Here is a 72,089-nt window from a genome sequence, read left to right on the forward strand (position 1 = left end):
GAGCTCAGATAAGAAGAGATGAGTTGAAGACGGAGTTACATAAGCCTGGGAATGAAGAACTGCTGAAGCTGTACAGAGCCAAAAAAGCTGAGAAGATGCGAGAATTCCGTGCAAGAAAAAAACGTGAGAAAGAAGAAGAGGAAACAAAGAATGGGAAAAAGCCAAAGACCCGTGCTCAAATAGAAAAGGAAAAAGCCAGAAAAGCCAAAGATGCTGCTAGAAAAAGAAGAGAGAGAGCTAAAATGCCCAACAAGAAGAAGAGACAGATCAATGCGAAGCGACGTGAGCAGAGACGACGAGAAAAGGAGAGACTTGCGCTGGTATTGGAACATGAAGAACAGGAAAAGAAAGAAAAAGAAGAGGAACAATTACGGCAAGAAATAAAACATCTTCAAGACAAGTTGGCCAAACACGAGCAAGCAAAGCAAACTGCAGCTACATGTAGATCTAAAGTGGCAAAATGACAAAGTCTGGGAAGAGCTAGGAAAGCGATATCACAGCAACCTGCTGTGTATGCAGACACTGTCGAGGATTTAATTACAAAGGCATCCCCAAGAAAAAAGGAGGTGTTGGAAAGAAGAGGGATTTTGAAGACAACAGACATAAACAACATCATCACTCAAGGTCTGGCAGCACAACTCCGCAAGCTGAGTCAAAGAAGATCAAAGAAAGACCAACAACTGAAGCGAGCTCTTGCTCCTGCACTTAAGATAACAAAGAAGTACAGGTGCCAACGCCGTACATTTAAGAAGCTTAAAATAACTGAAAAACTCTTGAAAGATCCTGCCACCAAAGGCCCTCACAAACGTGCACTGTCAGATACCACAACCAAACTTGTCACTAATTTCTATAACCAACATTCAGTCACTCTACCAGACAAGAAGCTAATCAGCAAGAAAACAAAGCTGCCAGCACGATTTCTGACTCGGACGATTGCCGACCTGCTCACCGAATTCAGAAAGGCTCATCCCACAGCGCACATTTCAATGTCAAAATTCGCTGCATTGAGGCCACGCAACGTGAAACTCCGCGGTGCGATTAAATACAGAGGTTGCCTTTGTGAGTATTGTGCCAACGTAGAACTTAAGATCACTGCTCTGAACAATCTCAGCCACCAACATAACATGCCGTCCATATTCACAAGCATCTACGACCTCAACTCATCTACTCTATGCCCAAAAGGATCCAACAAATACCACAAACTTGAATGCATCAACAGACAATGTTGTGAATGTGGAGTTGCACAAATGACCACTAAGATACAGCCACTTCTGGATATTCACACTGGTACTGTAAAGTGGAAAAAATGGGAAAAAGAGGCTCTATCATCTGAAGGTGATCAGACTCAGTCTAAAGGTAAAAAAAAGGTGCTGAAACAACAGGAAGGGACATTGGAGAAACTGCTGGAGGAGCTGCAGGAAGAGACTGTAACTAAATTTAATTTAGCACTGCACCTGTTTACAGCATCTTGGCAAGGGGACCAGTTCCGCAGAGTATCAGAAAATCCACCTGAAGGCTGCATTATTATGGTACTAGATTGGTAATCATGGGTTTTACTAAATTATTTTAGGCTTATATTTGTTATCAGGTGAGACTCACCTTGGCCAGGCAGCCCAAGCACAGCAATTTCTTGTGCAGATTGATAAACTTCTCCTTCCTAGCTGACAATTGTTAAAGTTTTATTAAAAGAGAGACAAAACTGGCATCAATTTTAGGTCCACAGTAGAGAGAAGAAAAGTTGAAATATTAGTTTAAATAAAAGTACACATTATAATCAGAATGATCTCTCAAATTTCAAGTAACATTGATGGGAATCCTTGAACCTGACCTTTGAGAAAAATACATTATCTCAAAAGAGATTAGGTCAAATTCTTTTCTTCTATCCGGCCGTTAGAAAGGAGTTCGAGCAAGGTTTCTAATGGCGAAAAGTGTTTCTTTTGATAGATTTATCCAAAGCATGCCAACGGGATAGCTCGTTAGGGGGTGTTGGATCCCAAGAAATTTGTAAATATATTTTTTCTGTACAGCATCTTTGTATTTGATACTCATATACTTCAGATATATTTGAATGGATTACCCCAAATTTTAGAAAAATTGAAATTTTCAGAAAAATGAAATTCAGTGCAAGTTCCCCTGTCTATGCATTTCATTCTATGACCCAAGTGCACAGGCCGACCATCACAATCTTACTGGGATGGGTAAACATGGTGCTTGATTTTGTTTACAATTTACAATTGTTGTATGGAAGGTGTCAATCTATTGGATCTACGTATGATTTACTATCGGTAATCTCATCGGCACATAAAGTGGTACATGGTTGTGTATCATTTCATGATGGAAGTTGCTCTTGTGAACACTTATCTATCCTATGGAATCTGAAACAATGTATTTGTTCGACTCCTCAAGGGTGCACAGTGTGTTTGTCTCTTCTGTTGCGACTGCAGTGCACTGTAACTCCAATGCCTGCAGTTTCTAAAATATCTACAGTTTCAATATACATTCTTAATACAGTAAAAATCATATTCCCACCTGTACATTGGTGTATTTTCAGTTCATTTGATCTGAAAGAATATGGCAGACCAAGGTCATCCGAGAGCTTGGATCCTGTGAGGCTCCTCAATAATGCTGATATGGCAACAGAACATGTATCACTAGTGGAGGCCTGTTGGGAAATCATTTAACTCGCTCACTATGCAATGTGCGTTCCAGAAAAACTGCTTGTCATTGACGGTTGGCAGTAAATAGCGAGGCAGCCTGGGCAAAGGCTATCATCGCAATAGACACCGATGCAAGAAATCTTAGAAAAAAAAATTAAAAAGGCATTCCATTGTAAGCTATCGCTTTCATGTTGATTCAGACTTTTCGCTCCTACTTCGGAGAAATCCTCTATACCTCACCAGATTCCTTTGAAAATGCAATAAAAATAAAGAATGCAATGTGCCCTAAAAAAAACTGCTCGTAATGGTATTGACGGTTGGCAGTAGTGATGCCAAGAGTGGAAATAACCCCCCCCCCAAAAAAAGCATCTCAAAAGGGTCTTTTTTTCCCTGTAGTCATATGTCCTTGACCCTGTTCAATATGTTCATATGTTTGTGGTCTGAGGATGTGACCTTAGAACTCATCCAGAGGCAGTCATCAATCCATGATAATGGTACGACAAGAGATGTTTATAGCCAACACCTGATCGCCAATTTCCTTCAACTTGGAGGATTCGACGATATGGACAATCCAATAATTGTCAAGACTGATGAGAGCAAGTATTTCTACCAGAAATATCATAGGGGCCAGTACCATGCAGGCCATTGGGTGTTAAGGCCCTAAACCGCAAATTGCACCTAAACCGCAAATCGCCGCCTAAGCTTGTAGAAAAAAGGTTTAGTCTTGTTTACTCAATAGCAATGCACTCTTTGTGCGTGCACACGTTCGCGCGAGAAATTGAGCCAGCTAGCTGTGCATACATGAATACACAGGCGCGTAGCCGGGGGGGGGGGGGGGTGGGGGCGGGCGCCCCCCCAAAAAACGCCCCCAAAAAGAAAAAAAGAAGGAAAAGAAGGGAAAAAAGAGAGAAAAGGAAAGAAAGGTGGCTTTGTGTTTTTTTTTTATTCTTTATTTTTTTTCTCAAAAGAGAAACTTCTTGATCTAAATTTATATATGAATTCTGCTTCCGCGCTGTGCGCGGTTAAATGACAATATTGAAGTTCGCCATTGTTTCCCAGACCTTTTCTCTAATCCTGTTTTTCCACCTCAGCTATGTGCTTCTTGCCAGTTAGAGTTAAAATTGTATACATTAGGGCATGAATTTGAGTAAGGTTAGGCCGAAGTAAATAAACCCCTCAAAAAAAGTTTTGCAACTCAATTTTGAGGGATGATACCTTTTTGGTTAATGAAGTATAAAAGATGAAACTGGTATCATTAGAAAGCTGAATTATTCTTCTTTGCAATGACATGCCATTTGCTGTGATTATGTAATCATGGAATATGCAATCACCCCGAACAGCGAGAAAAGTCCGAAGTGAAATGTTGCAAAATGCATTGATTTCTAACAAGAGTCTCCATTTCTATAGAATTTCTACCATGCAGGTGACAGTGAATGCACTCGGTCAATCCTTGAAACAATTGGAAATTCGCTATTGCAAACGACGCATTTTGCAACATTTCATGTCTAACACTGCTGCGTATTATCATGTCTGTGTATTTCATAACACTAGCATTACAAATGACACATGATTGTAAAGGAGAATAATCATGCTTTCTAAGGAAATCACTTTTACACATGATGATGGCACATTAAGAAATTTATTAGCACTCAAACTTGCAGTTTGAGTTGCAGAACTCAAACATGACATGGCAACGAATTTTGCAACATTTCATTTTTTACATTGCTGCATATTTATCATGTATGTGTATTTCATGATAACACTAGCATTACAAATGACACATGATCGTTAAGAGGAATAATCATACTTTCCAATGATACCACTTTCACATATGATGATGGCACACTAAGAAATTTATTAGCACTCAAACTTGAGTTGCAGAACTTATTTTGAGGGGTTTATATGAAGTTATCTTTTTTTTCAGTTGATCGCGCAACTTCTGGTCTGGTCGGCTCCGAGCGGGTAAATCTTTATATCAGTTTCTGCCGTTACCTCCATAAAGTCAACTTCTCCCACATTTCAGCTCATTACTGAACAATCATAATTTTGGAGCAATTAGGTTCCTAATATAAAAAGAGGAAGGCTGAAATTCGTGTCGTATTAAATAAAAAAGTACAATATTTTTTATCAAATTGTATTAAACTTCATGTCATTTCCCTGTATACATTTACCTCCTGTCCTGTTTTGCGCCCTCAGTTTGAAATTTTGAATGACACTTAAGTTTCTTTATATTCAAAATGAAGCGCTACAGGATAAGTCAAAGAAATTAGGCATCCTTTTTTTATATAGAAAGATAATTTCAATAAATCACAGAAGTTTCAACTTTTTGCGCACTATTTTCCTTGTAATTAAGTTCAATAATCTTAGAAAATCAATTGAATTAGAGCCGATTGGGTATAGAGATATCTACATTAATTTGATGAAACGTCCGCCCTTTGAAATTTCAGAGTTTCATTGCTCTGCGCGGGGAGGAATATCTTCCTCTACACTTCTTCTCCTCTTTTTTGCGAGTTAAAAATATGCTAATTTGGTTGTAATCAAATCTGATCTTTCCAAGGAAAGTATTCAATATATCTTTGAGAATACCCTTTTTCTCGGGACCCTTTTTATGGCAAGAAAAATTGATAAAACGCTTTAGCTTCCGCGCTTCGCGCGGAGTTATTATCATTTTAATTTCCTCCATTGTATACCCCTTTTGTGCGTTCACAATCACTTTTGAAAACAAGGTTCAAAATCGCAATATAGTCAACCGAATTGGAGGTACTAGAGACAAGAGAAACGGCTCCTTTTCATTTCAATTTATGAAATACTAAAAGCTTCGCGCTTCGCGCGGGAGGGGGAAACTCCCCCTCCCTGCACCCACCCCCTAGGGAGCGCGCTCTGTAAGTGTTGGCACGCTTTGCGTGCATTTACCGCCCCCTCCAAAATGAAATCCTGGCTACGCGGTTGTGTATACATGTACGTAAACACTTCATGCAATTTGCGAAAGTTGTTTGATTCTGCTAAGTCTGCTGGCCTAAAATTTCGCGAGAGCCTTCATCAAATTTTCATAATGAATTGGAAAATCATAACTTTGTTATTTTGGTGTTTGGTGTTGATTCGTCCGGCCGAGAGTCATCCAACTTCTCCAGGCCCAGGGCCAAGCGGGGATGGAGAGAAGCAGGAAGGACAAGGACTGGTGGGGCAGAATCTAGTTCTAGTTCTACTACTAAAACTACTACTACTACTACTATACTCTTACTGCTACTACTACTTCTACTACTGCTACTCCTACTACTACTACTACTATTTCGTACTGATTATGACTATAATAATATGAGTACATGGCTTCATTACCCTCGTAACATTTTGTACTAAAGTTTTAAAAAGATTATAATAAATATTTTAAAAATTATTTATAGCGATTCTTTATTTTCCCCCTTTCATTTCTTCCCTTTTCCTTTTCCTTTGCTTAAACCTACAGGCGTTAGATTATACTAGGGGAGAATTAGGGATACACAAAAAAACACAAAAAAATAAAAACCGGCACTATGTACAGCCCAAGTTGCCCAACTCCCGCCATAACCAAAAGTCCAAAACCAACAAACAAGAAGAACAATAATGATAGCCTTTTAGGGCCCCATGGGAGACCAACTTAATGTTGAATGAGCACCCTGGTAAAATATTTAAATAAATAAATAAATAAACAAATAAATGAATAAATAAATGTGTACCAACAACAACATTTCTCATAAAAATGAGATCAGCGCTCTAGTTCTAATTCTTCACTCTTCAACCTCTATCCTTCTGCGATTTATGTTTGCCGCCCTCTGTGTTCACGCCTCTTACGCGCGCACAGTCCTTTTTAGTATTCTACATGCTTAGGCAGCAATTTGCGGTTTAGGTGCAATTTGCGGTTTAGGGCCTTAACAATTGGGTCTTTGGCGCTGTGGAATGTGGTACTGGGGCACACTGGAACCCATTAACAATTGGTGCTTGCCTGGAACTCACATCATAAGTGATGGTTGGGCGGCATACCAACATCATGAGGCATGTCAGGGCCTATGAAGGGTTCTCTACCTGCTATTATTTCAGCAGAGCTTCACAGAAGCAGCCGAAGGAAGGTGCTAGCTGGGTAAAGGGAAATGGTGACAGAGTTGCTACAGTGGACAAGAAATGACCAGTGCATTCCTCATGTTGCCGTGTATTTGTATGATGATATAAAGCTAGGATTCTATAATAATTCATTTTTAGTATTCATTTTACTTGCCCACTATGCTATGTGCGGTCCAGAAAAACTGGTAGTTATGGTATTGATGGTTGGCAGTGGCGATGCAACGGATGTTATTGCAAAAAATAATCCAAGCAGGGTCTTTTTCCCCAGAGTCATTTGTCCCAAACCCAGTTCATTACGTTGATAAATTTGTGGTCAGAGGATGTGCACTTAGAATTCATCCAGAGGCAGTCATCCATCCATAATAGTACGACGAGAAGTTTATAGCCAACACTTGATCGCCAATTTCCATCAACTTGGAGGATTCGACGATATGGGAAAATCCAATAATCATCAAGACTGATGAGAGCAAGTATTTTCTATCGGTTATACCATAGGAGCCAGTACCATGAAGGCCATTGGGTCTTTGGTGCTGTGGAATGCGGTACTGGCAGACACCTCCATGTAGTCCCTTGAGGGAACTGAGGCATACTGGAATCCATTATCCATGGTGAGTTCTAGGCAAGCTTGCCTGGAACTGACATAAGTGATGGTTGGGCAGCATACCACAATCTTGATCAGCTTAATAACAGGGTCTACCTCCATGATATGTTCATTCACGAACGTCATTTTGTTGATCCCGTCCATGATTGGCTTCACACCAATACAATCGAGGGCATATGTATGCGCGCTAAGAGGAAATTACGCCGTCAGCACGGTTCGTTCCGGGCCCTTTTCCCATCTTACCTTGATGAGTTTATGTGGAGGAACAATGTAGGCCAAAACAAATTTGGGGAGATCGTTAATAGCATAAGGCAATTCTATCCTGTTTAATTTCATCATATCCTTCCAAACTAACACACAATACATCCTCAGGAACTCCATGCAAAGATTAATTAGAGGATTATTACTACAGGAAAAAAAACAACCAATATTGTTAAAGTTCCTTTATCTCCATCATGTGACCTGTAACTCGTGTCAGGTGGTCACTGAGACTTGATTACCCTTATATCCAATGAAGTATTCAAACAAAGTGATTACTGCTTGGGAGACGAATCAGGAGGAAATTTTCTCTCATCGACTGCAGCGATCGACTAAGCTTGGCCATGAATTTACCGCTCCAGTTATGCTAGAATTCCTGGGGCTTTTCTTGAATATGGGAATGATAAGGAAATCAATAACTATTCATTTTACCTGCCAACTATGCAATGTGTGGTCCAGAAAATCTTCTAGCTGTGGCATTGACGGTTGGCACTCGTGGTGCCGAAAAAAAAGCATCCGAACAGGGTCTTTTTTCCCAGTCATTTGTCCCAAACCCGGTTAATCATGTTTGTATATTTGTGGTCAGAGGATGTGACCTTAGAACTCATCCAGAGGCAGTCATCAATTCATGATAATGGTACGGCAAAGAGAAGTTTATAGCCAACACCTGATCACCAATTTCTGTCAACTTGGAGGATTTGACGATATGAGCAATCCAATTGTCATCGAGATTGACGAAAGCAAATATTTTCATCGCAAGTACCATTGGGGCCAGTACCATGAAGGCCATTGGTCTTTGACGTTGTGGAATGCGGTACTGGCAGACGCCTCCTCCAGGTTGTCCCTAGAAGGGACTGGGGTACACTAGAATCCATTATCTACCAATGGTGCTTGCCTGGAACTCACATCATAAGTGATGGTTGGGCGGCATATCACCATCTGGATCAGCTGAATAATGGGATTTATCTACATTATATGGTCAATTACGACCGTCATTTTGTGGATCCCATCCATGATTGGCTTCACACCAATACAATCAAGGGCACATTGATGCGTACAAAGAGGAAATTGCGGCGTCAGCATGGCACATCCCAAACCCTATTCCCATCTTACCTCGATGAGTTTATGTGGAAGAACAATGTAGGCCAAAACAAATTTGGGGAGATCGTTAATAGCATAAGGCAATTATATCCTGATAAATTTCATCCTATCCTTCCGAACTAACACACAATACGTCGTAAGGAATTCCATGCAAAAGGATAAGATGAATTACAGGATTATTACTACAGGAAAAAACCCAATATTGTTTAAGTTCCTTTATCTCGATCATGTGACCTGTAACTCATGTAAGGTGGTCACTGAGACTAGATTACCCTTAAATCCAATGAACTATTCAACCAGAGTGATTACTGCTTGGGAGATGAATCAGGAGGAAATTTTCTCTCATCGACTGCAGCTATCGGCTAAGCTTGGCCATGAATTTACCGCTCCAGTTATGCTGGACTTCCTGGGGCTGTTCTTGAATATGGGAATGATAAAGAAATCAATAACTATTCATTTTACCTGCCAACTATGCAATGTGTGGTCCAGAAAATCTTCTAGCTGTGGCATTGACGGTTGGCACTCGTGGTGCCGAAAAAAAAGCATCCGAACAGGGTCTTTTTTCCCAGTCATTTGTCCCAAACCCGGTTAATCATGTTTGTATATTTGTGGTCAGAGGATGTGACCTTAGAACTCATCCAGAGGCAGTCATCCATCCATGATAATGGTACGGCAAAGAGAAGTTTATAGCCAACACCTGAGCACCGATTTCCTCAACTTGGAAGATTGACGATATGAGCAATCCAATCATCAAGATTGACGAAAGCAAATATTTTCATAGGAAGTACCATCGGGGCCAGTACCATGAAGGCCATTGGTCTTTGACGTTGTGGAATGCGGTACTGGCAGATGCCTCCTCCGGGTTGTCCCTAGAAGGGACTGGGGTACACTAGAACCCAGTATCCACAAATGGTGTTTGCCTGGAACTCACATCATAAGTGATGGTTGGGCGGCATACCAACATCTAGATCAGCTGAATGGGATTTATCTACATTATATGGTCAATCACGAACGTCATTTTGTTGATCCCATCCAACACTAATACAATCAAGGGCACATTGATGCGTGCAACAAGTAAATTGCAGCGTCAGCATGGCACATCCCGAGCCCATTTCCCCATCTTACCTTGATGAATTCAAATGGAGAAATAGAGTGAGAATGGGACCCAACTCTGAATATCATGGACAGCATCATGTTATTTTATTCTCTTTACCTAACTTAATCATGTCCTTCCAAATTGCCACACAATATGTCCCAAGGAACTACATAACATACAATTTCTATGACGATCTTCTGTCAACAAGCACAGAAAGGCTTGATTTGTATACTAACATTTCTATCCTGCAATCTACAAGCATCAAGTCCTGTATCATGACTTGACGATCGATGAAAGATATGAAGGATACTGGGTCATACATTTCATGTTAGCAAAATGGTGTGAGGAAGAGAGAAATATAAATTCCAGGGAATAGAAAGTTTATAATTATTATTTCTAATATCTAACACACAATACATGGTTCTACTCTTCTAAGAAAATGAGTGCAAGAGCCATCAGGTAATGATAATCAATCGTAATGACAAGTCCTTGTCGTGTGAACTTGACAAAGGAGTGATAAATGATACATATGGCAAATGTGTATTAATGAGTGATAACAGTCATGAAGAAGGAACGATTGTCATGCCTGATATATGTTTGGATAAAAACAGTAAAGTTGTAACTGAGGTAAGCATTTGTGATAACGGAAGGAATAAGTAAAAAACAAAACAGGTGATGACATAACGGATGATGTAATGCTTGTATACGAATCATATGACAGGAAAATTTAAGTAACTGGCACGGTAGGGTCAATCAACATGGAATACCGAGATCAGGAAAGGACATGAGGAATCCAACTGGAGGCATGTCAGGGCCTATGAAGGGTTATCTACTCGCTGTTATATTTCAGAAGGCTTCTCAGAAGCAGTCGAAGGAAAGTGCATGCTGGGTAAAGGGAAATGGTGACAGTGTTGCCACAATGGACCAAAATGACCAGTGCATTCCTAATGTTGTTATTTGTTTATTAATATAAAACTAGGATTTTATAATAATCTATTTTAAGTATTCATTTTACTTGCCCACTATATAATACGTGGTCCAGGAAAAGTGCTAGCTATGGCATTGACGGTTGGCAGTGGCAACGCCACGAATGTTATCGCAAAAAAAATCCAAGCAGGGTCTTTTTTCCCAGATTTATTTGTCCCTAACCTGATTAATCATGTTTGTATATTTGTGGTCAGAGGATGTGACCTTAGAACTCATCCAGAGGCAGTCATCAATTCATGATAATGGTACGGCAAAGAAAAGTTTATAGCCAACACCTGACCACCAATTTCTGTCAACTTGGAGGATTCGACGATATGGGAAAATCCAATAATCATCACGACTGATGAGAGCAAGTATTTTCTATCGGTTATACCATAGGAGCCAGTACCATGAAGGCCATTGGGTCTTTTGTGCTGTGGAATGCGGTACTGGCAGACACCTCCATGTAGTCCCTAGAGGGAACTGAGGCATACTGGAATCCATTATCCATGGTGAGTTCTAGGCAAGCTTGCCTGGAACTGACATAAGTGATGGTTGGGCAGCATACCACCATCTGGATCAGCTTAATAACAGGGTCTACCTCCATGATATGTTCATTCACGAACGTCATTTTGTTGATCCCGTCCATGATTGGCTTCACACCAATACAATTGAGGGCACATGGATGCGCGCTAAGAGGAAATTATGCCGTCAGCACGGTTCGTTCCGGGCCCTATTCCCATCTTACCTCGATGAGTTTATGTGGAGGAACAATGTAGGCCCAAACAAATTTGGGGAGATCATTAATAGCATAAGGCAATTATATCCTGTTAAATTTCATCATATCCTTCCGAACTAACACACAATACATCCTAAGGAACTCCATGCAAAGATGAATTAGAGAATTATTATTACTACAGGAAAAAAAACCCCCAATATTGTTAAAGTTCCTTTATCTCCATCATGTGACCTGTAACTCATGTAAAGTGGTCACTGAGACTTGATTACCCTTATATCCAATGAACTATTCAACCAGAGTGATTACTGCTTGGGAGATGAATCAGGAGGAAATTTTCTCTCATCGACTGCAGCTATCGGCTAAGCTTGGCCATGAATTTACCGCTCCAGTTATGCTAGACTTCCTGGGGCTGTTCTTGAATATGGGAATGATAAAGAAATCAATAACTATTCATTTTACCTGCCAACTATGCAATGTGTGGTCCAGAAAATCTTCTAGCTCTGGCATTGACGGTTGGCACTCGTGGTGCCGAAAAAAAAGCATCCGAACAGGGTCTTTTTTCCCAGTCATTTGTCCCAAACCCGGTTAATCATGTTTGTATATTTGTGGTCAGAGGATGTGACCTTAGAACTCATCCAGAGGCAGTCATCAATTCATGATAATGGTACGGCAAAGAGAAGTTTATAGCCAACACCTGATCACCAATTTCTGTCAACTTGGAGGATTTGACGATATGAGCAATGCAATTGTCATCGAGATTGACGAAAGCAAATATTTTCATAGGAAGTACCATCGGGGCCAGTACCATGAAGGCCACTGGGTCTTTGATGTTGTGGAATGCGAGGCAGACGCCTCCTCCAGGTTGTCCCTAGAAGGGACTGGGGTACACTAGAACCCATTATCCACCAATGGTGCTTGCCTAAAACTCACATCATACATGTAAGTGATGGTTGGGCGGCATACCACCATCTTGATCAGCTTAATAATGGGATTTATCTACATTATATGGTCAATCAATAACTTCATTTTGTTGATCCCATCCATGATTGGTTTCACACCAATACAAACAAGGGCACATTGATGCATACAAAGAGGAAATTGCGGCGTCAGCATGGCACATCCCAAGCCCTATTCCCATCTTACCTTGATGAGTTTATGTGGAGGAACAATGTTGGCCCAAACAAATTTGGGTAGATCGTTAATAGCATAAGGCAATTATAACCTGTTTAATTTCATATCCTTCTGAACTAACACACAATACATCCTAAGGAACTCCATGCAAAAGGATAAGATAAATTACAGGATTATTACTACAGGAAAAAAACCAATATTGTTAAAGTTCATTTATCTCGATCATGGAACTCATGTAAGGTGGTCACTGAGAGTTGATTACCCTTAAAGGGGTGGTCCAGGCTAATAGTATTTATAGCTTAATAAATAGAGTAGAATTCATTCAGTAAAATGTCGAAAATTTTGTCAAAATAGGACATCAAATAGCAAAGTCATTGAATTGTAAAGTTTAGTAATATTTTTAAAAACACTCCTCATGAATATTCATTAGTTGGGCTGATGTCACGTCTCCACTTGTTGTTTTGTATTTTATTATATGAAATTAGGTTTATTCAAATTTTTTCCTCCAAGAACTAGAAAAATTGGATTGACAACTGGTATAGTGCATTAGATATTCATTGCTGCCACTTATTTCATTATATGGGAGACATTTTATTCACACAAGTATGAAATAATGAAAAAACATAATTTTATGTAATAACATGAGAAAACGGAAAGAGGAGTAGTGACATCATTAGCTCGCCTTATGAATATTCATGACGACTGTTTTCACAAAATATTGTTAAACTTTAAACTTCAATAACTTTATATGTTATCCGATTTTGATGAAATTTTCAGCGTTTTGGTCAGCGAGTTCTCCTCTGTGTATTAAGCTATAAATATTTTCAGCCTGGACCACCCCTTAAAATCCAATGACCTATTCAACCAGAGTGATTACTGCTTGGGAGATGAATCAGGAGGAAATTTTCTCTCATCGACTGCAGCTATCGGCTAAGCTTGGCCATGAATACCGCTCCAGTTATGCTAGAATTCCTGGGGCTGTTCTTGAATATGGGAATGATAAGGAAATCAATAACTATTCATTTTACCTGCCAACTATGCAATGTGTGGTCTAGAAAAATCTGCTAGCTCTGGCATTGACGGTTGGCACTCGCGGTGCCGAAAAAAAAAGCATCCGAACAGGGTCTTTTTTCTCAGTCATTTGTCCCTAACCCGGTTAATCATGTTTGTATATTTGTGGTCAGAGGATGTGACCTTAGAACTCATCCAGAGGCAGTCATCAATTCATGATAATGGTACGGCAAAGAGAAGTTTATAGCCAACACCTGATCACCAATTTCTGTCAACTTGGAGGATTTGACGATATGAGCAATGCAATTGTCATCGAGATTGACGAAAGCAAATATTTTCATCAGAAGTACCATTGGGGCCAGTACCATGAAGGCCATTGGGTCTTTGACGTTGTGGAATGCGGTACTGGCAGACGCCTCCTCCAGGTTGTCCCTAGAAGGGACTGGGGTACACTAGAACCCATTATCCACCAATGGTGCTTGCCTGGAACTCACATCATAAGTGATGGTTGGGCGGCATACCACCATCTGGATCAGCTGAATGATGGGATTTATCTACATTATATGGTCAATCACGAACGTCATTTTGTTGATCCCATCCATGATTGGTTTAACACCAATACAACTGAGGGCACATGGATGCGCGCTAAGAGGAAATTACGCCGTCAGCACAGTTCGTTCCGGGCCCTTTTCCCATCTTACCTTGATGAGTTCATGTGGAGGAACAATGTAGGCCCAAACAAATTCAGGGGAGATCGTTAATAGCATAAGGCAATTCTATTCTATTAATTTCATCATATCCTTCCGAACTGACAAACAATACGTTTTAAGGAACTCCATGCAAAAGGATAAGATGAATTACAGGATTATTACTACAGGAAAAAAACCAATATTGTTAAAGTTCATTTATCTCGATCATGTGAACTCATGTAAGGTGGTCACTGAGAGTTGATTACCCTTGAAGGGGTGGTCCAGGCTAATAGTATTTATAGCTTAATAAATAGAGTAGAATTCATTCAGTAAAATGTCGAAAATTTCGTCAAAATAGAACATCAAATAGCAAAGTTATTGAATTGTAAAGTTTAGTAATATTTTTTAAAAACAGTCCTCATGAATATTCATTAGTTGGGCTGATGATGTCACGTCTCCACTTGTTGTTTTGATTACTGCTTGGGGGATGAATCAGGAGGAAATTTTCTCTCATCGACTGCAGCTATTGGCTAAGCTTGGCCATGAATTTACCGCTCCAGTTATGCTAAAATTCCTGGGGCTGTTCTTGAGTATGGGAATGATAAGGAAATCAATATCTCTTCATTTTACCTGCCAACTATGCAATGTGTGGTCCAGAAAAATCTGCTAACTCTGGCATTGACGGTTGGCACTCGTGGTGCCGAAAAAAAAGCATCCGAACAGGGTCTTTTTTCCCAGTCATTTGTCCCAAACCCGGTTAATCATGTTTGTATATTTGTGGTCAGAGGATGTGACCTTAGAACTCATCCAGAGGCAGTCATCAATCCATGATAATGGTACGGCAAAGAGAAGTTTATAGCCAACAACTGATCACCAATTTCTGTCAACTTGGAGGATTTGACGATATGAGCAATCCAATTATCATCGAGATTGACGAAAGCAAATATTTTCATAGGAAGTACCATCGGGGCCAGTACCATGAAGGCCACTGGGTCTTTGACGTTGTGGAATGCGGTACTGGCAGACGCCTCCTCCAGGTTGTCCCTAGAAGGGACTGGGGTACACTAGAACCCATTATCTACCAATGGTGCTTGCCTGGAACTCACATCATAAGTGATGGTTGGGCGGCATACCACCATCTGGATCAGCTGAATAATGGGATTTATCTACATGATATGGTCAATCATGAACTTCATTTTGTTGATCCCATCCATGATTGGTTTCACACCAATACAATCAAGGGCACATTGATGCATACAAAGAGGAAATTGCGGCGTCAGCATGGCACATCCCAAACCCTATTCCCATCTTACCTTGATGAGTTTATGTGGAGGAACAATGTAGGCCCAAACAAATTCAGGGGAGATCGTTAATAGCATAAGGCAATTATATCCTGTTTAATTTCATCATATCCTTCCGAACTGACACACAATACGTCCTAAGGAACTCCATGCAAAAGGATAAGATGAATTACAGGATTATTACTACAGGAAAAAACCCAATATTGTTAAAGTTCCTTTATCTCGATCATGTGACCTGTAACTCATGTAAGGTGGTCACTGAGACTTGATTACCCTTAAATCCAATGAACTATTCAACCAGAGTGATTACTGCTTGGGAGATGAATCAGGAGGAAATTTTCTCTCATCGACTGCAGCTATCGGCTAAGCTTGGCCATGAATTTACTGCTCCAGTTATGCTAGAATTCCTGGGGCTGTTCTTGAATATGGGAATGATAAGGAAATCAATAACTATTCATTTTACCTGCCAACTATGCAATGTGTGGTCTAGAAAAATCTGCTAGCTCTGGCATTGACGGTTGGCACTCGTGGTGCCGAAAAAAAGCATCCGAACAGGGTCTTTTCTCCCAGTCATTTGTCCCTAACCCGGTTAATCATGTTTGTATATTTGTGGTCTGAGGATGTGACCTTAGAACTCATCCAGAGGCAGTCATCAAATTCATGACAGTGGTACGGCAAAGAGAAGTTTATAGCCAACACCTGATAACCAATTTCTGTCAACTTGGAGGATTTGACCATATGAGCATTCCAATTATCGAGATTGACGAAAGCAAATATTTTCATAGGAAGTACCATCGGGGCCAGTACCATGAAGGCCATTGGTCTTTGACGTTGTGGAATGCGGTACTGGCAGACGCCTCCTCCAGGTTGTCCCTAGAAGGGACTTGGGCACACTAGAACCCATTATCTACCAATGGTGCTTGCCTGGAACTCACATCATAAGTGATGGTTGGGCGGCATACCACCATCTGGATCAGCTGAATAATGGGATTTATCTACATTATATGGTCAATTACGAACGTCATTTTGTGGATCCCATCCATGATTGGCTTCACACCAATACAATCAAGGGCACATTGATGCGTACAAAGAGGAAATTGCGGCGTCAGCATGGCACATCCCAAGCCCTATTCCCATCTTACCTTGATGAGTTTATGTGGAAGAACAATGTAGGCCAAAACAAATTTGGGGAGATCGTTAATAGCATAAGGCAATTATATCCTGATAAATTTCATCCTATCCTTCCGAACTAACACACAATACGTCCTAAGGAATTCCATGCAAAAGGATAAGATGAATTGCAGGATTATTACTACAGGAAAAAACCCAATATTGTTAAAGTTCCTTTATCTCGATCATGTGACCTGTAACTCATGTCAGGTGGTCACTGAGATTTGATGACCCTTATATCCAATGAACTATTCAACCAGAGTGATTACTGCTTGGGAGATGAATCAGAAGGAAATTTTCTCTCATCGACTGCAGCTATCGGCTAAGCTTGGCCATGAATTTACCGCTCCAGTTATGCTAGAATTCCTGGGGCTGTTCTTGAATATGGGAATGATAAAGAAATCAATAACTATTCATTTTACCTGCCAACTATGCAATGTGTGGTCCAGAAAATCTTCTAGCTCTGGCATTGACGGTTGGCACTCGTGGTGCCGAAAAAAAAGCATCCGAACAGGGTCTTTTTTCCCAGTCATTTGTCCCAAACCCGGTTAATCATGTTTGTATATTTGTGGTCAGAGGATGTGACCTTAGAACTCATCCAGAGGCAGTCATCAATTCATGATAATGGTACGGCAAAGAGAAGTTTATAGCCAACACCTGATCACCAATTTCTGTCAACTTGGAGGATTTGACGATATGAGCAATGCAATTGTCATCGAGATTGACGAAAGCAAATATTTTCATCAGAAGTACCATCGGGGCCAGTACCATGAAGGCCATTGGGTCTTTGACGTTGTGGAATGCGGTACTGGCAGACGCCTCCTCCAGGTTGTCCCTAGAAGGGAGCATATCACCATCTGGATCAGCTGAATAATGGGATTTATCTACATTATATGGTCAATTACGAACGTCATTTTGTGGATCCCATCCATGATTGGCTTCACACCAATACAATCAAGGGCACATTGATGCGTACAAAGAGGAAATTGCGGCGTCAGCATGGCACATCCCAAGCCCTATTCCCATCTTACCTCGATGAGTTCATGTGGAAGAACAATGTAGGCCCAAACAAATTCAGGGGAGATCGTTAATAGCATAAGGCAATTATATCTTGTTTAATTTCATATCCTTCTGAACTGACATACAATACGTCCTAAGGAACTCCATGCAAAAGGATAAGATGAATTGCAGGATTATTAGTACAGGAAAAAACCCAATATTGTTAAAGTTCCTTTATATCGATCATGTGACCTGTAACTCATGTAAAGTGGTCACTGAGACTTGATTACCATTAAATCCAATGACCTATTCAACCAGAGTGATTACTGCTTGGGAGATGAATCAGGAGGAAATTTTCTCTCATTGACTGCAGCTATTGACTAAGCTTGGCCATGAATTTACCACTCCAGTTATGCTAGAATTCCTGGGGCTGTTCTTGAATATGGAAATAAGGAAATCAATAACTACTCATTTTACCTGCCAACTATGCAATGTGTGGTCCACAAAAATCTGCTAGCTCTGGCATTGACGGTTGGCACTCGTGGTACCGAAAAAAAAAGCATCCGAACAGGGTCTTTTATCCCAGTCATTTGTCCCTGACCCGGTTAATCATGTTTGTATATTTGTGGTCAGAAGATGTGACCTTAGAACTCATCCAGAGGCAGTCATCAATTCATGATAATGGTACGGCAAAGAGAAGTTTATAGCCAACAACTGATAACCAATTTCTGTCAACTTGAGGATTTGACCATATGAGCAATCCAATTATCGAGATCGACGAAAGCAAATATTTTCATAGGAAGTACCATCGGGGCCAGTACCATGAAGGCCATTGGCTTTTTGATGTTGTGGAATGCGAGGCAGACGCCTCCTCCAGGTTGTCCCTAGAAGGGACTGGGGTACACTAGAACCCATTATCCACCAATGTTGCTTGCCTGGAACTCACATCATAAGTGATGGTTGGGCAGCATATCACCATCTGGATCAGCTGAATAATGGGATTTATCTACATTATATGGTCAATCAAGAACTTCATTTTGTTGATCCCATCCATGATTGGTTTCACACCAATACAACCAAGGGCACATTGATGCGTACAAAGAGGAAATTGCGGCGTCAGCATGGCACATCCCAAACCCTATTCCCATCTTACCTTGATGAGTTTATGTGGAGGAACAATGTAGGCCCAAACAAATTTGGGGAGATCGTTAATAGCATAAGGCAATTATATCCTGTTTAATTTCATCATATCCTTCCGAACTGACACACAATATGTCCTAAGGAACTCCATGCAAAAGGATAAGATGAATTACAGGTTTATTACTACAGGAAAAAACCCAATATTGTTTAAGTTCCTTTATCTCGATCATGTGACCTGTAACTCATGTAAGGTGGTCACTGAGACTTGATTACCCATCCAATGAACTATTCAACCAGAGTGATTACTGCTTGGGAGATGAATCAGGAGGAAATTTTCTCTCATCGACTGCAGCTATCGGCTAAGCTTGGCCATGAATTTACCGCTCCAGTTATGCTAGAATTCCTGGGGCTGTTCTTGAATATGGGAATGATAAGGAAATCAATAACTATTCATTTTACCTGCCAACTATGCAATGTGTGGTCCAGAAAAATCTGCTAGCTCTGGCATTGACGGTTGGCACTCGTGGTGCCGAAAAAAAAGCATCCGAACAGGGTCTTTTTTCTCAGTCATTTGTCCCTAACCCGGTTAATCATGTTTGTATATTTGTGGTCAGAGGATGTGACCTTAGAACTCATCCAGAGGCAGTCATCAATTCATGATAATGGTACGGCAAAGAGAAGTTTATAGCCAACAACTGATCACCAATTTCTGTCAACTTGGAGGATTTGACCATATGAGCAATCCAATTATCGAGATTGACGAAAGCAAATATTTTCATAGGAAGTACCATCGGGGCCAGTACCATGAAGGCCATTGGGTCTTTGACGTTGTGGAATGCGATACTGGCAGACGCCTCCTCCAGGTTGTCCCTAGAAGGGACTGGGGTACACTAGAACCCATTATCTACCAATGGTGCTTGCCTGGAACTCACATCATAAGTGATGGTTGGGCGGCATACCACCATCTGGATCAGCTGAATAATGGGATTTATCTACATTATATGGTCAATTACGAACGTCATTTTGTGGATCCCATCCATGATTGGCTTCACACCAATACAATCGAGGGCACATTGATGCGTACAAAGAGGAAATTGCGGCGTCAGCATGGCACTTCCCAAACCCTATTCCCATCTTACCTTGATGAGTTTATGTGGAGGAACAATGTAGGCCCAAACAAATTCAGGGAGATCGTTAATAGCATAAGGCAATTATATCCTGTTTAATTTAATCATATCCTTCCGAACTGACACACAATATGTCCTAAGGAACTCCATGCAAAAGGATAAGATGAATTACAGGATTATTACTACAGGAAAAAACCCAATATTGTTAAAGTTCCTTTATCTCGATCATGTGACCTGTAACTCATGTCAGGTGGTCACTGAGATTTGATGACCCTTATATCCAAAAAATATTGTTTTAAAAAGTGATTACTCTTTGGGAGATGAATCAGGAGGAAAATTTCTCTCATTTTTCTTTGTCTGCAGCAATAGACTAAGCTTGGCCATGAATTTACCGCTCCAATTATGCTAGTATTCCTGGGGCTAATATTGAATATGGGAATGATACAGAAATCAAGCAACAGGTTTTCATGATACCATATCAATGCTTAAATAAATTTCATCAAAATTGAAAATGAGGGGTAGGATATCAAAACACAGATTATGTATGCTTTCTGTGATACTGAAATAAAAATCACATTATATCATATAGAAGGGTGCTTTGAGCATATTTCAATGAAAATCCGTATAAAAATGCTAGATACATGTATTTTTGTATGTACACAGTTGAAAAAACCTGATATTAATGAAGGAGTTGGTCACACCAACAAGTTTACCGTCAAGTCCATGCCAAAGAAGAACAAAGCTATGCGGGGCAAGTAGGCGCAGTGGCCAGAGTTGGAAGAAAGGCTGATCAGATATGTGCGAGTGAAGAGGATGACGGGCGTTGCTGTATCAACACGTGTACACTCCACATCGAAGCCAAGAAAATAGGCCAGACCCTCAGAGCCGTGATGCTTGGCTGTGAAGCAGATGGTGGCAAACTCCTTGCGTCGTCTTCAAGAGATACTCTCCTGAGAGATGTGAAGTTTCCTGCAGGCATCGTCTGTGCCCAGGCAAAGGGCTAGATGGACCAGGCCTTCATCAAAGAGTGGTTGAAGATTGTGTGGGGGTGACACGGGGGGGCGGGGGGCTAACTCGTCATCGGACTCTCCTCATTTTAGACGCTTTCCGGTGCCACAAGTCCCAAGAGTCCAAGGCCATTCTAAGGTGACTCAACTCAGACCTGGACATGATTCCTGGAGGAATGATGTCGCTTCTTCAGTCACTTGACGTAGCTATCAACAAGCCATTTAAAAATCATCTGAAGCAACTCTGGGAGGAATGGATGGCCAAGACAGTGGAATTGGCGACAATCTGTGGATGGATCCTGGAGGTGTGGAACAAGATGCCTGCTGAAACAATCAAAAAGCCATTTCTGAAGTGCTGCATTTCCAACAAGCTCCACGGGACTGAGGACGATGTGCTTTGGGAAAACATTGATGAGGCCGCCGATGATCACTTTAAGTCCTCCAGTGAGGACAATGCCGACCACATTTAAAACGATAGGTTGCTTGACATCTTCAACGCTTCTTCATCCGAAGAGGAGTTCCTGGGGTTTTAAATCGACAAGAAAATGTAATGCTGATGTGACGTGACAGTTCGAATCGGCGATCAATTTATTTCTCGGAGTCTGTCTTCAAATTATTTGGTCATGTGATGGGTGTTAAGTTACGTAAACATAATTCCTATTTGTCGCCAACAGGTAATAGGTCTGTTTTGCAAGTATTATACAACTGATATCGTCACAAATACCTAAGATATAGAGGAATCACCGTAGGAATGTATGTTGAGCTCGGGGGGAAGTTGCCCGTACGTTCAGCACCACGCCTAGGCATTATCGCTGTGTGTCAACAGATCATTGCATCATAATTGTCTTTAATAGTCAAACACTTAAAACGAAAAAAAAATTATATTTTATTGCTTAGTATCACAGAGAATGAAAATATTGCTTCAAATATATAGAATATGACACAGATTTCACTATTTCTCGTAGACATTGATTTCCCCCTTTTTTTTCCAAGAGTAAAAAGGGGGCGTAGTTTATACACGGTCAGGGTTATTATTCTGGAAAATACTGTTATTGAACATGCAATCACCATGGACATTGTTGCAAGGCATGAAGACAGACTCCTCCGCTGACCAGTTCAAGAAAGCCATCGAATCCCATCTTTTTTGCTATTAAAGACAGTCAATTATATACATGGACTAAGCTGATCATTCTGAGGTGCCGAATTACTGCTTTAGTGACCCGAATATGGAGTATTGTTTGTAGCACTTTGCAACCATAAGAAAAAAGTGCTACATCAAATGCCTATTGAATTGGTTTTGCAAAGAAATTATTACGTTGTGTAAACTGGCAGTTCATTGCAGCAGTCAAAGAAGCTGCCAAACCAGTACAAGAACCAAACATTTACATCTATCCTTCCCTACAGGAGATTTCCAAACCAATGAAATGCCTATTGAATTGGTTTTGCAAAGAAATTATTATGTTGTGTAAACTGGCAGTTCATTGCAGCAGTCAAAGAAGCTGCCAAACCAGTACAAGAACCAAACATTTACATCTATCCTTCCAAACGGGAGATTTCCAAATCAATCTAATGCCTATTGGATTGGTTTGGAAAGAAATTATTACATTGTGTAAACTGGCAGTTCATTGCAGCAGTCAACGAAGCTGCCAAATCAGTACAAGAAGGAAACATTTACATCTAACCTTCCCTACAGGAGATTTCCAAATCAAACTAATGCCTATTGAATTAGTTTACAAAGAAATTCTTACGTTGTGTAAACTGGCAGTTCATTGCAGCAGTCAACAAAGCTGCCAAATCAGTACAAGAACCAAACATTTACATCTATCCTTCCCGACAGGAGATTTCCAAATCAATCTAATGCCTATTGAATTAGTTTAGAAAGAAATTCTTACGTTGTGTAAACTGGCAGTTCATTGCAGCAGTCAACAAAGCTGCCAAATCAGTACAAGAACCAAACATTTACATCAATCCTTCCAAAGAGATTTCCAAATCAATCTAATGCCTACTGGATTGGTTTGGAAAGAATTACGTTGTGTAAACTGGCTATTCATTGCAGCAGTCAACGAAGCTGCCAAACCAGTACAAGAACCAAACATTTACATCAATCCTTCCAAACGGGAGATTTCCAAATCAATCTGTGCCTATTGGATTGGTTTACAAAGAAATTATTACGTTGTGTAAACTGGCTATTCATTGCAGCAGTCAACAAAGCTGCCAAATCAGTACAAGAACCAAACATTTACATCTATCCTTCCCTACAGGAGATTTCCAAATCAATCGAATGCCTATTGAATTAGTTTAGAAAGAAATTCTTACGTTGTGTAAACTGGCTATTCATTGCAGCAGTCAAAGAAGCTGCCAAATCAGTACAAGAACCAAACATTTACATCTATCCTTCCAAACGGGAGATTTCCAAATCAATCTAATGCCTATTGGATTGGTTTGGAAAGAAATTATTACATTGTGTAAACTGGCAGTTCATTGCAGCAGTCAACGAAGCTGCCAAATCAGTACAAGAAGCAAACATTTACATCTATCCTTCCCTACAGGAGATTTCCAAATCAATCTAATGCCTATTGAATTAGTTTAGAAAGAAATTCTTACGTTGTGTAAACTGGCAGTTCATTGCAGCAGTCAACAAAGCTGCCAAATCAGTACAAGAACCAAACATTTACATCAATCCTTCCCTAGAGGAGATTTTGAAATTACCAGAAGATTGCGTTATCAGTGTGAACAAAGCTATCTGATGTGCTGGTAAAAGTAGCCATCTTGCACCTTAGAATTCAGTCTTACTTTTGGGGAAGTACATTGTATTTCACCTGGTTGACAATAAGAGCAATGAGACGAGGATGGTTTGTAATCATACATGTCTTTGGGAAACAAGTGAAATGCCTCAGACAGTCTCGCCTGCATTATTCAATTCAATATAGCAACCGCACTGCAGGTACACAGGACTCATCTGTGTTGGCACGCAAAAGTGCTAGGTTAGATATTCTAGGTCTATAGAAGTAAAATGGTGAATTAACATCGAGTATAGGGGACGTTTCATCTGCGTATACTTGCAATGTTAAAAGACTTTAAAAGATTCAATCTGTTGTATAAAATTAATGCAACATGTGACACAAGAGCTTAGCTATCTTTGCATGTAGGTTGTATGCATGCCATGCACAAGCCATGTTTATTTGACTTTCTCGCAAATGATGCAACAGCACAGAATAGGCGATTCCATGCCAAGGTATCGTGGCTGGACCGAAAGCTATTTTGGCTGAGATTTTGCAGACAATCCATCCCTGCTGTGCTTGCCTTGCAAACCCCCCTAAATATAGCCAAGGTGCCGCTGGTAGACTGGACATTTTCCAAGCTATAACAACACGCTTATCCAAGCTGGCTATTCTATGTGGGTATATTCAGCATACAAGGTTTTCAAATTAGATCTCACTATTTAGCAATGTTTGGTTTCTAATTAGATCTATATCTATGATGATATGGCTACCTGTTTATAGAACTTCTATTTATATATTGTCCAGAAGGCAATTCCATAAAATATGTACGTCCGACCTGCTATATGTGGGACCTTCATGAAATTTTCTGTCTCTGATTTTCTTGTTCTTTTGACAGTCTGTAGCGTTCTCAAAGGACCATGACTTGATCAGTTTATAAAGTCAAGTAAGACTTCAGAAAAATGGGGGTAGGGCATACAAAAAGGGTGATCATGTCATGGAAATGCCCAACAGCAACTCCTCAAGCTATCATCATCATCTGCTATGCATCTTCAAAGAAGATGAAATTAGACTTAGATGCACTATATGAGGTTTATATAGTATGAGGGAAGCACGTTATCTATACAAATCATTACACTAGGTGGATTGGTATTGCAATGTAAAATTCCACCACTGAATGGGAAATGGAAATGTCCCATCAAATTTGTTACATACTTCAAATCATGTTTTACATGAAAATAAATGTCAACCTGAGAATGAATAATGATGAAAAAAAAGACCCATGGGAAATCATGTTTTTTGAATGGGCAAACCTTCTGGGAATGAAATAGGTTGGCACAGGGTTCCCACAGAAATTTAAAAACAAAATTCCATGACTTTTCCATGACTAAATTGCTGCTTTTCATGACTTGCTTTCTGGCACGGTTTCCAAAATCAGACACAGCACTGTATGATAATTAAGTATGAGAGAACTTTGCGAGACACGGCAAAATGGAAAGCTGCCATGAGTCATGAGGTGAATGCAATTCCATGACTTTTCCATCTTTTTTCACAAATTTTTCAAATTCCCTGACTTTTCCCTTACTTTCCAGGATTTTCCATGACTGTTGGAACCCTGTTGGCAGTGATGCTTCATTGCAAGCATGACTAACTATTCAGGATCGTTGTTCCAAAGGGCAGGTCAGTCGCATCAATGGATCTATCCTCCTGTTTAGTTAAGTAAGGTCATCTGCTGGTCGAACCATTGTTGTCTGCGATTGGTGGATTCGGGATGACATCACAGATCACAAAGCCTTCAGTTTGGAATGCAGACTTCAGCTCAGCCTACAAAGAGATAGATGAAAGCAAGTGAAAACTTGAAAGAGATTATTGACAGATGCATATCTAGGGTTAAAATATTGCAAAGTGCAAGGCCGCTTTTCTTCAAATCATGTTTCTTTATAACGGCACAAATAGGGTAGCGCGTCATTTGATGTCAGGGGAGCTTCCAATCAACATCCCTTGATTTAGATTGGCCAATTTGTTTTAGAGGTGGTTTATTTGCTATTATAGCAAATCTTCAGGAAACTATAACCTGGTCGAAGACTATGGAACGAGAGTGGAGAACTAAAATCAACTCATGGTTATCAATCATGAGAATGACCCAGGCTAGTGTTTAATAAAGCTGTTAAAAGTTGCGAGGGACTTTAAAAATGACTGGCGATCCTTTCTTGTGGTAACTAAACTTATACAAACCAGATTTTCATTGGTGTTCATTTAGTTCCTAAAAAGAGATCGCCAGACTATGTAAAGTTGCTCATAAGTAATGAACAGCATTATGAAACACCAACAAGAGAAGTCAAAAAGTAGAGTATGTTCACTGCTGCCGTTTGTACCAAGTGAGGCATAATGGCAGAATTCACAAAGGTGGTTTATAAAACCATTGAACATTTGGTTTATGCATATTTCATGTATAAATTACATTTATTTACCATGTATATTAAAAACTGTCCAATGCTGATGCGCTTTGTCACCATGCACCGTGCCTGTTGCCATGGTTATCCACTCTATTTTATTCATGAGTCCACTGTATTCAATTAATGAGTCTACTCTTCAAACAGTGGACTCATGAATGAAATAGCGTACTTAAAATCCGCCTTTGTGAATTGAGCCAATGGTACTGCCTAAATAAAGCTTTGGTAGCAAACTTACCAACTGATGAGGATCTAAACAAAGACCAATAACAGCTCCTCCACTACCAGAGAACTTAGCTGATGATCCATACTGAAACAAAGAAACATAAAGATGTTTTCATGTGAATTATTGCCTTTAAACATACTTTTCATATTATGCAGGGCAGTCATGTAAGAATTGTCCAAATACTACTGACACTCCCCACAGTTTTATATTTCAAAAGCTATGCTAAGATGGTTACAGAATTCCTGCGTGAAAGACACTGTCTCTGACTTTCATTTCATTTATTTCCACAAAATTAAAATATGTACAAAGCAGTATACAAATACAGTTTAAAATAGTGGTGGACCAAATGAAAGCTCATCAGGCTTGTTTGGATGGCCCAATATAACATTCATAAGTGCACATAGTACGTAATACATAATACATAAAACATAATACATACATATAGCATAAGACAGGACAGGAAAGAAGGAGGAAAGAAACAGAGAGGGAGAGGCTATGATTATTTGTCAAGAGAAAGGGTTGCTCAGTGTAAAGTAAGTGTCATTTGTAATTAAAGTTGAAAAGTTTACATGTCTTTGCTGTCTGAACTTTTGGCAAGGTGCCTCAATAAAATTTACTTGATTACTTATATACTTGAAGGGGTGTGGTGGTTAAATGGATAAGTCTCTGGACTTTGAACCACAAGGTCCGGTGTTCAAATCCCAACACAGCACTCGCGTCCTTTGGCAAGGCGTTTATCTATATTTGCCACTCTCCACCCATATGTAGTAAATGGGTACCCAGTACAAAGCAATTCCTTGAATACTCGAGTGCCTGATAAGTGCAGCCAAGCTAAAACCGGTGTAATACTAGTAGTATGCAGTGCTTAGAAAGATTTGTATTAAGCGCTACATAAATGTTGCTTATTATTAAAATTATCATCGCAACAAGTTCACCCACCTGTCTTGCTAGTTGAATCATTCTGAGATTCTCAGCTCCTACAACTGCATCGCCATAAATCGACCTTCGTAGATCAAAGTTCTTATTCATTAGGTTTAGGAGTTCACTATGGTTGCCATCTTGAAGAGCAGATCTGTGAGGGAACAATGGATGAATGAAAAAAATAAAGGATAGAATATTTTAAAAGGGCTTTTGATCTGAATAGTATCTGCGTGATCCCCGAACGGATTCTCAAGTCCTTGGCCACTTTCCCCACAATGCAACATTCCAATCATCTTATTTTATACAATAAAGGGATAATTATATAACTGTTTCATCAAAAGGAACTAGTATCAAGAATTATATTTAGCGCAGTAGTTGATAAAATGAGAGAATGGGCGGTAGACAATTGTCCCTAATAGAAGGGGAGGATGCTTGTGCCTGAACAACTTTTGATCTTCATGTTTAAATAAATGAAGGAGCTCTTTCATATCATGCATAAAAACTGACAGATTTTTTTCCTCTGGCAAATATAATATTTTTAAGGCCTGAAAATTCAACTCCCCATGAATGTGAAAGGCAGAGTGTGAATCAAGGTAAAAGACAGTAGTTGCAGCAAACAACAATTTTCATGAGAATGTCTTTTAAAGGTAAATGCCAGTTTTGGTAACGATATCAAAATGAGTGTACAGAATCCAATGAAATGACCACCAAAGTGTCTGTTTGTATAAATAAAGAATATGTGCCAAAGGATTCTGGAAGAAATTGTCTAATTGCTGAGAAATTAGCAAATAAGCACAGGATTCGGGTCAAGCGTCGGGCACGACATTCAAAGCAATAATAATACACTGTCCCACGTGCGCTTATCTGTGTTGATGATCTTCAGTGTGAATATTTTTCAGCGTAGATTTCAAGATTTCACAAAGTTCAGTTTATGTGACTGTACCAGATCTAGATCCTCGATGATATAATGACAATTAAGCCAAGTTTTACAGACTTTCTCATGAAATCAGTGTTTACTGCAACTACTGGCATTTCTCTTTAAAATAAATCAAGGTTAATCGTCAAATTATAATCATACATCTACATCTTGTACATAAATGCAAACTTATCGTAGTAAAATCATGAAATCTTGGCTCAAAATCGATAATTCTGATGACCACTACCACAGAAAAGCATATTTGAGTCAGTGTATTAAGATTGCTTCGAAAAATATGTGACATTTGATGGAGTTCCAAGTTTTTTTGCTCATTTCTCAGCAATTATGCATTTCCTTCCAGAGCTATTTGTCAAGTACTTTTTATTCAAATATACAAGCTCTTTGGTGGAAATTTCATTGGATTATTTTTGAACTCATTTTGAGATCATTCCCACAACTGGTGGGTGTTTCATAAAGCTGTTCGTAAGTTAAGAGCGACTCTAAGAACGACTGGTGATCCTTTCTTGCGGTAAATGATAGATTCATTGGGGATGGTTTAGCACATAATAAAGGATCACCGGTTGTTCTTAAAGTCGCTCTTAACTTACAAACAGCTTTATGAAAGGGCTCCCAGGTATCTATCTTCAATCCTTACCTAGCTTGATCAGTAAGATCAGCAAAGGTTGTCATCGCCCCATGGACCTCCAGATCCCCGGCAGTCCATCTTTCTCTTACATTATTATGAATCTTTCCAGAATCACTAGGGTTCCTGATATAGGCCAGCCACAGGCCAGGTAGTAGGTCCAGGTCTATGTATTCATACAACCCATGGCCTTGTTGCTCCATGATGGTCCGAGAGAAGTCCATGTAGACTGCTCCTTGATAGACCTGAATAACGCGGTCCTGAAAAATAAATAAGTGAAGCCAAGTATTAGGTCCTGGTCTAATATACCCCATGGAGCTGTTGCTCCATGATGGTCCGAGAGAAGTCCATAAGACGCTAGGACCGTGTTATCCAGGTCTATTAACACAGTCCAAGAAAATAAATAAGCCAGGTATAAGGTCTAGGTCTATGTATTCATAGATCTCATGAGCTAGTTACTCCATGATTATCCAGGGAAAAGTCTAAAAGTTCTATCTGCACAAGAGAATATTGAAAAAGAAAAAAAAGTAAAATTTTCAAATATAAATGCCAGTTGTGGTAACGATTTCAAAATGAGTTCGTACAGAAATTACCACCAGTGTCTGTTTGTGTAAAAAAAATATGTGCCAAAGGATTCTGGAAGAAATTGTGTAATTGCTGAGAAATTGGCAAATAAGCACGGGACTCGGTCAAGCGTCGGGCCGACATTCAAACAATAATAATACACTGTCCCACGTGCACTTATCCATGTTGGTGTTCTTCAGTGTGAACATTTTTCAGCGTAGATATCAAGATTTCACACAAAGTTCAGTTTATGTAATTCTACCAGATCTAGATCCTCGATGATATAATGACAATTAAGCTTGGTTTTACAGACTTTCTAGTGAAATCGGTGTTCACTGCAACTACTTTCATTCATCTTTACGTATGACCCACTCATCAGGCTAATGCGCCAACACATGCATATTATTTAATGTGTTGACCCATTACATACCACGAACAAATGGAAATTTATGCTTGATCTTGGTTACACTCAAGTATTTGTGAAACACCCTGTACCACTGATATCTCACCTGTAGACCAGCATTGATGAAGAGCTCATCAATCTCCACATCTAAGATGAACTGAGGCTGAAGGGGCTTAGGAAGATCCTGAATGGAGAAAAAAGGTCAATGAACTTTGTAATCAGTGCGTAGAGGTGTCATGGCCGAGTTGCTAATAATCAGGGGTGTGAGTGGTCACAAATAAAAAGATCTGAAAAAAGCTAGAGTGTTAAAAAAGGCTGAAATAGAAAGAGCTCCTATACTTTTTGTACAGAGGAAAGCCCCCAAAAAGCTGAAATTAAGCTGAAAATCAAAATGAAAAAAATCTGAAATCAGATAAAAATCTGAACTCTCACATCCTTGCTAATAATCTAATGATAATCTGCTTTTATATAGAGCTTAATACATCGGAATGACATGTCTCAGCGTTTTCCCGATGTATAACCCAAGTCATCAAATTCAATCAGTCATTCCTGCACACGATGTATGCACATCCCCCACTCCCGGGGGAGTATTCTAATCAGTCCCCATTAAGGGGCACACAGTACTGCACAAGCTACAATGGGTGGTGAGTAAAGTTGAAAATCAGAGGGGTATAAAAATATTACTTACTAAGTTGTTGAGATCAAAGAAATGCATCAAACATCTGAGTGTAGCTGCTACTATGGCGCTGCTACCAGCTAAGCCCTGCAAAACAGAGAGATCAAAATAAAGTGAGAAACAAAGAGAAAGCCAGAGATGAGAAAATGCAAACAGAAAGAGACGGAGACATAAAAAGATAAAGGTTGAAAAAAGAGTGAGAGGGAAGAGATAGAGAGAGATCAATAAAGGAAGAGAACAAGAAAGATGTTGACGGAGAAAGACAGAGACAGTGAAAGAAAGACGCAAATAGAACCAAACTATTATCGATCAAAGAAACTTTTAATGGATAAAACTTGTATTGTTATCAAAATCATGAAAAACATGCAATGATGTGCTTGATGTGCTAGCATAAAAAAAACAGAGATAAAGAGACAAGAGAAGCAAATTTAGAAACAATATCCATAGCTCAAAAATACTCAATATAAAAACACTGAGTCATACAACCTGTTCATGACAACACATATGTATCATCACTGTTAAAATTATGACAACATGCAACAATGATCTTGTAGCAATGCCAGCCACAATTGACAGAAAAGATGTCTGAAAAAAATCACATGATTTAGATTAAAGATGCTTACTATGATACAAAAAAGTGTGTGACATTGAAGTATCTATCATTTGTATACAGCTAGAATTGTATGTAAAAAATAAAGAAAGCTTTAAAATGATATAACTTTGATATTGGAAGTAAAACTTTTAATGAAAGATTTGTCATTTTGCTCTTTTTGTCATTCATTTTAGTCAAATCAAATTTGTTGGGAATGACATAACCTACCTTTAAATTTCTAAAGAGGACCACTGGAGTTTTTCTAAATTTAACTTTCATCTCAAGAAGCTGAAGTAATTGTATGTTACTTCAAAATTTCAATAGCTCTACTTACCACCTGACGGGGAATGTTCGTGTCATATTTCAACTTGAAATTCCGCTTCGGTAGGGCAATCCTAAATAAACGAGAAACAGATAGTTTTGTTTATGAATAAGGCCATGCTTCTGTTTACATCATATGTTCATGTAGCTCTTCCTCATGCTTTCACCGTTGAAAAACTGGGGGGGGGGAAGGGTCCAGAGAGCCCCCCCCCCCCGATGTTTTGCAAGATATTTTCCAGAATAAAGGAAGAGAGCAAAGTTTTGCAGCTTTTTTCTTTGACATGCTGTGCAACTTTTGAGACCAAATTATCATTTTCATTTATAATTAGAATTTCATTTATAAATTTGTAGCATACGGTTATAGCATCATGATACTACAAGACTCTTTTCTTTATATGACGTTGTGAATTTCAAGGAAAAAATAATATTACTTACCCTTGTTCAGAGCAGTATTGGTAGAACTTTTTACAAGTGGCTTGAAGGAGTCTCAGCCCTCCGAGGTAGCCTTCCTTACGACTGATTCCATGAAGGTCACCTAGACTTCCAAACTCAGTTGGGTCGTTGAGAGGATGGGGTACCAGGATCTAAACCGACCGATCGGAAACGCGGGATGAAATTGAAGAATGAAAAATAACATGGTTTCCAAATTGAATATGACAACTGTCAACAAGCACCCCAAATGTTTATTTCGGCCTTACTATCATTGTAATCATCACCATCATCAGCATCATTACTTTCGTCATCATTATCATCATCATCATCATCAACCTATTAACCCCTAGTGACATCACACTGTAATTATCACCAAACCATCATTGGCTGCAACATTATCATAATCATCAAAACCTTTTATTGCCAGCACTCTTTTCATATAATTTCATATAATTACATCAATTGTCATCGTCAGGTTTCCTACTACCATCCCGATCATCAACATCACCGTCATCATTCTCATCATCATCATCAGTATCATCTTCATCGACATCAGTGTCATTATCACCACCATCATCATCATCATCTTCATCAACATAACTGCCATCATCATCATCAGCATCATCATCATCACCACCACCATCACCATGTAAATACCATTACATTTATTGTGGTTATTGTGATGGTTATTTACATACCAGCTTAGGACTCTCTACGATGGTGACTTCAGCCCAGAAATTCTTGATAGAAACAGAGATTGTCTTGCCATGGAAACCATCCGAGGGATTACCCATTAACCCTATCCTGTGGACAGAGAGATAGAAAAAACAAAACATAATCTGAAGACCCAAAATCACTTTGGCGAGAAAAGATTAATGTTTTACACACTTTCTATGGGAGACAAAACTGTGTACATTGGCAATTGATGAGCAACTTTTTGTGCCTGGCCAAAAAACATTAACAGCAAACTACAATTCAATTTTGGTCCTTGGACCTTTGTATCATGCATTTGTTTTTTGTACCAAAGGAATAAATAAACTTCATTTTACTTCATTCACAGTCCACACTTTTCTGCACACATCCATTTTCATGAACTTAACCCTATCTAGGTCGGGGGCCTCGGAGGCCCCCCACAACGAATCGCGCGATATTTTCGCTGTGCGAAATTTTTTTACCGCGCCGCTCACTGACTTTTTACTTTCAAGTCTTGTGCAACTTTTGAGACCAATTTCGCGTCACCCGTTTACGTGGTTCCGAAATTATGTAAGTGCATGTCAGACCGAAAATTGCTCGATAACGTGATTTCGTGTACAAAGTCAATGCAAATTGTGTTTTCAACCAAAATTCATAAATGTATGATTATTTTTAGTTTTGCTAGTCTAAATGTATTCATTTTATGCTTTTTATGATCACAAAAGAGTTCCCAACAAATTTCATTGAAAAAACAATGGAAAACAAAAGGTAAAAAAAACAAAGAAATAAATAAGAAATTGGAAAAAATAATATAATACATGAGAAAATGATTTGATATCACAATTTTTTTCATGTACACTTGCTAAGGAGACCACAGAGAGTTTCTATACCAAAAATTAGTACATTTGGAGATTTATTTAGGGAGTTAGAGGAAAAAGTATGATTTAGCATACTAATTACGCATAAATTAGCATAATCACTTAATAGCGATTCGCATGAAATAAATTACTATACAATCTTGTAGATTATGTCCTGGGCAACCCGCAAGCCAATTTTTGGCGCGACCGCGCGGTCGACGGCCGAGATCTTAAAGGGGAAGTTCACCCTGAAGAAAACTTTGATGTAAAAATAGCAGAAAAAATATTTAAAAATATTGGTGAAGGTTTGAGGAAAATCCGTCAAAGAGTAAAAAAGTTATTAGAGTTCAAAGTTTTGGATTTGTGACGTCATAAACGAGCAGCTGCCCCATGTGTTATGTAATATAAAATGCATGAATTTCAAATTTTGCATGGTTCCTGATGACTTAATTTTGTTTTCTATTCATGATCGGGTGTGAAATGATTTGTCTATTGATATACATAAGGTACAGTGAAAAAACATTTTTAATTTTCTGAGAAAATGAAATTTCATTGATTTTTTACTATTCGTTATGTAGGAATGCTGCTCGCATATGTCACAAATCAAATTGAAATTCTAATAACTTTCTAATTATTTGATGAATTTTTCTCAAACGTTCGGCAATATTTTTTATTATTTTTTCTGCTATTTTTACAATAAACTTTTTGTCAGGGTGAACTTCCCCTTTAAGGGGGGCCTGGGAGGCCCCCCCCCCCCTGGCCATAGGAACTCTCAAAATATCCAGGCCTAGATAGGGTCAATGCCTATGAAAAACATGATACTAGAATGATTTCGACCTGATCAACACATCACATTGAACCTTACCTTGCATAAGCTTTGGCAGTGTACGGTACCATACATCTCTGCTGCGTCTCTTTATCTGAGAAGAAATGCAGCCATTTCTCATAATCACCTAGACCCTAGATAAAAAAATACAAATCACTGAGATTGGTATTTAAAAGACTACAGGGTTCCCATATTTTCAAGAAAACAAAATTCCCAGATTTTTCCCTGATGAAGTTCAAAATTTCCTGATAATCATTTAAACCAATTTAAACCCGTTCCTAGTTTTGCATGTTCTCTAAGATGTGAATTACACAGATTTTCAGTATAAAAACAATAAAGTGAATTAATTATTGCCACCATAACCAGTAATTCAATGCATGTTGGGGGGGGGGGGGTTGCAACTAATTACACATATTAATATATAGCTCATTCCTCCCAAGTTTTGTCTGATCAATGTTCTGGCACCAATGAGCTCATTCAAGAGGATGTAAAAGTGAAAATTTTTCACTGAAATGAAAATCATCAAACTTGGAATCAATTTAAACGGACGAATAAATAAATAAATGAAATTAGGAATTTCATTTATCTGAAAAACAAAAAAAGGATAAATGTAACTTACCACTTGGCCAATAAGCTGAAACCCTGTAGGGAGCTTCATGCCATAAACCTCATGACGAGTCTCATTTATAAGCCATTGCTATAGAAGTTAAAAAAATGACAAAAACAAAACTGTCACACAACAACTTGGTGGTTAACCCTATCTACCTAGGGTTAACCCTATCTAGGCCGGGGTATTTTGGGAGTTCCTATGGCCGGGGGGGGGGGGGCCTGGGAGGCCCCCCCCAAGATCTCGGCCGTCGACCGCGCGATCACGCCGAAAATTGGCACGCAGGTTTTCTTGGACATAATCTACAAGATTGTATAGTAATTTATTTCATGCGAATCGCTATTAAGTGATTATGCTAATTTATGCATAATTAGTATGCGAAATCATACTTTTTCCTCTAACTTCCTAAAGAAAGCTCCAAATGTAATCATTTTTGGTATAGAAACTCTTTGTGGTGTCCTTAGCAAGAATACATGAATAAAATTGTGATATCAAATCATTTTCTTATGTATTATATTGTTTTTTACCTTTTGTTTTTCATTGTTTTTCAATGAAATTTGTTAGGGACTCTTCTGTGATCATAAAAATCATAACATGAACAAATTTAGACTAGCAAAACTAAAAATAATCATACATTTATGAAGTTTGGTTGAAAACACAATTTGCATTGACTTTGTACACGAAATCACGTTTTTGAGCAATTTTTGGTCTGACATGCACTTACATAATGTTGCGTAATTTCGGAACCACGTACCCGGGTGACGCAAAATTGGTCTCAAAAGTTGCGTAAGACTTGAAAGAAAAAACTCAGCAAGCAGCGCGGTCAAAAAATTTCGCACGGCAAAAATATCGTGCAATTCGTTGAGGGGGGGGGCCTCCGAGGCCCCCCCCGGCCTAGGTAGGGTTAAAAGATACATGTAAATAAATGTTCAAACTGGACAAACTTAAAAAATGTACTTGTTCATCTCTACTTAACCCTATCTAGGCCGGGGTATTTTGGGAGTTCATTTGAGATCTTGGCCGTCGGCCGCGCCGAAAATTGGCATGCAGGTTGTCTGCGATATAATCTACAAAATTGTGAAGTAATTTTTTTCATGCCAATTGTTATTACGTAATTATGCTAATTTATGCGTAATTAGTATGCAATATCATACTTTTTCCTTTAACTCCATAAATAATGCTCCAAATGTTCTAATTTTTTGGTATAGTAACTCTTTGTCATGTTCTTAGCAAGTGTACATGTACATGAAAAAAATTGTGATATCAGATCAATTTCTTATGTATTATATTGTTTTTTGCATTTTCTTGTGTATTTCTTTGTTTTTTGAACCTCTTGTTTTTCATTGTTTTTTCAATGAAATTCGTTGGGGACTCTTCTAAGATCATAAACAGCATAAAATACATACATTTAGGCCAGCAAAACTAAAAACAATCATACATTTATGATTTTTGGTTGTAAACACTATTTACATTGACCTTGTACACAAAATTTTTTGGAGTAATTTTTGGTCTGACATGCACTTACATAACGTTTACGTAACTTCGGAACCGCGTGCCCAGGTGACGCAAAGTTGGTCTCAAAAGTTGCGCAAGACTTGAAAGTAAAAAGTCTACCAGCAGCGCAGTCAAAAAATTTTGCGCGGCTAAAATATCGTGCGACTCGTTGAGGGGGGCCTCCGAGGCCCCCCCTGGCCTAGCTGGTGTTAAGACAAAGAGACCACATTTACAGGTTTAGACTAATAACTTTTTTATGTAGAGTGCTAACAAATTTAATGCTTCTTTGCAAAGTTGTCTTGCTTGTATCAGTAAAATTTCTAGTGACTGCATTCATCGCTTTGTGGCATGCTTTTTGATATTTTATCATCTTTTCATAAAAGTTTACCTTATGAATACAAGCAAGTTATCCACACTGGCAAATTGCACCAGAGAGCAGTGTTCCTCTCAGCGGGCAACGTACACTTTGCTTATTATGTGACGTCATCCTGTAACGATCGCATGCTAATTTATGAATGAAAATAAAGTTAAAGTAAGCATGCCCAGTGAAAGCCATCCAGTGCCCACCACAGCATTCCCTCAAAACATGGCTGCAATTCTCTATCACCAGTCCTAAAATCAAAATAGATTTTCACTTTCCTATATTTCATTTGAATTATGGGAGGTAGTTTCAGATGATATGTTTTCGCATGAATATGCATGAAATTGCAGAATCTCAATAATTTTTTGTTGATACTTGAGCGATCCAATCCGAGCCAAGACCATTTCATGTGAAGAAAAAGTGGCTTCTACCGGACAAATTTGTTACTCATGACCCCTGACACACAATGGTCTTTGGGGTTTGATACTGACCATATATTTTCCAAATGTCCTTTGTCTGACATCAGGGTTGGCTTGGAGGAATGTTGGGATGGAGGATAGTGTCTCCTTCTGAAAGCAATAGAAGACTACACTGGCTTGACGAGACTGGGTCTCACTCTCGCTGGGCTTCTCAAGGAACTTGGTGATTCTAAAAGTGGAAGAGTAAGAAAATAATCATGGAAACTTCGTGGTCTGGTGCTTCTCTTTCTTGCACTACGATCAGGTTTTTACCTTGGAATCCCACCAATGTCACTCATTTTCGACTGCTCGACTCTTCTGCATGTAAAAATTAATGAACTTTACGGACTAAACCAGAGTTGAAATTACTAGGAAAAAAGGCCATTACCCGCCACTTGTTCACTGCAACCATCCTGCCTGTGGGGAATCTACAGGTAGGACTATGGTATGCCAATGCTGTACATAGCACACACTTTGAAAAATCATTAAATTATCACTTTTGTCAGCAAAATTACTTATTTCCATACAGTTGCAATTTATTTTTCATTAGTAACTTGGGAATAAATTTTGTATTCACCAGAGCGCTCAAAAACTTGAATTTTGGGCATATTTTTGTTTACGCCCTCTATTGGTGGAAAGTTATATGGCAAGAGATTTTTCATTTTTCAATCTCTAATTTTAATCAAGAAAAAAAAAAAAATTCAAAGAATTAAATTTGCATAAGTGCCAAGTTATATGATGAATAGCTGTAATGAAAACTGACAGTGTAAGAAAATCAAGAATTTGTCCCATATGAAAAGAGAAATTAAGCCAAACATTGCCACCATTATTTTGCCACACATGGGGATGTAACTGAGAACAAGGTTATATATATTATAACCTTGTTCATTGAATGAGTGTTACCCGCCAGTGATAAAAATGATGATGAAAGCAAAGAGCACCACTCATTGATTTTCTTCAGCAAGAAATTCAATCACATTGCGCTGCACTCAACCCAGGTGCAGTGCATGAGTACCTAGAATAACTAATTCCTTGAATACTTGTACCAATATAGATGCCGTACAAAAGCCAGGTGACAATATGCAGGACTTAATAGATTTTGCATGTCATTTTTATTTTTTACCATCATAATGAGTAGAAAAGGAATATGATATGATAATGACAAAATTGCCTCATTCCCTACCACGACATCTTATTTTTTTTCTATTTACTGTACCTCAATCAGTCAATTTGATTGCAATAAAAAAACACATGATCAGTGACCAAGATTTTGAGCAATGGATACATTCCCAAACTAATTTATTCCAAATAGAGACCACTTTTTTGTCATTACTATAAGAGCTGGATTTTCATTTTTAAGAGATGATTTTTATTTTTGCCAGGTCTCACTGAGGTAGTCTACACAGACAAGTTTTACTTTAGTAGAAATGCTATTTTAACTTACCTATTAGTTTGTGGACATACTTCAACCATGCCTCTACTTGTGATATTCTCAGAAGGTTCCATGTCGTAATAAATGGCCAACTCCCCTTTCTAAAAACACAGGATAAACATAATTAGCAATTAGTAATTTTGCTGTTGTAATGTGCAAGATATATATCAAGAGGTTACAATAGAGGGCACTGTATATACCTTGCCCCTCATTCCCCCATTCCAACCCATGCCCAGTCAACCGTAAGCCTGTAAGCAGCAAGGTAAGAACTGCTATGCCAGACCGCGACAGAGATCCGTTTTTAGAGATGTACTGACCGCACAGAAACGTTGTTAGCACTAACAGTACACTAAGAGAGGCCCCGACACAGCCATTAAAGTGCCTATTGTTACAACAATACATTACTTACACATTGAAATAAATGTTTTGACTCAACAATCAAGGTGTGACTGAGCTTACTGTTAGCGCTCTGTAGGCTGACATCGTTTCTATGCTGCCGGCACATTTCACCAGAGACAACATGTGAGATACTGATACATGACTACTGAACTACTTGGAACTTCAGGGACCTGTTGCATAAAAGTTACCATTATGGCAACTTTGCCATCCAATGGTAACTACCATGGTAACGATTATCATCAGCCAATCAAAATCAAGGATTCCATGAAAGTTACCATTGGATGGAAAAGTTACCATAATGGTGACCTTTATGCAACGGGTCCTGATATGCATCGTCATCATTGGTGATGTCTCTCAACAACAGGTATTACCTTTTGCCAAGGATTCAGAATCACTTTTCCATTTCATGAAAGTAACGAGGATTGCAAACATTAGATCTGAGAAGAATTGCCCAAGCTAACCCACCTCAATGGTTGTTCATGCTGTATCTCAAACTGTGCACATTAACATGTGGGCTTTACCTGCAAGTTTAGATAGGTGCTTTCTGCTTGACTGCTTAGTAGTGAATAGACTTTGAAGTTCACAGAAGAGACATTCAATTTATAGTCAATGGCATTCCAATCAGTTGTCCATCTAATGTTCTATGGTCACAGGATGACATGGCCATTACATTGGTATGTAAATTACTTTGGCATGGAATTTTCATTCAAGTGTTCTTTATTGGGGAGTTTACATTCCCCTCTGCATGATGGATTTAAGGACATACCTAATGTAGGCTACTATCAAACACCCTTCGTGACAATGAACCAGGAATCATTTGTTGAAAATTGGTGGATCAAAACAGCAGTGTTTCATCCTGGACTCCAGACAAACTTTGCATTTTTTTTTCTCAACTCTACAGTACTTGGGATGAAAATGCTTTTCCAGTCACCAATTTTCAACAAAGACCTTCTAGCTGTTTATTGTCATTTGATGGGCATTGTCAATACATTTTCCATGTTCTTGAATTTGTCATGCCTTGTGGAGCTAAACTATCGAATATACCCAAGTTGGAAATTTCAGGTCTCAATTTTTTATCAACATTTGGTTTTTATCAGTATTTGGTTTATATATGTTCGCAACATAGCTCACCTTTCTCCTGAAGTAGTGTATTACTTGAGTGATATCAAACTTGTGATCTTGAAATAACATATCACCTGCAACCTGTCATAAAAAATAAGACAATTTGAATTTAATATAATTCATAGTAATACTATTTAATTTCTTATTAACTATACAACATTGCCAAAGTTTTTTCTATACTAAATGCAACCTTTTTTTCAAAGGGGGGGGGGTTAAATCTGTCAAAAAACATATGAGAAAAAAAAAGAAGTTTGATGATGGGAATAAAAATCAGAATGGTTTGACACTGATCTCACAAATTGGGGGGGGGGGGATTTTGGATAATATTTTTCCAAATTCCAAGGGGATGGGGTTCCCGATGGCGAAGCACATGACCCAGGCCCCTAGAGTGAATGAATCTAAACATACATGGAGACTTACCACAAGAATGTCATCCTGAATCTGTTTATTTCTCAATGCCAGATCAAGATCACCTACGGACCCTAATCTGGAGAAAAGAAATAGAAAATCACAAAACATATGACTAGGATTTGTCTTTATGCGGCATGCACTTGCCATCTTTTATCTCAATTGCTAATTCTAATACCTCTTCATCATTAACCCAGCTTTTTTTTCTTTTCCTAACAATATGGATATTATCATTGGTAATCAAGCTCTTTGTTCCAAGATGTAAATTAAAGAAAAGCCTGCACCAAGATCATACAATGAAATTTATCATAACTTTAACTGCCATAACTTTCTAATTCCACATCTGATTTGGTATGCTCAGTTGATTTTACTCTGCTCATTCAAATTATCTTGGGCTGTTCTTGATCATTAAATGTGCACCTTAAATGTTATACGATCTCGATGCTGATAGTTCTCCACCCCCTTTCCTTCATTCTCTCTGTAATCACTAGTACCTTCCATTGAATGTAGTAGTACCGTCATTGATGATATTATCAACTGGAAAATCTCGAGCTGTGGCCCATCTTTCATAGTGCTTGTATCTGATGATATGAAAAAGACCCCAAAAAATTCAAACTGAAATTTGAAAAAGTAAAAAGACGTTTTACATTGTATTCACAAGTTCAAAATGTTCATAAGGTAGTATTCATTGTCCAAAACAAATAAATAAATGGAAATTAGCACTTTTATATGGTATAATAATATAGGTATATTCACCCGGGAAGTCACTTCAGTTCTGAACTGTTCTCCCAGCGGGCCTTCTATTATTATTACCCGGCTTAGCTGGGCTGCCTAGGCGCTCAAGCATTCAAGGAATTTCTTCCTACCTGGTACCCATTCACCTCACCTGGGTTGAGTGCAGCAAAATATGGATAAATAGAACAATGTGGCATAGGACATACAAAACATACGGTAACATAGAGAATGGACTTATGTACAAAAAACTCTTTTGAGAAATACAAATAATAGTCTTGGCCATTTTGGGACGTTTGCACTCTCACAAAATCTTTGCAGTGTTTGTGACCACCCTGAAAATGGCACTTAAAAAAATCCATTTGGGGTTTATGACCCTGAGGTCAAGTGCATTTTCTTATTATGTGAGAGAAGATATAAAAGCAGACTTACTTGTCAGCATTAGTCACCAAGTAAACCTCTGAGAAGTGTTGTCTCCTAAAAATAAAATTAAAGAGAATATCAGTTTCAAATCAATTTAATGAATAGAAAGAATGTAGGCCTAGACTTTTACCTCGATTTTGCTTACTCCCATATTTTTTTTTAAAGTTTGGACAATCTGATGAATTGGACAAGTGATGTAGATCTAGTATTCTGGACAATTTAAAGAAAAGTAAAGGAGATATTTTCAAAGTCTTTTTTTTAACGTGTTCATCATTAAGCTGAATGGTCTGAATGGGGATATTTCTGAAACTATTAATTAGGTGGTTAACAAAAATCATGGAAATTGGAAGTCGGATGTTATGCTGCATATTTCATTGCTATACGAGATCGTATGTCCATCTTATTATTCAGTTATTTTTAATGCTATTACTATATTTTTAAAATCTTATATTAATTCATTTGTTTTTATCTTTAATTTAATTTTTGTGTAGTTGGAGGGGGAGGAGGGGAATACTCACGTATTGATCGCATCCCACCAGTAATCAAGGATCTTTCTTCCACCAACTCCAGGAAGAAGTGCCTTGGGGATGCCTTCCAAAGAACTGTATCTACCTGAAGAGTCTTCCTGTACACATAAGGAGAAACCAAGTTAAGTGAATATCAGCTCACGACTATAAAAAAACAGGCAATATAATACCAATCATTCAGCGAGACAATCAAACCAATGCGTAGTTTCAATAATCTTGCCGAAAGATCGGCCCAATGACATTGCACAGCCATTTTCTACATCAAAAGCCAAAATAGTGACATAACCACTTGCAAATGTTCCCTTGCTTTCCTAGAACACTTTTCACCAATCAATTATCACTTGGTCAAATCATAATAGGAAGTCATTTTTACAATGTTGACAGCAGTCACAGTACAGTACCATCAGCAGGCAGAAAAGTGATTTTCCAGGAATTGCTTAAATTTACACTAGTCGATACCCCCTCAGACGTACAGTAGTTAGAACATGCAGTCATGACAATCAGACAGTAGGCCACCTACAAGTGAGAAGAGCAGTCCAAATAAGCATTACATTATTCTTCATGAAGTATGTGATCGGTTTGACGGTTTCTTTAAAGCTTGAATGTTAAATCCAGCTCGTATTGGAGCTAATTGATTCTGCAGGCATTTTGGCGATAATATAGAGCAGCCGGCAGCCAGCCCATCTAAGGCAAACATATTTCAGCCCAATTTCATTAATTATGTACAGCAAACAAGTTTCAGCTGTATCGAGAATCACTATTTGGGCATCAGGACTGTTCTTCAGCCTTGATGACTCGAGACTCATCAGTAGAGGCGCATGGCCAATATTGGAGACTGTCTCCCATGAGAGAGATTATCTCCAATATCAGAGACTTTTATAAAGAATTTGGGTATTCAATTTCAAAGGCAGTCTCCAGTTTGGGAGACCAATTTTCTTTGTTTACATTTGCTTAAAAAGGATTAACTTGGCGGCAGATAAAAATGTGATAAGCAGATTCCTCATGAAATATTACCCCTTTTCACCGTCTACTTTGAAAAGCGTCTACTTTTGTTTTTATAAGGATATTTGTTGTCATCCACACACGAAACAAATAGGCTTCTGACCTCAGTGGGACAAGTTTGGGTAGAAAAAAATCATGCTTTTGTTGGTGTTGTTTCTTTTGTCCTTTTGCAAAGCAAGTCTCCAATATGGGAGATTGTCTCCCTTATTGGAAAGCGTCTCCCTTATTGGCCGTGCGCCTCTACTGCTCATTCAACTTAACCAAGTAATGTTTCAATATGGACTGACTCACTGCACAACATAAAAAATTTAGCAATGAAATTTTTTTCAATTCCAATAACAAGTACAGGGTCTAGATCTTAGAATTCCCATTCAGCATGTTCAGTGACAAAAATTACTCAATTTTTCAATTCATTAAGCAGATCTAGGCCTAACTATTAAAGTGCTTTCCTTTTCCCATTTTTCAGCAAACATGCTAATCAGCTCAACTGAAATTCTTGGAATAATTGCCATTTATTCATCATGTTCATGAACACCATTTGACCTAATTTTGTTTACTGAAATCGGCGCAAAATTGTCAATTGGGCCTTGACCACGCTGCCATTGACTGAAGACTCAGCCCAGACCATGCACCACTATCACTAACACAGCTCGGCGCCAGCTCCAGCGGCCAACAAGCAGTGAACAGCGCTGTTCAAACTTCAGCCAACGTGCAACTTTCACGCGATCCATCCAGGCCAGGCAACGTGGTCATCCACAAGAGCGGGGAGCGGCATGCATACTCAAGTCCCGGGGAACCTCTGGGGCAGAGGAGACGATCCACTGGCCGAAACACAGCAGCAGCAATCAAGCGCGCGCTTAGCTGCTTCTTCATTGAAAATTTACAAAGCAACGAACCTTAATCTCATTCTCTAAGATTGTCCCATGTCCTGCAACAAGAATAATGCAAATCATCACGTAAACATGCAAATTAAGTTATCTTTTTTAAAAATGAAAAATTCTCGCCCCGTTTTTTGTAGGTTGTTGAAGTGTCGACAGACTAGACTGGCCTGGAAATTGATAACACAAATATACTGGTAGTCTTTCTCTAAGCTAAAATGTACAAGACTTTCTAATAAAATGAGGCAAATAAATAACAAGTGAGGTTGTTGCAAAATATATCGTCTAGTAAATGAGTAAATTTATTTGATGACACATGGGGTTATATCATTTGTATGATTTATCTACATTATTACTTCTTAAGTGAACAAAAAAGGTTAAAAACTAAATTTTGTTCTTGAAGCAACTATACACAGCTTTGACGCAGCCGAAATAAGGTCAAGGAACTTTTGCTTCGTGGTCGTTTTCGAGAAGGAATCACCGACGGAGTTTTCGATTTTACTCGCTGTTTTTCATGATAGTTTGATCTAAATTGTTTGAAAACCAATCGACAAAAATGGCAATGAATCTCTTTAGATCCAGAGGTAATCAAACTTTAATATTTTCTCACTGTGAATAATTGTATTGGTGATGAATATTACATGTATTTTATTTTATCTGAGACCCTTACTTAGCGGGCTATCTCCATTACGGGCGAAAGCAATTCTAACGTACGCATTTCGTACCGGGGTATCACGATGCCGTGATAAAGTAATTGGAATTGCACAGGAACGAATTCGCCGAGTTAAATACAGTAGTGCTAGGTATATATGTAGCTTACCCTGTAAATTATGTAATGTTGGTGTGAATGAATGGACAATGGACATGGCTTATGTTGAAACTTGGCCCCTTGGTCTTTGCTGTGCAGTGACTTTCTTGATCTCCATTAAAATTGAAATTTTCAAGACTCGACAGAACTGTCTTGACAATAGTCAATGACAGTAGAGGCGCACGGCCAATATTGGAGACTGTATCCAATATTGGAGACTGTATCCAATGTGGGAGATTATCTCCAATTTCAGAGACTTTTGTAAAAAATTTGGGTATCCAATTTCAGAGACAGTCTTCAGTTTTGGAGACCAATTTCCTTTGTTTACATTTGCGGCAAAAGGATTACCTGGCCTTGGCGGCAAATAAAAATGTGATAAGCAGATTCCTCATGAAAAATTACCCCCTTTTTACCGTCTACTTTAAAAATTCACCGTCTAATTTTGTTTTGATATTAAAGGATTTTTGTTGTCAATCACACACAAAACAAATGGCTTCTGACACCAGTGAGACAAAATTTTGAGTGGAAAAAAAATCATGCTTTTGTTGGTGTTGTTTCTTTTGACCTTTTGCAAAGCAAGTCTCCAAACTGGGAGATTGTCTCCCCTAGTGGAGAGAGTCTCCCATATTGGCCGTGCACCTCTACTGCTTGAGGTTGAGTAAGTTGAACTTGTCAGATTCAGAACAGACGCTGCCGCTGGTCAGAAAATTAGGATCATCCCAGTTTACACTACAGTTACAGGGACTGTCTCGGTTTTCAAAGGTTTCTCCACACAAGAAATCTAGGAAAGTTCATTTACCTGTCAAGTACCGGTAATAAGTGTCAAGTTCCTACAAATACAATACATCAATCTAGTGCGTGCTACCGGTAGTAAAAACATGTCAGCTTTTTACATTATTGGATGACAGCAAGTCGTAAAAATAGATGGTGAACTCCCATGTCTGACATCTGCACATCTAACAATAAAATCAAACACAAAATTCCTTTTCACAAAAAAAATATCAGCTGATAATGTTTCTTGTATGTACATGTATGAGTAAGTGAGCCAGAAAATCTCTTAAAATTTGAGAGAAATATATGATTTCATGGAAAAACAATCAGCAGACAATCATTTTAATATAAAAAATGGTGTCCCACGTCTGTGTGCCCATTCACTTACACAGTTCAGGAATTTGGATGAGAAAGGCTGCATTGTGAGGCTGTCACATACTCCTATGAAATGCCTGAAGTTCATTATTTTTTTTTGTTTTTGCTTTTGAATAAGAATCATATGCGTGTATGTGCAGACAAGGGGCACTGCACAGACTTGCGGCACCCTACCATACAACTAGTCTACAAGCTGGATGTATGATCTCTAGTTCATTTTACTTTTAAAGTAAATGGTGTATGTATAGCCAAATTTTCAATTTTTTATCCCTTGTCTTAGTGCTGCTGACAAGTCCACGCCTGATGAGCAGTGCATTTCTCAAGTCGCCATACCAAGCCAATTCACCTGCCATGCTGAACACATTTCACACCACCCAACACAACAACAGTAAGTAGAAAGAATGCCACTTTTCTCTCTCTCGCTTTCAATATCTTTCCAGTGTTGAGGTCAGAAATCGTCTGCATCAGCCAAAGTCAATATCTAATTCTGAGTTAGAGACCCCAGCTTTCCTCCATTAACAGAATTCAAGAAAAACACAGGATTGATGGAATTCCACAGAAAATGCATTTTGGAGGCCTCACCCCCCCAAAAAAAAAATAATAATAAATAAATGAATACAAATTAAGCAGCAAAACCCTGAAAATCAAAGCAAACTCTCTTCCAAATGTGTATTTTAAAAAAAGATCTGCCCATCAAACTTGTTTGCTTTGTTTAGCGTAATTTATGTTTGTCAAGTGTAGGATGGTTAATTTGCTATTTTGTTTATTTCCTTTATTCTTCAGCTGTTTTACATTTCTGTTCTGTCTAGACTTAGTTCATTTGCATTTCTTTTCAGCACTGCCCTTGCAGTCTGAACTTAGGTTATTTGAGTTTAATGATATTCAGTAGTCATTCATTCATTCTTCTCTGAATGCCTTTCCTCCAATTCTGTTGTCATCTTCATTCCTTCTCTATTCTCTCTTCAGGTGTTCCACTCATTCCATCCCTCACCTGACTCCTTAGTTTCTACTTCCATTATTACATAATCACCAGACATCTTTGTCATCTCATCTCATTCCTTATTGGTTAATCTTATGAATTGGGTTCTTACATTTTAGTTCGATCCTTCCATTTTCTTTAGTTTGATTGGCAGTGCTGAAAAGAAATGCAAATGAACTAAGTCTAGACAGAACAGAAATGTAAAACAGCTGAAGAATAAAGGAAATAAACAAAATAGCAAATTAACCATCCTACATCAAGCTTTATCTGTATGCAAAGTTGTTTTCTAAGATTTTCATTAAATTTGAAGTTGCATTATGTCACAGAAGAACACAGGATGTGTTAATGAGAACACCAAAGAGTTGTTTTTTTAGAAACATTCTAATCATGCCAAAATTTAGTTACGGTAATGTAAAATTACATCTTTTCTTATAATAAAAAGAGGTTTTTGTAATCCTTTTCCCCCTCAAGTGCATTTCAATAGGCCTATTCAAATTAATTACTAGATTATGATATGAATAGATCTTTCTAATACAGTAAGGATGCAGCTTTTTTTTTACAAAATTGAAATGTGTTTTATGGGATGAATTTTGGCTCAAAGTATTTTTTATTGGGTTTATAGTCTGGATACTTTTGTGTGTATAAAATACCTCTTCCCGATTTGAAATACATATAGGCTGCAGAGGCAGTCAGGAAACCACATGTACAGTATAATGTCAAAATTCCACGTTTTATTAACAGTTAACTCCAGATTCAATTTATCAAAATTTCATTTTAACCAGTCAAAGTATTAAGTTTTCACACGCTCTTGTGCAATGTAGGTAGAGACTTACTTCCATCCAAGCATTGGAATGCTGAGAGAGTTTTATTTGTACTTAGGTCTGTTTGATAGGTATCCATATTTCGCATTTACCTTTAAATGTATTACTAAACATAAGTAAATTTATCATATTTTTCCTAGAGAAATACAGCGAAGTACAATTGTTACCAGAATTTTTTTTTTTGTTGTAGGTGCTGGCTTACTTCCATCCAAGCACTGGAATGCTGAGAGAGTTTTATCCGTCGGTCTGATAGGGATCATCCCTGCTGCTTTCCTCATTCAGAACCCAGCATTAGACTATGCCCTCGCTGCAAGCCTTGTGTTACATGGTCATTGGTAAGGAAGCGAGAATTTTAGAGTATCAGAATTGGAAGTAGTAGTAGTCATGATATAGGGACAGTGATTTTCTGTTTAAAAAAATTGCCTTTTCCGTTTCATAAAATCTCAAATTCCGTTTCAGCATGTCAGAAATTCTGTTTCCCCATAGACTTTGTACACGCGGAAAAGTGCCAATTCCGTTTACACATTGAATAGCAACATTGCACTGGTCAAAATTTGTATCTACCACTGTACCAACAACGCAATAGAATCCATTCTAATCGGCTCATTGCGGGTGCATAAAATATTTTTACAAACACATCTGAATACATCCTCACCTTTCACATTATTAGCATTATTTTACGGTTAAATGAAATTTCATTGATAATTTGGGGTTTTTTGGACATCGTTATCAGGAGTCAACGACATTCGCCAATCCGCCATCTTGGATTTTAAGACCTCGATATCGTGCTGTCACATCTTCGAACGTAGAGGGCAGCAACACATGACCGTGTTGTTCGTACGATATGTGTGCATGTGAAGCCCTACCCAGCCGGCCGGGTAAGGGCGCGGGGTACAATCGAGTGTGATGATGTCGAGTGCAGTCACGATGTGTGAATTGTCATGATTGTAGCAAAGTCAGATTGTGTTTTCTGGGGTTTTGTGGCTATTTAATATGCACATTTTGTTGTGATTTTGGAGTAATTTCTGTTGCTGTTCTGTGTATTTTGAGGAAAAATATGTTTTCCGTGATTTTCTGTTTGAAATGCCACTTTCCGTTTCAAAAGGCCCTTTTCGAGATCTCGAAAAATCACTGTCCCTATTGATAATATTAGTGGCAATAGTAGTAGTAGTAGAAGTAGTAGTAATAGTGGTAGAAGAAGAAGTAGTAGATATGGTACTTGGTCAGATTATGGGATAATGTTTGATTATCATTGTGTTATTTAAAGGGATGGGTCCGGGGTGAAAGGATTTTTTGCTTAATAAATAGAGTAAAATTCATTTAGCAAAATGCAAAAAATTTCATCAAAATCGGATAACAAATAACAAAGTTATTGAATTTTAAAGTTTAGCAATATTTTGTGAAAACAGTCTTCATGAATATTCATTAGGTGGGTTGATGATGTCACATCCCCACCTGTTCTTTTGTATTTTATTATTTGAAATTAGGTTTATTCAAATTTTTTTCCTGCAAGAACTAGAAAATCGGATTGACAACTAATTAAGTGCATTATAAGGGAGAAATATTATTCACACAAGTATGAAATAATGAAAAAAAATATGATTTTATGTAATAACATAAGAAAACGGAAAGTGGAGATATGACATCATCAGCCCCCCTAATGAATATTCATGACGACTGTTTTTCGCAAAATATTGCTTAAGTTTAAACTTCAATAACTTTATTATTTGTTATCCAATTTTGATGAAATTTTCGGCATTTTGCTTAGTGAATTCTACCCTATGTATTAAAGATATAAATATTTTCAGCCCGGACCATCCCTTTAATTGTCAGGCAATCAGCAATTAGTTTAATAACAGGAGTTTTATATGGCACTTTCATTGCAGTAGGCCAACTTTGCTAACTCTGTTGTGTAGATTGATTGTATCACGTCGTTCTCTTTTTATGCGATCCTTTCCACAGGGGAATGGAGCAGGTCTTCTTGGATTACATCCATGGCGAGACGATGTCAAAGGTCGCAAATGCCTCCCTCACCGCCATCTCGGCATTATCTTTTGCCGGTCTCTGCTACTTCAACTATAACGATGTCGGACTCACCAAAGCAGTCATGATGCTGTGGTCATAGTGGAATACACCAATAATAACTGTAAATGCTTCTCGTATATTAGATGATATGGATTTCCTAAATTTACCCATTAGTTAACTGTGCTCTGTCTAGCCAGGTGCAGATTCCCAGTTTCTATTTTCTTAACAATTTACTTGCATCTTTTGAGCAATACTATCACTTGGAAGGGGGTTAGACCCAGCAAATATTGGGTAACCCTTACTATGTCTTATTCATCAGTCACTCACCCATCAACTTTACTCATATTCTGTCTGACAACTGCTCACAGAACAGAATGGAGTGATACGCAGTGGATATATTTTCTGAATTGGGTGGTGTTTTCCTTCTTTTGTTCATATCTCATGATACTTTATTCCGAATCTATCTACTAATTTTGCAACTTAACACAAGGGAAACTTTTTTTGTTATTTCATGGGGTGAGTTTCCCTTTGCCCCTATTGCATTATTTTTGCTTTACTTTAAATTTTCAACAGACTCTTGCAGCAAGGTAGAAAAAAAAGGAATTTGCAATGCCAGGTTTTTAAGAGAATTTTCTTGTTAAATCTGAAATAGTTATTTCAAGGATAAAATAAAATCTAAAGTCTACTCAATTTATTTTGGAATAATGCATCTATGTTTTGCTCTCTCCCTCTCTTTACAATCAAACATTTATGTGTTACCTTTTTTGTGTCAACAATAGTGTTATGAGTGTGTTTTCATGGAACCTTGTAATCTGCTTTGTTAACATTCAGTATAAAAGATCCAAAGACTGTTTTTTTATGGGAAATATATATGAATGTGTTTAAAAGGTCCTTTCACATACTGCTAACTATTGCTACTCTGAGGGAATACCTTATATGACATGTATTCTAATTAATTCCTTTTCTGGTTTATAGGCTTTTTATAAGCAGTGCTAGTCCTTTGATACTTGGATGTATACACATTAAATTTGCAGCCATCTAACATTATCAAAATGATTTGAAATTCCACTTCAATATGCAAGAACCGTCCATTGAAAACGATTAAACTGAACCTCACTGAAGCTGACTGAATTTTTACACAGCAATATGTGAAAGGGTCATGCATGTAGATGTTACAACATTTTGGCAATGCCAAGATATTTCCTGCATTCAAGATTGACGTCTTTACAACAAATAAAAATATTCCAAAATGTTGCCACTTTCAAGCTTTCAGGAATTATAGGCAAATGATGACAATACTCTGCCGATTTCTGCTACGAAAAACCAAACCACTCTGGTTATGTGTTCAATATTTGCTTTTCAAAGTCGTAAATTTTGATTGATTACGTATGTCCTTGGATCTTCAGTTCATTGTTTTCAATTCATGACACACATACGTGTTCTCATGTTCAAGTCTAAAATTGAGGGGCACTACTATAATGTTCATGATGTTTGCTAGTTCTGTATTCCCCCTCATACGATTATGTCTATTTACACACGTATCCACTCAAATCTGAGAATGATTCAATTCAGCACTTTTTGAGTTGAATTAGATTTCATAACTGTAAGTGATCCCCACCCCTACCCCCTACCCCGAGCTAAATACATAAATATGCAAAAGTAAAGTTTTTAGAGACCACATACATGTGTTCGAATTGGGAAAATTTTTACTTAGGAAATCATAAACAGCAGATGTTGCTCTTGTATTTTTTTTTTTGGGGGGGGGGCATTAGCTGCTCAGATAATGTTTTGACATGCATGGACACTTGATTTATGGGAAGTTGTCTTATGCACATTTACCTGTGGAAGCCCTAGTCTGCAGTATTGTGTTTCATTGCAAAATGGAAAATTATGAATATTGTAATGATTTACTTAGAAAATCAACTTTCTGCAATGACAGAATGAAGCCGAACATTTATGTGACATACGCAATTTCATGATTATTATTAGAGTTTTAATGTGAATAATGAGTTGGAAAATTAAAATCACTAAATGTTCGGTGGTGTATTGCAAATGGTCAAAAGTAGCATGCCAGCAGCATTGGAGACAGTTGCCGACTGTACCTGGGAAAATTAATCATAAAAAAATTCAAAGTTTTTCCCCCATATGACATATCCCTTATCAAATATGTAATAACTCATATTGATAAGTGAACATGTAACCCACATGAAACATGTGATATAGATCTGTAAAAAGTTGGCGCTATCCTACTCCGGTATTATGTCTTCTATTTGCTACTGCATTTTATAACTATTTGTTTGCATTCATGTATTTCATGATATTATATGACACAGCTGAAACGCAATAAATAATATTACAGTATTTACCTTCCCTCTTATTAAAGAGTAAACATTAATAAATGCTTTATATTAATTTAACCTTCAAGCAGTTGATATACTTCGCAGATAGATAACACTACATGGGCTAGAACTACTGTAGTTGGTTGACTATTTGGTCCTATTGCCATTTGATCAACACTACTCATGATTTGATACCCATGTATACTAAATTCTAATGTAACCTAATTCTCTGTTGTAATTTCTTCTTTGACTACTTATAAATGTTTTACTTTCTTAGATGAAAATTTGATTCATAAACAGTTCATCTACCTGTATAGACTGAGTGTTCTGTTTTCTGAAGTCGGGGATCAATTTAACCCAGGCCTGCTTTAATTCAATTAATCTGGGTATATGATTACTTATAATAATTTTTTAATGGGGTTCCTATATTGCCAGGGCATCATATTTGCTCAATATGTATTAAAAATGCTTTTACTTCATGATGTTGGGATGCAGCTAATAAATGTAGGTTTAAGTCACCATATCAAATTGAGCCCTATGCCCAAGGTAAATCTGGCAGGGGTCTATGGGGAATGCATAGTGTACAGAAATTAGATTGTGATCAACGTGACAATAACAAAATTAGAGAGAAATGTAGTATTTGAGTCTTTTGATATTATCTGAAAATCAAGCCTATGAACCATGGGGTGAGGCATTTCTTATCAATTTATTTTATGAATCTCATTTACTGATGTGTTGTACAGAATGAATCCACTGCCAAATTATGTGTTTGGCCCTCTATCGGTGATGTCATTACGGTACTCTGGTCTAGTGTTCCCGCTTTCAGAAGAATAATCCATGTATGAAAATGTGGTATTTTTGTACAAGTACGTGTAATCCAAAATTAGAGGGCCGAATTTCAAGGGTCAATGCAAAATTTGTCATTGAGAATGCGTGTTATATCATGTGCGAGTTGGCATTTAAAGTGATTGGTTAACATTGGTTTGACTTTTTAAAAATCTGAGCTAGAAGGTCACACTTGTCACCTGTTTGTGATATGTTACAGAAATTAAGCCCAGAAAAAATTGCGTTAGAAAATAATTATTTAGTGCTTCAAAAATTGAAATATAAAGTGACCGGAAGCACCATCTTAATTTCATCCCAAACACTTATGTATACTATTTAGGCGTCTACAAGATGCCTATTTACAAAATCTGGGTTTGCCTTGTAGTTTTAGCTTTTAATGGTTGTTTTCAGGGTTTATTAGTTCTAATACATGCACTTGTACACATGTTTCATCTTGGTTTGAGAATTTTTTAAATCGGCTGCTCACAAAGTTAAACAACACCTTTAAGCATGACTCTTAACTCTTTTTTTAACTCTGTGCGGAACTCTATTTTGATAACTTTTTATGCGCACTGTACATGTGCTAAGACCTTAATCATGTGGGCAATATACAGTGATGGCATTACCAATTGAGGGTCAACGGCCATTGGATGGGCACATAGTATGTACAATGCTAATGATGTAAACCATTGTTTTGATGTTGAATTTTGTTGAAGTTACGGTAATGATTATCACATGTTTATGTTAAACGTTAGATATGTCTTTGTGTGAAATGTGAAAAAAATGCATTGTCCTGCATCTTCTACGAGTTTGGTAGATTCCTGCACTGGACATGCATGAGCAGAATGATTAGGCAGAAGTGTTACTGACCTCATCAAGGAAACTTTGTATGACTGACCGTGCATTCAGAGCAAATTGTCATTTTTCTAAAGTCATGGATAATTTCTTACAATAAAAAACAGTGAATAGCATTGCAATCATATTCTTACCCCACCCCACCCCTTTCCTCCATGACCCTTGTGACTTTTAAAAACTGACAATCTTGTCTTTGATAGTTACTCCATTATGAATGACTTGATTGGTCAACCTCATTTTGTACACAAAACTTAATACTATATGGCAATTACTATTTTGTGAACACTTACGTTACTCAAACCATTTTCCATTCACAAAATAAGGTAAATCTTGATGATTGAGGACTTTTGCTGTTGTGTTTATATTACACAGAGTTGAACCTTACACCCAGAAGTGAATGCCAACTTGGTCTCATTTTTAAAAGACTTGTTATAACAACAAACATACAAATTCCGTAACAAGTTTTATATCAGCCAATCAAATCGAATAATTGCAGTAGCTTTAAATTGTTATTGTAAATTTGTTATTATAGCAAGTTTTATGAAACCGGCCCGGGTGTTCGACTGTGTCAACTGCGTGAGGTGGAATTCTCTTGTCACACAGAAGTGTGCGGATATAAACATGATAAACGGAGAATTCCAATTTGAAATAATATATTGATATGTATGTGAATATAGAGATTACATATCCTTATATCCTAATAAAAACGCAGAAAAACCAATGCAATTATCCCCAGGTAGTGTTTTTTTTATTATACACAAGTATTGGTAGTGTTCTGAAGTCTTATGCAAATTATCTCTTCATTTAAAAACTCGAGAAAAGAAAGCAAATCCGCAAGAAAGGCCCGATTGTCTTGATGATAGAAAAGGGAGAGAAAGATACAGAAGAAGAATAGAGTATTAAAAAAAGGAGAGAAGAAAAGGGTGAGGGGAGGAAGAAGGAGAGGAATAAAGATGATATAAAGAGAGAAAGGGAAAATGTAGAAAAGAAGAATGTAGGAAAGACAGAGAAGAGAAGAAAGGAATATATATGGAAATAGCATTGGAATGTTACTTAATGATTTCGTTTTATTTTTTAAATCAACATCATTTGCATCGCATGAGTGCGGATTTCTTTGACAAAAAGAATATATACGTTGGCATTTCCATCAAAGCCTACTTCCTAATTGCACCGTCAACGATCAGTGGTCATGATATTAGAAATACAAATAAGAAAACTAATACAGTATTTCACATGTACTTCGATGCTTATTGATGTGTGTGATGGTAATTCCTGCCCTCTTCCTCCAGTCTAAATTAGTCGAACTGCTACTTTAAGTCGGTCGTGTGAACTGATGAATGAACATGTTTTATTTTCTTTCTTTATTAAAAGAACCTTTACGAGCAGGGATAAAATATAAAATACAACAATATAAGTAGTTAATCATCAAGATGTCACTCCTGGTCACATCCCATCCCCTCCCATCTTCTCGATCTCTCTACATTCTCTTTTTCTTTCACAACCTATGTATTCCCCTATCTATCTATCTATCTACCTATCTATCTATATATATATCTATCTCTCTCTCTCTATCCATCCTGCCATTCTTCCTTTCTTCTTTCTTTCTTTCTTCTTTCTTTCTTTCCTTCCTTCCTTCCTTCCATCCATCCATCCATCCATCTATCTATCTATACATCTATTTATACATCCATCCATCCATATATCTATCTATCTGTCGGTCTGTGTCTTTTTATCAATCCATCCATCATCCATCCTTCTTTCCATCCATCCATTCATCCACCCACCTTTCTTTCTTTCTTTTTTTCTTTCTATCTATCTATTCATCTATCTATCCATCCATTCATTCTTCCTTCCTTCCTTTCTTTCTTTCTTTCTATCTTCCTTCCTTCCATCCATCCATCTATTTATCTATCTATCTATCTAGCTAACTGTCTGTCTGTCTAATCTATATGTCTATATGTTGATTTACTGATCTGTCTCTCTTCTATTCTCAAGTAGTAATTATTCCACTATTCCAGAACTTTCTTTAATTTATTTCCGAACATCGCCTCATCAACGTTTCGCCCTGTCGCTTTGAGGAGTATAATAGAACAAAATGTTAGTTTATAGTTTCACCAGCATTTGTAGTACGCTACTGAAATCTTTCCATCTGATTGGCCCATGCAGTGAATTTGTTTGTTCTAGTAACTTCGAGTATATGCTTTATGAAACCGGGGACGTGAGAGAGGGAGAGAGAAACCTCTGATGATTATAATTACAATTAAATGAGACAATGCAGAGAGGGGGGGGGGGAGACAGAGATAGAGGTGGAGGGGTGGGTGGATGGAGATAATGAGAGTAAAGCAACATATAATCCTTACTAAGGTAAAAAAAAAACATCTGTAATTGTCTGTAGATGACGTATCACCCCTTGGTCATGCTCGGTCAAGAGATCAAAAGAGGGTAGCAACTACCTTAATTAAAGAAGGTTCAATCAAACTGTCAGGTTTATTGCCATTTCTTTAAATTTCGTCAACCATGGGTGACCAGATAAAATGTATATAAGGGATGATCCTTTGACTCGAAAGAATAAGAACAAAGGCAGTCAACAAGCACCCTTCCAGACAACGACTATCAACAAGACAGACATTTTCACAAAATCGTGAGTATCACCTTTTATTTATTTTTTTTTTTTTCATATTTTCAGTCCGTGAAGTCTTTGGAATATACTTGAGAATCGTGTCCTAACAGTTATCTTAAAAATAATAATATTCGTATTAAAGTTTAGATAGAAAACTACTCCAAAACATACAGACATAATTCAACGGAATAATTAAAGGGTCAATGGGGCAAATGAAGATTATGTAGACACCAGTAAAGTATACCCCCAAAAATCTATATACGTATATATTTATATTGAAATAACAAATCAAATATATTAAGAACATGATGATATAAAATGATTGCGTTCTAATAGTTTTGTACCTATCTCAATGACGACATCGGCTAAATATCTTTCCATCTTAATGCGTCTATTCTAAAAGGGAGTTGTAAACTGATCAGGAAAGCCTTCCATGCAGTAGCGTACCTAGGATTTTCCACGGGGGGGGGGGGGCAAAATCGTCCGTAAAAAAAGGGACAGGGATAGGTACCTTGCATAGGTACGCTGTATAGTGCTTCCATGAAAACAATGGTCTACAAGAAGGAAGATTCGGATTTAAAGCCGACCTTTTTGTTTTCTTTTTATCCAGAGTTGATACTCACTTAATTTGATGGTGTCCCTTTTTGTGTCATTTATATTTCGTTATAAAGCCAACATGAATAAATAAAAAAAAATTGTTATAACAGTTTCTCGACATTATCTCATACATATATTTATGGTTTTTAATAAAAGTTCTTCATAAAGAATCTCGGAAAGGCTAAAGACAAACGAATGATTTTATGATAATAAAAAGTAAGAAAGGGGGTAAGCATGGTAAGAGGAAGGTTCTCGTCTTATATCCCCTTTGCTATCTCTTTTTGTTTTAGACAATGGTTTCCAAGGTACTGATCGCATTCATGGCCATGATGGTGGTAGCCATGGCCTTCGAGTTCCAAGAGACCGACGGCGACGAGGATTTCGACGTCGAGTTCATGAAGCGGGATCCCGTTATGCAAGATTACTTTGAAGCTTACAAGAGGGGAAGATCGATGAACAAATACAAACGTGAGTACCTAGAATTTTCCAACGGGGGGGAGGGGGGCAAAACCAGTCGAAAAAAATTGACAAGCAAAACAAAAATAACAATAAAAAATAAAAAAGCTCTTCTATCAAAAAGGTCTTCAATCGTACAAGAAAAAAAAATTGACAAGCAAAAAAAAAAGGTCTTCTATCAAAAAGGTCTTCAATCGTTCCAGAAAGAAATTAGACAAGCAAAAAAAAGTCTTCAAGCTCGTCAGGGGGGGGGGGAATACAGTAGGCTTTCAAGCTCGTCAGCGGGGGGGGAGCAGGGATAGGTCCTTTGCATGGGGATTGTGACTCGTCAGGGGAGGGGGCAGACTGCCCCCCCCCCCCCCCCGTAGGTCCGCTAGTGGTGAGTCCTGTTATATTTCTAAGATTAAAAATGAAGTTTTCATTGTGATAACGTTTAAATCAATTAACGAATTCCGATTTATAAACATGATAAAGGCGAATTTTACAGACAAATACGATGATCGTTTTGCAAGATATAAAACAAATGATCTGAACCACAAAACTTACAGTCATAAAGCTATATCATTAACATAGTTTTTCTCTATTTTTAGATTTAGATGTAGTCAGTACCATATTGTTGCTACGACACTTTGCAATTGTATAACGTTCACGGAACTGTCTGGGAATGAAGATTCTGGCACCTTCCGGAAACAACCCTATTTATACCAATTAATTGATTAATTGATAATTTCCTGTTTTCTTTCTTCAATCCGATCTTAGCATGTGCCACTGTACCTAATTGTTGGTGCAAAAGGAGGGGAGGCGCCGTCGCCTACTGTGCTGGTGAGTATCATGGGTTTAAGTTGCGAGTGAAACGAATGGGGGGAAATATGCATTTTTTTTTAGAATGGAAATCTAAACTTTCAATAGATTTTGACGTAATGTTCATTTTTCAAATTTTTCTTCCATTCTTCTTCATTTGTCTTTAATTTGTTCTTTGACGTGGGGCTCTACTGACACCAGTGATTAAAGTAACCCCTCTATTTTTTGGTGTGTTTGTAGCTGAAATTATGGGCATGATGATTTCAATTTAAAAGACAGATATACTTTCTGAGCATCCAATGTTAGTAAGCGAAGGATTTATATTTTGTATAATAAATGTTATTGGAACATCCGCCAATACGATTGCGGGGTTAATTTTATGGTATTCCGTTGGACAAAGAGTTAGTTTCATAAAAAAGCAGTACAAAAAGGATAATTGTATTGATGAAGGTTTTGCAAAGATCTATCCAATGCTAAGAGTTATGAGTAACTTAAGAGTAACTTGTTTTAAGTGATTATTTTGTGACGTCATATCCAATCCACTCCCTTCATCATATATATATATATATATATAAAAGCTCGACCTACAATTACCTTGCTTTATGAGCATAGATCGCAAAACACAAACGCAATTGGTTTACTATGTATTATATTATACTCAATTTCTCCCGATCTTTTACAGGTGCTGGATCCGGAGCTATCTAAGCTCAGTCGATGATAAACCTTGCCACCCCCGCTAGCCACTTTCCGACCAGACCATCGCCCGGACAAATTATGAACAAATAAATTCTAATACGGGATACTGATTGACCAATCACTGCGCAGTAGAATGTGACGTCACAACGTGTCAATTTGTTTTAAGAAATTGAAATCAGTGGAGATAATCTTGATTTAGATTGAAATAAATGGATGCATGTAGCAAAAGGAAGTGGTTATTCGTATATTTCATTGATGTCGAAATATTTGTAAGCTCTGAGTCGTGAACTGAGACAGAAAATGAGGTGAAAGATTACTGAGAAAGAAAAATGACACAGCCAAAATACAGATTGATAGAAAGGATGGAGAGAGAGAGGGGTGGGGGGGACGAGAGATAATGAGACGGTAATGTAAAACACACACACACGCGCCCACCCACCATAAACTTACTGCACTCTGCATACGCATACCCCATCCACCCTCACACACACACACACACACACATGGCCGTCGCTAAAGGGAGGGAGGGGGCGCTATCCCCCTCCCCCACTAATTTTAATATCGTCGGTAAATCAGTGCTGCGTCGGGAAAAGTGAAGGGAATGGGAAGAGAGGGGAAAAAAGAGAAAAAAACAAATGGAAGAAAAAAGAGAGATAGGAAGAAATAGATAAATGAACAAATAAGGGACCAAAAGAAAGATGAATACTAAAGGAAAGAGAAAAATCAGAGAGAGAAGAGAACAGGGTAGACAAGGTTTTGATTAGATAAGCCTGTGTGTCAGTGTAACTAAAGATGAGCGCTACGCGCTCCCATCATATTATTTAGGAAGACCATTATCATCTCCACAATATCCTTTCATGCTGGATAGTGCTTAAATTTCCTTCAGAATAAAAAAAAATAATTATTCCGCTCGCGCTTCGCGCTCGCATTAAGATACACAGATTGTTCTTTGTATAAGTTTGTTTTTTGTACAAGAACGTGTGAAAATGTAAAGTTTTAGGTCAAAATGATACGCTATTAATTCAAAATATCAATAGTTGTCAGCTCGTTCTTAAAAAAAAAATCAGCTCTCCCTCGTATAATAATTGAGATCAATATTCTCTCAACAATTTTCCTTCATGTTGGACAGTGCTTAAAATTTCCTTTTCGGGCCAGTACTATACAAATAATTTCAACTCGCACTTCGAGCTTGCATTATGTTCTTTTGAGATACACAGCTTGTTCATTTATAGATTTTATTTTTCAAGTTAAAATATCAAACAATTATTTTTAAAATGAGGCGGTCGGGAACTCTATTCTGGTCAGATATGGGTTTTTCAGCTATATATCCTATCCTATTATCAAACATCCAATCACAAAATTTCATCTTGATTCTTTAGTTGTTTTTTTGTTAGTGCTACTTTTACACACGAATTTGTGGGAAATGTTTTAAGCTCGCGTGAAACCTGGAACCCACGTGGGGGTGACCTCAATTTGGTTATCAGCATCGAAGAGTAATAGGCTCCAAGACCTGTAGCTGGCTCTAATATAATATATTGATAGGTGCCACCATTCCTTATTAGTTGGTTTAGTTGGCCTCGGAAGGGGGATTACGGTGATTTTTGCATGGCAGCCCCCCATTTCAAAATCGTTCCACTGCCAGTTTGCCACTGCCGTGTGGGGCCTGTACGTAAAGACCAATTCATATGCTGTGGGGACCGGTTGCATCATCATCCGAATGACCCACTTCAACAAAAAAAGTTGTTCTCATGAAAGGACAAGTCCACCCCAACAAAAAGTTGATTTGAATAAGAGGTGCTGTGGCTCAGTGGATAATTCTCCGGACTATGAACCACAAGGTCGGGGTTAAAATCCCATCACAGCAGTAGCGTCCTTTGGCAAGGCGTTTATCTACATTTGCCACTCTCGACCCAGGTGTAGTAAATGGGTACCCGGTAGGAAGGAATTCCTTGAATGCTTGATGCACTCGATCATGGTAGCCGTGCTAAAGCGGGGTAATAGTATATATGCAACGCTTAGAAACCTTTGTATTAACCGCTATATAAAAAATGCATATTATTATGGAGAAAAAGCCAACATCATAACACTTAAAATTTCAACAAAATCGGATGTAAAATAAGAAAGTGATGAAATTTTAAAGTTTCGCATAATTTCAAAAAGCAGTGATTGTGCACATCCTGGCTGGCCATGCAAATGTCGTCATCCACTCACTATTTCTTTTGTATTTTATTATATGAAATATTTTAATTTTCTCATCATTGTCAAGTGATACAACTTATTCCTCCCTGAATATGTGGAATTAGCATTGTTTAATATATGATTCAACCAAGTTGGACCTTATTGTCAAATCTATAAAAAAATTGAAATATTGTATTATTCAAATAACAAAAAAACAAAAGAAATAGTGAATGATGGACATCATCGTCTGACACACCCATTTGTGTATATCACTGTTTTGTGAAAAATAAGCGAAACTTTAAAATGTCATTACTTTATTTTTTTACATTCGATTTTGATGAAATTTTCAGCACTATGCTAGTTAGATTTTTCTCTATTCATTCAAGTCAGCATTTTCCTGGGGGGGGGGGACTCGACCTTTAAGGTTGCGGACTATTACAAACATCTTGGTACATCCGACTGCAATGCTTAGAATGGTGTCTTTACATTGGCGGTGGAAGCATAAAGATTTAGGGGGGTGAAATAATCCCGGGAAAAATATTTTCACCTACATTTTCCCAGTCGGCTGCTAGAAGCTGATTTTGTTTATATTTTTGTTAACGGGGTAGTCCTCACTAAGGTTTGAAGTTTAAATTACTTCTTAGTTTTCCTTACAAACAAGATGAGATACCTAATAAGGTAGGCGCATAACAAGATGTGCACCCCGAATTCGGCCCTATCTGATTTTGGCGTCCTTGTGAACTTTTCGAAAATGACACCCCCTAAAACATGAATGATGAACAGGATTAGTATCTAAGCAAACATTTTATGCGAGCGCGGAGCGCGAGCTGAAAAAAATGATTAGTCTGACCTAAAATTTGGACATTCAAGCACTTTTAGTTATAGCACGGATGGGTATTTAACTAAACATTTTATGCAAACGCGTTGCGCGAGCTAAACACATTTGTTATTCCAACCCACAACTGAACATTCTAAGCACGTTTGTGACCACGAGCAGGATGATTTCTCTATCTAAACAAATGATGCGAGCGCTAGCTAAAATATTGATATTCTAACCTAAAATTGTGACACTGTAAGCACTTTTGGTAATCATGAACAGAATGGCCACTAAACATTGCGAGCGCGAAGCGCGAGCTGAAAATTTTTGATACTTCCGACTTAAATCTCAAGATTTTAAGGCTGCACTTTTTGTCACCATGAACACAATGTAATGGGTATCTATCTGAAAAATTGATGCGAGCGCGAAGCGCGAGAAAAAAAATGATATTCTCATCCAAAAGCTGGGATTCTTAGTACTTTTTGAAATGATGAACAAGATGGTAATTTAAATAAACAATCGATGCGATCGAGGAGCGAGATGAAATTAAGTGATATACTGACTTGAAACGTTAACACTTGAATTACGGCATGATTGTATAATGAAAGGGTAATAAATAAATCCTGTTCGCCCTGGGAAGCATGGTTGATGAGTCAACGCGAAGATGTTGATTGAAATCGGGTTCTAATTTTAATGGACATGATTTGACCTAAATGTCCTTTATTTTCAACTTTTTTGTTGTCAAGTATTTATGATGAAAACGGCACTGGGAATGAGTTTAAAATTTGTGTATTTTTCATAGTAAATACTGCCATTTTTTACTATTGTATATCGGTTTTGATAATTCTTGTTTCCGCTGTTCAGATAACTTTATCGTTTTCCTTTTCCTTTCTTTTCTTTTCTTCTCTTCTTTCTTTCTTTCTTTCTTTTTTTTTCTTTCTTTCTTTCTTTCTTTCTTTCTTTCTATCTATCTTTCCTTCCTTCCTTCTTTCTTTCTTTCCTTTTTTTACTACTTCTTCTTCCTTTCTTTATTTCTTCCTTTCTTTTTTTTTCTTATTCTCTCTTTCTTTTTTTAGGAGGGGGGGGGGGTGTCCCTCCTCCTGCAATTAAGGAAGGACGTCTCCCCCTCGCTTCCGCCGCCTATGTCATGTGTCTTAACCAACAGACCACGAAGACGGGGTAGTTGCTATAATCACATATTTATATCTAATATTATCTAACCAACCTCGTCTCTTCCCTCGCTCTGTATCTTTACATCAATTTATCTGCTTCATTTTCTCCGTTTCTGTCTTGATTTGACAATTTTAAATAACTATTTTTCCATTATCCAACATTTATTTTTAGTTATCGACCTCCCTCCACGTTTTTAGTTATCAAATTCAATCTAGGTCTTTTGTGAGCATTTCATTCAAAATTCGTGAGCGACTTTCACTGACGTATATTATCAGCTTTACTGAAATCATGGCTTTCTGATAGGTCCAAAGCTATTTTGTTAGCCTTTCAATCTTCTGTGTCTTCAGTGAAAATCACTCCCAAAGAAAGTACTGGGAAAGTACTCCAGAATGATTACATACGGCTAAACAGCACGTATAAGGGCGAAAGAAAAGGGTGGGGGTAGAGAGAAAAGTTGGGACAGTTAGAGCAATACATGACAAGTACACACTCTCTTGGCCATTACATAGTGATAAAGAACACATTTTTAAGGGGGAGGGAGATGAATTGGGGCGGAGCGAAAAGTTCGGAGAGCAATACATGATCAGATGAATATAAAGAGTAACATCAACCCTGACGAGATATAAAAAATATATGAACTTTCCTATTTCCTATATAATTGGGACATTATCCTTGATCACACGACTTAAGACAAAATAAAGAATAAAGAAAAAAAATAGACCGAAAAAATAACTTTTTGGATGGGTAACTGCGTAAGCTCCAAGCATTTAACTTAATTAAGAAACAGCCAATAAGATGCCAGGATTATTGTCATTGAGAGAGATGGTCGCCCATGAGAAGCGAGATGAAATGTATATAAGGGAAGATGGTTTGACTTGAGAGAACAAGAACTCCGGCGATCAAGAAACAACCGTCAAGGCACTACCCTCAACAAGACAGCATTGCACAAAATCGTGAGTATCATCCGCAGTTCTTTCTCCGATATTCATGTCTATGACTTTGTTTGTTCGGAAGATATTTTATACTAATAATGTCAACCATTGTTTCATCTTAAGAAAACCAGCAAAAAAAAGAAGACTTTTTTGTTACAAACCTTGACAAACCTTACAAACCATACTTACAAACACCAGTCATAGTAATAATTAAAGAGGTAATTAAAGATTTGTGTACATTTATAGTACATGCACTAGGTCGTATCTAGGACCCCCCCCCCCCCTCCTTGAGAGCCATTTATTACGGATACATGTTGTGCATACGCAAGTGAGGACCTTTTTTGTTGCTGGTCAAACTTTTCCTGACATGAATTACCATTAAATGGGAGTGGATACACACCCCTTTTTTTTTTTGGGGGGGGGTTGTTAAGTTTAATCGGTACAACAATTAAAAGATTTTACAAAGAATAATGATGAAATTCCTCAAAATGCTAAATGTAACTATCCTTGATAAAATAGATAATCAGAAAGACCAATCCGTATATTTTCTGATTTCCCCTGTTTTTCGTTGCAGACAATGGTTTCCAAGGTACTGATCGCTTTCATGGCCATGATGGTGGTAGCCATGGCCTTCGAGTTCGAAGAGACCGACGGCGATGAGGATTTCGACGTCGAGTTCATGAAGAGGGATCCTGTAATGCAAGATTACTGGCTAGCCTACAAGAGGGGACAGTCAATGAGCAAATACAAGCGTGAGTCAGCTTATATTTTAATCTCGGAATGATGAGTTTGCATCATTATTAACTATTAATAAAAAAATATAGTTTGAGGACACAACGTAATGGACACAACGTAATGGTTTTGATCGAGTTCGGCTGTGTATCAATGGTATGACCGTGCCAACATGTCAGATATACAATGGGCAGTTCGAAATAGGATTGAAACAAAAACAACTTGGGCATATATCGATGAAGATCGATCTATTTAAAAGAAAAAGGAAATCTCGAAGACACTAAAGATTTCGTGTTTGGTAATGACAGTAACAAGGGCCAAATATTTTCAAATGTGTTCGGCATATCCACCGGTTCACATTTTTGTGAAATAATCATGCAATGCTGTCTTGCCAAATTCTCGAGATTGTTATCATTCATGACAATATCATTTCGTAGATTAAGGAAGCCTCGTATTGGTTGAAACTGTTACCCTGTGCGTGTAATTCTTACTAATCCCCTGTGAATTATTTGCTTTATGTGTCCGTACATACATGAGTATTTCCCTTTTCTCTCTTCAACACGATTTAGCATGCGACAAGGCCCCAGGATGCTGGTGTAGCAAGAGGAGAAATAAGGTCGCTTACTGTGCTGGTAAGAAAACAAGTTTATATTCCTTGGTCCACAAGCAGTTGGTCTATTTCTCAGATAGGCTAATACCACATATGCTAAACCTTTTTTGTCTAATTGCTGCTTGCATGGCCTTCACCACACTTTTCAATTACTCACTTCACTGGCGGATCTAAGAGATGGGGGGGGGGGGGTGCACGTGCCTCCCTTTTGAGATGCAAGATTAAAGTGTGTAATGTGAAAATTCCATTAAAACAGAGGTGCGCCCCTCCCCTCCTCTTAGGTACGCTAGTGTTGTGAGTAGAGGAAAATGTTAGAAAACAACTGCTTTTAGTCGAAGCAGAAATATAACCATCGAATGATAATAAATTGGAAAGTAGAAGTGGTGGGTGCAGACCAGTATGTAGTGCAATTCACATATCACACTTATAATCCCATTCTGTTTATATATGTTGAAACACAATGGGCTTCTAAAGGACGATTGTATTATGAAATACAGTATGATATTCTCTTGAATTATGGTGAACATGGTGAAATGAGAAAATTCTCAGTTTCAATTTATTACAGAAATAATAACTATTCAAGGAAGGTTATTGTACACCTTTGTGACAAAAATGATGAATTTTCAAAGGAGGATATAATGAATACATTACTCTCTATCATAATATGTATCGCACCATCATAAATTATTCGTTTTTACACTCCGATCTATCTATTTACAGGTGCTGGTAGTGGCGCCATCTAAGCTAACCCGATGAAGAATCTCGCCCAAAACGACAAAGACCTACGATTTTAGAGACGACTATTAGGCCTATGAGTAGCCGATTCTTACTGTACAGTATACATGTGACGTCACACCATGCAATATGTAGATGGAATCTGCATTGATGATTGTTTGAATAACTTGAAATAAATGGATGCATGTAACATAAAACAGCGAGTAATGAGTATATTCTTGGTTCAGAAATGTTCAGTGCATACGTAGGTAAAGAGTGAATTGAGGCAGAGATATCGGGGCAATATTTATTGATTGAGAGAAAAGTGCAGAGGTTATATTCCTGACGATACATAAAAAGATGGCACACGGAAAAAGGGGTGAAATTAGAGAAAGAGAGTGTGATAGATAATAGAGGGAGAGGAATGAAAGATTATTAAGTACATGTTGAGAGAGAGAGAGAGAGAGAGGGTGAGTGAGTGAGAGAGATTGGGAAAGACAGAGAAGGAGATAGAGATAGTGGGATGAGGGAGGGCTGTCGAAGCGGTGACGAGTATTGAACACTCTGAATAAACGATATATTTGCATTTTTCGTCATCTCAGAATCCTACGACAATCAGCTACCCTGGTTCACCATTGCTTGACAAAGACCTCTAACCCGTTCATTGTTATTTGATGGGCATTTTCATTAGATTTTCCTATTTTGTAAAATCTGTCCCCGTCGCTGTAGCAAACACTTGCTTAGATCAGCTTTGATAACGAATCACTCCACGGAATGGTGATGTAAAAAAAAATGGAGTATATGTCAAAAAATTAAATATCAAACAAACAATGAATCTTTTCTTATTTACACAAAATGTAGCAATATATGAGTATATAAATATTTATCGACCATCTCTATCGATAAGCTAATCTAACGCATAAAAAACATTACGATTGATTTTTGTTTTAAACTTTTTAGGGGTCCCTTATTAGACGTGTGTTAGATCATGCGTGACTTGGGTACATGACCACAAATCGCCATTATTATGTTGTGCCGGTCTTGAACAAAATGTCAATAGAACAAATATTAAACAAACAATGAACCCGCTTTAATTACACAAAATGTGGCAATACAAATAAATGAACATTGATGAACAATTCGTGTGCTAATAATATTAAAAATGTGAATAATACATGCTTTCAAATTTTTGTTGGCATGCCATATCAAAGTGCGTAAAGTGATGCTTAATTTAAAGACAAATAATAGAATGAAAATGAAACACCCCACGATGCATTAACCCGCCAATTAAACAAGTATTAAAATGGGGCATGTTTAATTACAAAGTATTTTACAATATACTGCAGCGACTTGTGATATGCCCATTCAAGCTTTGACGACCTCCTGCAGTTACCAGATTTTAGCTGTATATTTACATGATTAAATAATATAACCAAAACGCCCCTTTTACTTGGTTAATTTTACTTTATCAATCTGGGCCCCGTCTTACAAAGAGTTGCCATTGATTTGATCAACCTCAACTATGGAAAGCCAGCAACGCCCACATCTAAAATACATGTTTGTTAAAAATGTTTTATAGATTATGATGTATATTCATAAGTTCAATGTTTTCTTGACAGTTTGGTGGTGTGATCGCCTTTGTTTACAAGGACATTTTGCAAATTTACTGTAGAAAAAATTATGACACCGATGGGTCAATTGTAACTCTGTAAGACGGACCCTAGTCACCTGTCATGGATTATTCGGACCCCCCCCCGTCAGAATTAATAAATTCTTATTGTCTTTCACTCTCTATAGGCATAACCCTCTCTTTCCTTATCCCATTTTCATCAGTAGATCAAAAAATAGGTATATCTCATTCTGGATATGCTCCTCTTTAATAGACTTTGTCTGGCTTCAAGTCATCCTCTTCCTCTATCATGTCTATACATGTATGCGTGAAGTATAGGAGGGCTGAAAACACATGTTTAAAAACTCTTCGGATAGGAGTCGAAACAGTGGATTTTTCCGTCTACCTCACTATTCATTCTTCAAAGATCTTCGTTCACACAGGGTAGCTCCGTCGGTGGCCGTAAAAAAACTATTTTTTAAGGAAAGCCCCCATCCACTTTATAGGCTGTTCCCCATTACCCTCCGCTATTTTATTTCCTTTTTTCACTTCCTCTTCTTTCATCAAGGTTTTCTACCCGCCACTCGGTTCCCTTTCGCTTTCTCTCTCACTTTCACTATCTTCACATTTCATCTTTTCTTTCGCCTCCTCAATCCGATAATTCTTTTACCTCATTTCGTTCAATATCGCTCTTACTTCCCATTCACCTTCGAACGTCTCATGCTCTCAAACTTTCTTTTCCTCTTTCCTTTCTCTGGATCTCTCCAACCCTTTCTCTGATTTCCTTCAGTTTTGCTCTTCTTTCTTTCATTATCTCTTACTTTCCTCCATTCCCCTCTCTAATCTTCCTGTACCCTCATTTGCTCTTCCCTTCTCTCCTATCTCTCACTTTCCATTCTCACATTCTTTCTTCCTCTTCCTTTCTCTCTCTCTACCTCTTACCACTCCCCATTTCTTCCAAAGTTGGTCACATTTAGTTCCCGGTGAGGTAATTTGAATATATCTGTATGAATATGGAAACTCTTAACAATAATAATTGATTCAAAATATTATAGGTTTTTTTTTATTTTGACATAACATGCTCTTTAGCATCTCCTATTAAATAAAAAAAATACAGAGTTTTACCAATTTCAAGGAAGAGTGCTAATTTAGAAGTCTGGATAGATTTGAAGTCAAATGAGCCATACACCTTTGCATTTATTTACTTTTGCATCAGAATCAGGTGCCATTTTATAATTGTAAAGTTCTCAGATTTTAACGATTTGTTTCTTTAATTACTTTCCTGATGATTGTTGATTTTAAGCATTCATTTGCTTAAAGTTATCAGTCTCAGCATATTAATGTATGCAAAGCCCTCTACTGAATGTGACTCTAGTAACAATGAAAGAAATTTGCAAGAAATTATTGCCAGTAATGAATGATTTCTTTATTTTATCATTATTAAAGGGCTTTACTTTATTTATTCATTATTTTTTTAATTTTTTTTTTAGGGGGGGGGGGAGGGCTTTCCAGATTATGCAGTTGATTCCATAATTTCTATCAGATATACTTTATAATAGCTGCTCCTACATACTTAGGCTTGTGACTCCTAAAGCCTGGTATTTTTTTGGCTAGTTTTTATATCCTGTTCATTTGGTGAAGCTTTTCATTTACATCACCATGCAGATAATGTGTAACAATCTTTTTCTGACATAGCAATATGGGCCAAATATGAGCCAAACAAAGAAAAAATAAAAAATATATGTAGTAAAGAGCTGCAGGTCTCTATCAATTTGAGCATTGAATAAAAATCAGTGCTTATTCTCCTCTGAAAAAAAATATTTCATAATCTGGAAGTCAAGAAAATTATTTATCTTTTCTACATAAAAACAATAACCATACTGACAACATGACGTCATATACTTTGGGCTGTCAGGAAGCATAAGAATGCCTTTCTTTCAATATCTGGTAATTTCGGTTTTTATGTCATAAACAAAATACTCAGCTGGTAGGCAGTTAAAGGACAAGTCCACCCCAACAAAACATTGATTTGAGTAAAAAGAGAAAAATCCACCAAGCACAACACTGAAAATTTCATCAAATCGGATGTAAAACAAGAAAGTTATGACATTTTAAAGTTTTGCTTAATTTCACAAAACAGTTATATGTACATTCTGGTCAGTATGCAAATGAGGAGACTGGTGACGTCATCCACTCACTATTTCTTTTTTTATTTCATTTTATGAAATATGAAATAATCTAGTTTTCTCCCCATTGTCAAGTGAAACAACAATTAATTATTTCCTGAATATGTGGAATTAGCATTGTTTAAAGGGGAATCCAGCCTTGGCCTTAAACAGTTTTGTTGGGAAGGAGAAAAATAAATTAAACAGAATGGTGAAAGTTTGAAAGAAATCGGCCAAGCAGTAAGAAAGTTATAACTGCTTTAAAACTGAAATCACTAATACTATGTAGATTTCAAATTGGCAACTGGGTAAGTAAATTATGACTAGGGGCAAGGACAACTTTCCCATAGGCCATGTACTTTATTATCAGGGATTTGTGGTTTTCTCCTAAGTACCCATTCCCCCCGGGGCAGTAATCTAAATATAACCCAGGTAGTATATTGTTTTATGTCCTCATGAAAGAAAAATATAATTTGAAATAAAACTTTTGGGAAAAGGGCAGTTTAGCCATAATAAGTATTGGAGTCCATGGAAGAGTAGTCCTTGCCTTACATCACAATGACATCACATATGAGGCCAATTTGAAGTCTCCATGGGTAAAGTGATCACCAATATTTACAACTTTTAAAAATTCATAACTTTCTTGTTGTTTGTCCAATATTGTTCAAACCTTCACCTATCAACTTGTCTGATTTTTCTTTTCCTTATAAAAACAAGTTTTTATTTGGGTTGGATTCCCCTTTAATACTATACGGTTCAATCAAGTAAGTCCTTATTGTCACACCTGTAAAATATGAAATATTGTATAATTCAAACAATAAAAAAAAAGAAATAGTGAGTGAAGGACATCATCGACTCTCTCATTTGCGTGTCTCTGAGTTGTGCATATAACTGCTTTGTGAAAAATAAGCAAAACTTTGAAATGTCATAACTTTCTTATTTTACATGCAATTTTGATGAAATTTTCAATGTTATTCTTGTTTGATTTTTCTCTATTGATTCAAATAAACAATTTTCTGGGGTGGACTTGACCTTTAACATTATAGTTCATTTTAGCCTTGGGCCTTCAGTTTAATTTACTTTTTAGCTCCAGTCTGAGTGTTAAGGGGATTCACTCAAGCACAAGGTGTACATACTATTGTATACAATATTGAGGAAACTTCAAAGCAGTTCACACAAAGAAAATACATGAATGTGGTGTACAAACTACAAAATAGGTATATATCCTCCCGAGACATCCGATTGAAATTGACGAAAAATACTTAGCTAGAATTGATATTGAATAAAAATACTTCGCTAGAATCATACAATTTGCATGCTTCGCATTTTAACATGCCATTACCAAGGGGAGAATCTGCCTGCCTTTCTCAAACTGTTGTACATGTATTCCACTCATTAGTCCCATCCATACATGTACATGTAGTCAGTCAGGTGATGAATACAAGGTATGAGTATCTTGCAGTGTCAAGCATCAACATTTTGGAGAGGAATGTACTGCAAACAGATCTTTCAATGTGGAGTTAACTGCCTTATATAAAAGATTATCCCGTCAGTTCAACTTGGAAGCAAGCTTAATACACTTTCTCAGTTTGGAGAGAAAGAGCATGTACTCATCAGTTATCAATGATAATACACCTCCTTAGTTTTTATTCATGACTGTCGGCAAGTCCTACAGCTTATGGACTCTATGTTGGCATTTCTCAATAGTCCCTTTAACTGTCTTTTTTCAGGGCTGCCAAACTGAAAAAGAACATTTCAGTATTTTTAAAGCTGAAAATCAGTATTTTGGTGAGGAAATCATTATTTTCATAGAAATACTATAGGACAACACATAAAACTGAAACTGGAGAAATCAGTATTTTGCATGAAACCATCAGTTTTCTTCTCATTTTTCAGTACTAAATATTGAAAATCCGTACTACTTGGCAGCTCTGCTTTTTTGTCACCATAATATATATATATATATATATATATATATATATATATATATATGTTCAGCCACCCTGGTTGGAGGTCT

At 37.7% G+C, this 72,089-nt stretch overlaps 3 protein-coding genes across 3 annotated transcripts in view; 2 read left to right on the forward strand and 1 right to left on the reverse strand.

Annotated features, from left to right (window-relative positions):
• Nucleotides 1-464, forward strand: part of LOC121419660 (inner centromere protein-like) — a 708-nt gene extending 244 nt beyond the window's left edge. The window contains exon 1 of the mRNA XM_041614118.1: nt 1-464. This exon is cut by the window's left edge and continues 244 nt beyond it. Within this exon, the coding sequence (XP_041470052.1) occupies nt 1-464 (464 nt within the window).
• A 24,936-nt stretch (nt 465-25,400) lies between these two features.
• On the reverse strand, nt 25,401-44,353 carry LOC121420382 (glucuronokinase 1-like). The gene is made up of 19 exons (XM_041614988.1): nt 44,193-44,353; nt 42,286-42,392; nt 41,777-41,821; nt 41,107-41,193; nt 40,625-40,691; nt 40,214-40,285; nt 38,696-38,784; nt 37,285-37,441; nt 34,951-35,028; nt 34,371-34,465; nt 32,654-32,759; nt 31,959-32,107; nt 31,537-31,597; nt 30,623-30,697; nt 30,041-30,118; nt 28,980-29,227; nt 27,427-27,559; nt 26,500-26,571; nt 25,401-25,632 (listed from the first exon to the last, which is right to left on the reverse strand). The coding sequence occupies exons 1-19, from the start codon at nt 44,247-44,249 to the stop codon at nt 25,534-25,536; spliced, it is 1,875 nt and encodes a 624-aa protein (XP_041470922.1). The 5' UTR covers nt 44,250-44,353; the 3' UTR covers nt 25,401-25,533.
• A 248-nt stretch (nt 44,354-44,601) lies between these two features.
• Nucleotides 44,602-53,276, forward strand: LOC121420383 (succinate dehydrogenase [ubiquinone] cytochrome b small subunit A, mitochondrial-like). Its single transcript, XM_041614989.1, has 4 exons — nt 44,602-44,758; nt 46,409-46,516; nt 48,119-48,263; nt 49,891-53,276. Exons 1-4 carry the CDS (start codon nt 44,731-44,733, stop codon nt 50,051-50,053), a joined length of 444 nt encoding a protein of 147 aa, XP_041470923.1. The 5' UTR covers nt 44,602-44,730; the 3' UTR covers nt 50,054-53,276.
• Nucleotides 53,277-72,089: the final 18,813 nt, after the last annotated feature.

Source organism: Lytechinus variegatus, chromosome 8, assembly GCF_018143015.1.
Source record: "Lytechinus variegatus isolate NC3 chromosome 8, Lvar_3.0, whole genome shotgun sequence".
NCBI lineage: Eukaryota > Metazoa > Echinodermata > Echinoidea > Temnopleuroida > Toxopneustidae > Lytechinus > Lytechinus variegatus.

Excerpts from the sequence above, each read along its gene's own strand:
- LOC121420382 (XM_041614988.1), bottom strand. The coding sequence starts at position 44,249 with ATGATTTGCATTATTCTTGTTGCAGGACATGGGACAATCTTAGAGAAT. Across the intron at positions 32,760-34,370 it reads ACTGCCAAAGCTTATGCAAG|GATAGGGTTAATGGGTAATC; the intron begins GTAAGGTTCAAT and ends CTCTGTCCACAG. Across the intron at positions 25,633-26,499 it reads GTTTAGATCCTCATCAGTTG|GCTGAGCTGAAGTCTGCATT; the intron begins GTAAGTTTGCTA and ends ATCTCTTTGTAG.
- LOC121420383 (XM_041614989.1), top strand. The coding sequence starts at position 44,731 with ATGGCAATGAATCTCTTTAGATCCAGAG. Across the intron at positions 44,759-46,408 it reads GAATCTCTTTAGATCCAGAG|TGCTGCTGACAAGTCCACGC; the intron begins GTAATCAAACTT and ends CCCTTGTCTTAG. Across the intron at positions 46,517-48,118 it reads CACCACCCAACACAACAACA|GTGCTGGCTTACTTCCATCC; the intron begins GTAAGTAGAAAG and ends TTTTTGTTGTAG.